Genomic DNA, 72,089 nt, shown 5'->3' with positions numbered 1-72,089 from the left:
ATTGGTACATATTTGATATATTAGTATATTTTTTAATTTCCGTTTTATTTTTCCATAATAATTATGATTATTAGATGAAGTCATCTAAAATGAATTTGTGATGCACTTTTTATGTAATTACTTTTATGTTAGATCTCATTAAAAGTACAGTGTGGGTTTCTGTTAACCAGCATTTTTTAGATAGGAGATCATAGGTATATACTCACATGGTTTGACCCTGGTCACACAATCTGGAACAGAACGCATTACTTTGTATGTCTGAGCATCCCAACTGAAGTTCATCTCCCATAGGTCAAATCAGTGTTTGAATACAGGTGCCTATATTTATGGTTTGTGAGTGTTAGTGTTGGGGAATAATACTTACCATTAGACTTGTGCATTCGTATTCGGGCAAACATGAAAACAAACACGAAGGGTGCGTTTTGGTTGTTCAGCCGGAATACTGAACATACGTCTTCGTTTATTAATCTCCCTGGTCCCTTCCCCATCTAGCCTACCTACTCTATTAGTCGTTCGTACAGACCTTTAACCCACTGGTCTCCCCCAGCCAGGTTGCGGCACCAGGATTTAAAAAGTCTGTACGAGTGACTCTATTGGTTGCGGGCAAAGAGCTCGTTAACCCCGTATTAACCCCTTCTAAAAAAAAAAACACGAAGAATGTACACGAATATTTGCCCGAACTGAACACAGGAATAGGCGAATATTTATGGAATATGAAGATTTTTTCCCCCACGAAGACGAGTTGGTCGGCGGCCAAGTCTACTTACCATCCATGTTATGTACAGGCTCTGTACAAAAGGATACAAATTACAATAAGGCATGTTCATAAGTATTGGAAATCAGCAAAGAATTACTCAATTCCTAGTGAATACACGAAGCTGAAATTGATCCATAGATATTTTTGTTAAGATTCATATAAACAGTGAATATGGAATTTGTATGCCAGTTTAGGGTTAACTAAAATAAGGGAGCTCTGTATTCATTTTGGTATTTTTAAATGTGTTAGTAAGCTCGCCCCTTATTAAATACACCCAGTTCATAAACAATTCTAACTGCAATGCTTCGCATACAAAGTCAGACTTTCCTTAAAGGATGTGTCTAGTTGCACCTATGAAAGTAGAAGCCACAAATGGTGCAGTAGAATGAAAATGTAACAACATATTTTTCTCACTTGGTGTAGCATTTAATGTTTGTAAAAAAAAGATGTTGAGATATTTTTTTGTCTTTAATGTGTCCAAAGCTATATTTGTCCAAGGGAGCAGGAAATATGACAAAATGTTGGCTTTCAACAATTCATGAGTTCATAGCATTGCTTGGTTTTATTGCCAGAAGAATCCTGGGAAATCACTGAATCCACTTACCCTGTTCTCATAACATTGACTTATAATTTAATAATGCAGATTGTAAAGAGAGGGACAGAGAGAAATGTCATGGACCGCCATACCTAAAATGCTTAAAAGAAGTTTCATTATTAAGTATAGTAGATCATTTTAAATCATTTTGTTAATTGTCTTTACAGAAAACAAAAATCATCTGCGAAACAAAATTTTGAAGAAAATAGCCTGTTATTGCATATTTTTGACAATTATAAGGGACCAGTGTAAGGAGGTTTCTGTCTTATTTTCAATGTGGAACAGCTTTAGGGAGGGATTTTGCAAAACACATAAATATTAAAGAAGCTGTTGAGATTAGGAAACACTGGGCACTTTACCAGGGCTCTTACATATTCTATGTACAGTTACAGTATATTTAAACTTACAAAACATACAGCTATTTTTCATTTTACTAACTGGTCTTAGCTTTATATCTCATTACAGCTAGGGATGGGCAAAAATGTCCTATTGAATACAAAAAAAAGAGATAAAAAAATGGTTTGTCTTGTCCAACATGTAGTTCTTGTGAAAAATTACTTTTTTGTTAAATGGGGTTCATTTATGTAGTAATAAATGTGTACAAGCCTGTCCTATATTTCCAACTGCACCAGGGAGCCAATTTTTCCTTTAAATGGGTAATTTCATTAAACTATGATCTGACTTACTAACGTACCTATAAATAGACAGTCCATGCAAATCTGTCTATCGCTCTTAAAAGGCTGATTAGGATTTACCCCACGGTTTATTATATCTAACATATGAGGAAAGTATGGCTACTGGGATAGGTAGAAAAGGCTACAGTCATGTGGCATAGACTGCAGGTATGTATTATGGTCCTGCTCTGACATATATTTTCTTGTGCTTGCACCATGTTCAATTTCTTTTTAAATGCTTATAACATCTGAGATTGGAAAATGACAGATATATAATAAAGTGTTTTTTGAGAATTCGAGATTTTTATGAGAAAATAGAATAGTGGTTCTGTTCATTTTATAGAAAAAAGCAGATCTCTTATGATAACAAATTTAGCACAAGAAAGGGTTATGAATGAGGTAACCCACCACATAAACACTTCATTCACCTTTCATCAAGCTGGCTCAGTTTTTATTATTACCTCTAATGCTAAAATTGTCATCACACAGCTACAAAGATTGTTCCCATTTCTCTTTTGCTCAGTTTATTACTCAGGTTAAGGACAGAAATGAGTAACCAATATTTAAAGTGACATGTGCATTGTTTATAATCTTCTCGGTTCTACACATTCTGACTAGCACCATTAACCTACTTAAATGAAACCCGGCAGCTGCTTTCCTTTCGCATATGTGGTTACAGCGGACTAATGCTTTGTGCTGGATTTCATCATTTGGTGAAAAATTCAAGATGTGTCACACTTTATTGATTGTCTTAAATGGGCACATTTCTTTGCTCCTCATTGGTAATGTGTGTTATTTAATGAAGAGCACCAGTGATTCTTATATTCTTTGCACTGGGATTAAAATGTCTGATCCGTTTTTGTGCCTTTCATTTGATTTAAGAACCGTTTGCTGTGACTAACCTTGAACATACATTGTAATTCATCACTGTCATTTATGCTATAGTTAGAATTTGGTTGATCGCATGAAGCAATCCTGAGAATTCTGTAAGCAGTCAGCTGGATCAAAGGTATACCAGTCTTCTCGCTTCAGTCTGAATACATATACATATCCTACCACAGGGTACATGATTAATTCGATCTATGTACTAAAAATATTAGGTGCATGTAATGTATTTTGCATCTAAAGACCAACCCCGCAGGTAAAGCATTGGATGCTGGGGCAACATGAATGAGGTGAAGCCAGGTAGCCCTCCTTGTCTCTGGGGAAATTATGCTGATGGGGCAGGAGAGGGGCCAATTGCAGATGGTTGCGGCCCCTCAAGGGGAAGCCCATAGTTAGCATTGGGGTATACCAGGGGCAATACTAGGGAACCGCCCCAGAGTGTTGTTTGCTGCATTGGACAATGTCCAACCATCCCATCCTCCTTTAAACTAATTTGTATTTTGGTTATGCTGGAATGGTGCAAGGGTTAACCACCCATAGAGGTGGTTTGACTCGTGGTGCACAAGTCTCATGCTTAAGCGCAGGACACTCCTGGGGCTGGTGCCCTCGTGATTCCGGTTGTTGAATGTGGGTTGCCATGCTACGCTTATCCCAGCTGGTTAATTGGTTATTTTATGTTGGTATTTTTGTTTGTTAAATGCAATGTGGTTGGTTTGGTTGCCAACTCATGCTAATGAAGTTTGCTAAATGTTCAAATATTGATGGTTATTTGCATATTTATAGATTTATATTACAGTTGTTTATTTGATTAAGTGACATGTCACGGCGCGGAGATACAAGTGGAAAGGACCATGGACAAACTGTATCCATTAGCTGATATTTATTTAGGGTTCAAAGGGGGAGGAGTATTGATTTGGGTTCTACCTTATTCATGCGCTAGCTTCCTGAAAAAAAAAAAAAAAACTAAAGCAAGGTAACAAACATGCAACTTCCTTAGCATTATGTTTTATTTGTTTAGAATTGTTTAGTATTGTTTAGTTTTGTTTACTATTTGCAGTAAAATAGTCTACATTGTAGTCTTATACATTGTTTTGATTTTGGAAGCTAATGCATGAGATTCAAAATTAATTTGGGTGCTAAACTAGTTGAATGGATAAGGTAGTGTTAAACAGGAGACATAACGTTCCAGTGAATGGTGAATAGTCAGGCATTGCTATTAGTGGGGCACCTCGGGGATCGATACTGGGGCCCGATCTTTTTTAAAAGTTAGTAATTTTACAGAAGGTCTCAAAAAATAAGAATAATAAGAATTATTTTTGAGCGTTTAAAGTCAGGAATGAAAGCATGCTGCTGTGTTGTATAACATGAAGCACTAGTAGCATAAATAGGGAGGTGGATCTGCCACTTTACAGATCTATGGGCAGACCTAATGTAGAGTACTCTCTTTTAAGACCTCTGTGACAAATAATTCTACATCCAGTTTCTCTGCAAATCACTACCCTGGTCCTTTCATGGAGGTAAAGAAATAGGCAAATAGTTGTTCTTTCTTCTCTCAATTTAACTTTTATTATATGGCTCTTGAATTTTTCCCTTCATTTATACAAATAAATATACATTCAATTACTATTCTGCGAAACATAGTAAATAAAAAAAAAATAGCTTATGGCATTTCACTAAAATGGGTCTATAGAAGGAAGATGGCCATTTCTTAGAAATGTAAGTGAATCAAGCTGAAACGGATCTGCTCACTGCTTATTACAACAAAGTTATATTCTTGAATGGGATTACACTTTTCCAAGAATATTTCTTGAAATCTTGGAAGAAATCATTATCCATTTTGTAATATAATTTCCATTGAGTTCCTACAGTAGCTGCAGGATAACGAGTGGTATCATTTATAGTCACAAGAAACTGGGATAGATGCAAAGACAGGATGTAGCCATAGACTTTTTTTTTCTTCTTCAATGAAGGCTAAATTCTTGTTCAGAGGGAAAATGGACTCTTCCAAAATTAATCTAATCTTTCCATATTGTCATCATTAAATTAATTGATCATGGTAATAAAGGTTAAAAATATCAGGCATTTGGTAATAGAACTAATATATACCGTATAAGAGATATATGTTTTAGCGGTCAGTGGAAATCAGGTTACCACATTACTTGCATTGTGTCTCTGCTTTTATAAAAGGTGGGTCCAATCTGCAGGGGTATAATAAACACTGCTGAGGTTATAATACCACTTTTAGGCCGTTACCCCTTTTTATTTATAACCACCACTCCCGTTAATTAGGAATTGGCAACAGAGCAAAAGATGCATACAAATGTAATATTCCTCTATCCAGATCTGATCATTTATTCACTGATAAACTGTGAGGGAAAATTAGATATTTAATTAAAAAAAGAAAACTATGCATTAAAATTAGAAGCAAACACAGCTCAGTAAAATCACACAAAACACTATTGCCTTTTGACGTGTTCTCCACAGTGACTGGAGCTTACAAACCTTGAAATCAATGTCGTGACTTATTCGCCTGCCTATAAATGGACTGCAGGTAAGAAGAAAGAATGACTGACCTAACTAGCTAGAGTTCAGTGATTAAATCTGCACAGGCAGGATAAAGATGCAATCCTTTCAAGGCATGTGCAACGTAATGTCTTATACCTGGAGATGTTATTCCCACAACTAATCCCACAATAGCACAACCTGTTTTACTGAATGTGCTTTCATTTCAAAGTGTTGTAGAATAGGAAAATGTCACAAGGTGACACTTTGCATTACAGAACTCATGTTTCCAACATCCCAACAATCCCTTTCCCCCCCAGATTAGTTAGCTCACTTCAGAATTCCATTAAAAATATATATATCATTGTGGCAAAGTTCAAAGGAAGGCCCTTTCTGTACTTCGACTTCAATTCAGCCACGATACACATATATACATAGGGTTATGGAACAAATCTGTGAGCAAAATTAGAAGAATAGCCTGGAGCCCCTAGGCAGCATCCTTTTTTTTAACTTGGGGCAAAAGCTTCCCATAGAATTCTTTTGGGATATACAGCAGCTGTCTGGGGGTCCTCCCTGCTGCTGCTGCTTATTTTTTTTATTACATTATTTCATATTTCATGGCCCCACAAGCTTTCAGGTGATTTATTGAATATGATGTGGACGTAAGCCTTCCATCTTTTGTTAACAACTAATCCATTAATAAGCTGGTTGCACACTTGTTCAGTATCACTGTAGTGGAAGAATAGTGTATATGGAGTAAGCATTTAAGAAAGAGTCCCTTCCCTTTTAATATTTACTATAGGTCCGGTAAAAATGACTGCCCTCAGTACTTAAAGATTGAGATACTTAAGCATTTACCATTGTGAATTCATAAACAAAAATAATGGTTCAAACCTGTATGCATGGTAGGCGCCTGACCTGAATTAGAAACTAAAGAGAAAGGGTGAAAATGAAAACAAAAATGTAAAGATAATTTGTCATGATTCCCAACTGTGTGGGGGGTTTTTTCTTATAAATTTTTGTGTCCCTGAAAACAAATAATTTCTCATATGTTTCCGTAAAAACTATATGAATCTTCAAAACATTCTAAATGTGCTTTAAATGCAAACCCAGAGGTTCAGACATTTTCATGATAATTTGTTAGTGAAGCCTTTCATAATTTCAGTACCTTAAATACAAAGGGCTTAATTCAAATAGAAATTGCAATCTGCAAATGTAATTCACAATCAAAATCCTCAGAGTAACAAGTATGACTGCATCTGTGATTGCTAATTTAATCAGGCACCCAGAGCACTTATATGAAGAACCCCAAACACACAGAGAATCTGCTTCTGAGTGGCAGTGAAGGATGATTTTGATGTAGGCGTCACATATAAGGAGGTAATAGCATTACGTGACTCTACCACCAACAATGCATGCCTGATGTATTCTAGCCATATTTCTTAGGTGATGGCCTTTATCTGTTAATGGCCCCCTACTCTATAGAAACTTGGTTGTGGTTCCCAATGCTGTTCCATTAATGACATAATCTATTAGAAATCTGCCTTCAAACCGGGAGCCTCTAGTTGGCCAACAATGGCCCAAGGACATGTCTTATTCTTTTGTAGGGCTGTAATGTTTTCAAAGTAAACCAAATCAATTGTTCACAAATGAAGAAATAATAAGTATAAAAAATAACTTTTGGTTTATCACAGTAAATATTTGTAGCCATGTGAAAACCATGCCTAAAACAATAAAGGAATAATGGGAGATTCAAACATTTCCAAAAATGGAAATATACAAGGAATGTGCAAGCGTTAGATTAATAACAGTCAGATTCCCTTGTGAGAATTTCTAATGCTAAAATACGCTGCTACAGCCTTAATAAAAAATCCTTCTGAAAAGATAAAAACCCGAGTAACTCACCATCTTGGGTGGGTTAACAATGGAGGGAAATTGCCTCAGGGCCCCTAGTGTCAAGGGGTCCCCATGTGCAGTGCAATTTCTGTATTTGTCTGCACAGCATGCATTACGTGCATTACGTGTTGTGATGGGTTATGTGGGAGGTCAGGTGGGGGTCCACTTGGTGCAGGGGCTCCTCTCCTACAGCAGGGGAATTTGCAGAGACTCCATTATAGGCTTTCTCCTTGTGATGAAATGGCAAGTGTCATTGTTAATGTGTCAGGATACCCCAGACATCAACCAGCAGCTACAGAAAGAGATGACCTTCAGGCGCTGGGATTTGTGTTTATGGCAGTCAGTGTGTATACAGGTAGGTATGTGAGTATATTTATATGGGAATATCTCTGTATAATTGTATGTGCATTATGGCTTTATGTTCTATGCATACCAGTGCAAGGACAGAAGCAGCTTCTATGACATATGTAAATACTTCTTTCTATACTGCCATAGCTGGCAGGTAACAGGTTACATGGGGACATTCAGTTAACTAAGTAGCTTTCATGCAGTTTTGTGGGAACAAAACCATGTTCTGGAGCGTAATGCTTTGTTTGTAGTTCCCTTCCTGCACTCGTTAAATATGATTCCTGAGCATAACACTGTCTGGAGTTTTACAATGCCAGAGTGATTTGTGCTGTGGCTGTCTACGGGTTAATAAAAAACAAAATACCACATTTGCAAAAGGGAAAAGTAGTAATCCTGTTGATGTGTGTGTTTTTTGATATGTATGTGTATGTATATACAGTGCCCTCCACTAAATTGTCTTTATTGTTTAACCTTTTCATTTTTTCTCTTCAAATACACAGAGATACTCTGATTCTCATATGAATTTATAGAGCCATAAAGTATTAATAATTGTGCCACACATATATGTAACAATCTTTCTTTTTTTGATAAACAATGAAGACATTTTTTTGCTTATATTTACCAAGGGTGCCAATATTAGTGGATGACTGCAGATATTTACATATGTATGTGTGTGAATGTATATATAAATATGGAGGATGCCCTTGTAACAGTTTTGTCCCAGACCTGACATTAATCCACCCCTGCTCACCACGCCTATAGTGCTCAGTGATACAGATGGTATCCATCAATCTTGCCAGTAATCCCTATTATATAAGGCAAAACAAAAGTGACCATCAGCCACATCAGGGAATAAAGGCTCAACAGAAGCTACTTAATTCCTAAGACCCCTTGACCCTTCTGGTTCCACTATAAAACCAGGATCATCCTTAATAATACTATAGCAATGAGTAAGCCCCCCAAAGGTTCTGTCACATCCCGGCCCTGTTGTACCCACCGCAGTGCAACCTAGGTCTCTGTATAGAGTACTTCTCTTAAGATTCACAGCTAGTACAAATGTTCGAATCATTACATACATCTCTGACCTGATTTGCCCACTCCACTTTTACCTGTTTACCATTAAAATATTTTGTTATATTGTATGCAGCAAACCACAGGGAAATTAGATTTAATTGTAGGAAAAAGCATGTGAAACATTTGGAATTACCTGGATTTCTGCATACCAAGTCACAACAATAGGCATCAATTAATAACACACAATTATATGTTCTTATGACTTTATTGAACACATTGTGAGGGATAGAAAAAGTACGTAAAGCTTTTTGTAGAGGGAACCAAGTTGACCAGGAGGTCATGGGCTGTTGTTGCCACCTTCATCATAGTCTAAGATGTCTACAAGTGGGTAGAGGCTCTGGTAAAATATGCTTCTCCACTGAAAGTCTCCCAAAGAACCATACCACCAGTCAAGATGTAAAATAACAGACTTAAGTGGAACTTGGCATAATTTATAAATCCACATTGCCAGGAAAATGCGAGTTAATCTACAATAGAAAAGTCCTGTTTCCTCTGTTGTATTCTTCTGTGAATACGTTATGTTAGCATGATCCCTAGAAGTCTTTAGCCCACACACTAGGATTCTTCCAAACCTCATTGAGCATTCTGTGCTGTGCTCTTGCAGTCATATTTGCAAGATGCCCACTCCTAGGGAGAGTAGCAATAGTGCTTAGCTATATCCATTTAGAGACAATTTGTCTTACCATGGACTGATGAGCGTCAAAGATTTTTGAGATACTCTTGTAACCCTTTCCAGCATTAGGTATGTCAACAATTCTTTATCTTGGGTCTTCAGAGATCTCTTTTGTTTGAGTCATGGTTCACATCAGGCGTCATGGTTCACATTTGCTTCTTGTGAATAGCAAACTCAAACCTTGGATCAGATTAAATTTAATGACCAATATAGGCAGAGATCTAGGTATTTCCAAAAGGCTCATATACATTTTCCTGCAACTGTATTTCCAGAGTATAATGTAACGGTGTACAATTGGTAAATAGGAAATCATATAAAAGTAAGCAAGGAAATTAACTGATATACAGCTGCATAAATGCACATCATATGCAAATGCAAGTATATTTTTTGTACATATACAGTATGAGCTTATCTATATAAACATCAAATATATGTTTATGAATGTCAACATATAAGCATATCAGATAAATCTAACGGACTGGTGTCTATTTGCTTTTAAAACAGTTAAATACTTTGCCAACAAACTGCTCTTGATTTTTGTCTCACTTTTGTTACAACCTACAGTGATTTATAAAATATTCTTCTTAGGTTGGCATTGGCAAATGATTTCCATGATAATTTATTATTAAAAATTCTCATGTATATATGATGTTGTTGTTTTGTAAAGTACCCGCATCCCCAAGACAGAAAGCATTATTAGAAGAAGAAAACAACAAAAAGTGCATATTAATTTCCTCCTGTCTGTACCCTTATAAATGAGTGCCAAAGCCAAATGTGAAGATGCAGTCAGTTGAAGATTGCTGTGTTAACAAGAGCTCTTACCTACATCCATTCACAATGGCACATGGACCAGATGGCTCCATGAGAGTCAGGAGGCTTGAAATGGAGCAATCATTCAGACTACAGATGGAAGATACAGCAAGCTCCCACATTAAATAAGGTACTCATTTATTCAAATGTATTTTGCATATATAGAACAGGTCTCAAAGGACGATATTCTATTTTCAAATTGCGCAAAGTTCTTACGTATGATGTTCACCCAAACACACATTTCTGCAACCATTAGTGTAAACATCTCTCAGTATGGAGGGTGAAGCATTTTAACGATGTAGTGAGTAATTTACAAGGATATTAAGCTACATGTAGAATTACTTATCAAGAATGTTTTAGTATTTGTTGTCTGCCTCACCTTTCTTTTTTAGATGGCCAAATATCCTTGCAAAGGTCACCAAATTCCATTGTAATTGTGTTTATTGGACACTTGCTCTGTCACAGCTACAAGAACTGTTTTATGTCTGCAAGTTAATTATGAATGAAAATGCAGTAACCACAGGTAAGATACAAGTAAAAAAAAGCAAGTGCCATTTTTCAAAATGTATCTAAAATACATACAAAATGCATCCAAAGTATTCTACCTACACATTATTAGAATTGACTCAGTGTTAGACATACAATGGCCTCCACTAATATTGGCACCCTTGGTAAATATGAGCAAAGAAGGATGTGAAAAAGTATCTTTATTATTTAACCTTTTTGATCTTTTCTTCAAAAACTACACAAAAATACCCTCCTAGCATGGATATCAAAACTGCAAACAAAACACAGGTTTATCCCCCCCAAAAAACAAAAACAAATTGTTAAATACATGTGTGGCACAAATGATTTGATGGTAGCCTATGCAAAAATATAAAATGTTTCTATTCTAAAAAATATACATTGTGCAATAAAGAAACAAATTAATTTTAAAGGAAAGGTAATGGCAGTGTTTAAATCTACAAGCAGCATTTTCCTATAAAAGGGGGAAAAGAGATAGTATCAACTGAATAGAGGAGGGAGGCTGAATGGCATATGTACAGCCTCAAACGGAAGACCTAAAAATAGTGTGAGTAAGGTCTTCATGAAGAGATGAGCCCCTAACTCCTATGCTATGGATACATAGTAGCCCTGAATACTGCTAATAAGTAACATAGAAGCTGGTCAGTGAAGGAGTGCTGCTCAATGTTGTCTCCGTTGCTGACTGTGACGACCAATTGAGGCAGACACCAGCTAGATATGATGGTCACGGAGGTCTCAGCTATCAGTCCCTACTCTACCAGAGTACATTTCACTACTCACGGTCTGCCAAGTCTAAGTCTCCCTTTATAGTTCAAGATGAGTGACTTTTATGTTCTTTATGCCTCACTATTAAACCCCCTTAACATTATATTTTTTCCCATTGCTATCTATGTGTGACTTGCATTTAGTCTCTTTATCAGCTCTACATCAAATATAACAGTAATATTCTTGACATTATCACAAATCAATTATATATATATGACTTTTCTCTATATCCACTCTTTTACCTAAGTAAGTGGTGAAACATAAGGCTGGTAGGGTAGGAACTGATTGCTCAGACCTCCGTGATCAGCATAGCAGTATCTAGTTGCAGTCTGAATTGATTGTTAGCAACAGAGACAGCCGTTAGCGGTACTCCATCAGTGATCAGCTTCTATGTTTCTTATAGGCAGGGTTCAGGGATACTATGTATTCATAACATAGAAGTTAGAGGCTCATCTCTTCACGAATACCTTACTCCACTATTTTGAGGTCTTCCATGTGAGGCTATACATATAACATTCAGCCTTCCTTTTCAATTCAGTTGATACTATCTCTCCTATTTATTTTATTTATTATAAATGTACTTTTAATAGATTCACCCTCAAATCAATTGGTACAAACATATAAAACTCCTGCTGGTTTGGTATAGAACTGACTGCTGGTTTGGCCAATCAGGCCAAATCATTCTTGATTGTTTTATATTCCTTCTTCCATTTGGTCTCTGTGTTATCAGGTGACGTAGACAGTCTGTTCCTCATTGGTTCCCTTGTATCCTTGCAAACAAGCGCTGCACAAAGGGTTGACAGGACATAACAGTATATAACATAACAAGATGACATACAGAACCACAAGGTAAAGAGGGCCCTGCTCAAATTAGTTTACAATCTAAAGGAATTTAGGGTATATTATACAAGAGATAAAAGTGCTGGTGTTAGGAATGGACCAGCCGCACTAGTATAAGGATTGTAGTAAAGGTGGCAGTTTTGAGACAGTAAGAGGAGTGAACGAAAGGTCAGAGTCGAGGATGACACCAAGCTTGAGGGATGGAGAGATGATTCCACCATTGGCATTGAGGGAAACTGATGAGGGAATGTTAGCATTGGAGGGAGGGAATAAGAGGAGTTCAGTTTTTGAGAAATTAAGTTTTACGAAACATGCAGACATCCAGTTAGAGACAGAGGCAAGGCAGACAGTTACACAATCTAAGGCAGGGCGAGAGATCAGGGGGGATAGGTAGATCTGGGTGTCATCAACATACAGGTGGTATTGAAAGCCACATTTTACTTGTTTTTCTATAAGAACCACCACAGAATAGCAAAAACACAACCTCTTAATATCTTGGGCTTATTCTCTGGGAAGCTATAGAAATGTCAGTCTCTAACAGTGTATACTGTATATAGATAGATAGATAGATAGATAGATAGATAGATAGAACTGTACCCTTGTTCTAATCCTACAATTAGATTTTGATTAGAAGTTTGAAAGCAAAAAGTTTATTACCTAAGTCTACAGTGATGACAAAATGTATGAGGAATCTTTCTGGACTTATATGTGGATATTATGGGAGCTTGTGTGGACTCTTGGAACCTTTGGAATAAAAGTTATACTTTACAATATGACCATGTGCAATGTGACTTACTACCAGGTAATCCCAGCTATGTACAGGTTTCCTTTTTTGTTGTTCCATAAAAAGTTTAAGCGAAATCTTCAAACCCATATATGCACAGAGCATAATTTGCAGATTATTTGTGCCTAGCCTTTAACAACACAGCAGGCTGCTCTTCCACCACACTTACCATTATAAAAAAAGTTATAATTGATAAACTAAAAGCATGTCTTTATTGCAATTAATAAACTAGCATTTACTGTGCTAATTAGTTTCTCCCAAGGAGTCTGATTATATGTTTCTCTCAGATAATGCTACTTAGCGCAGGGTAAAAATACCCACATACCATAGATCACACAAAACATTTGACTCCATTTCAATATTCAATTTCTATATTTTAAATATAGATTCAAGCATAAGAAAAAACTTTAAAAATCCATCGGGCTGAATTATTGTTATTAAGATATGCTGGCCTTGCAATGTATACCTTTGAAAAAGGCAATAGGATATCCTTAAAATCCTATGTGTATGCCATACATTCATGCCAGTATTTAAAAAAAGAAAAACTCCAGTAAGCTTTTCCTGGAAGGAGGGTTGTTTTTCATGACCCTCAGCAAAAAGACTTTTAGATCCCATCTACAATTCGAGGAACTCAATAATTATGATCACAAGTTTCTTTTCACAAATATACATTACTGATAACTCAGGGACTAAATATTATCAAAAGAAACTATTGCAGGTATTGTATATATTTCAAGACATCCCAGGGCTGATGCCCAGTCTGTTCTTTAAATTCTTGTTATAGCTACAACCAAATTTACCTGGGTTGCAGGAAAACTCGGATTACGTTCCCATTACGTCCAAAAAATATGGATACGCAACCCCAGATTAGAACAATTTAGAACACAGTGGACAACTGTGGCTCTAAAGCATTGAGTGACACAGGAACAATACGTTTTCCTCCATTAGCCTCTTTATCACATCCTAAACACTGATCAAAGGAAGTATAGACCATCCTAACCTGCTACTTTAGGATTGTGGAGATGGTTGACAAAATGTATGCCTACTTCCATCACCAGTAACCTTGGATTTATCCCAGGACTGAATCCTAGAAACCTTAGATAGTTAAAACTTTTTATATGTCAAGAAGAGGTACTGTGGCATTTTTGTCCAAATGGACTGCAGCTCCCATTGTTCTAATAATATTCTTCAAATACCAACAAATATAACACTACAACATGCATACGTTTCCAGAGACACTGCTCTGGACTAAATTGACTGCATTTGAAGGATTTATAGAGCCCCATCATTTTCCTCAGAGCTCCATAATGCGTAAGTAGTGTATCATATAATGTCCAGAAGGGCCCTGTTCAAATGAAGGTACTATGATACTTCAAAAATGTTCTCGCCAAGGCACTTATTTTCCCAGAACTATGATTTGACACATAAAGTGATCCCTATAAACACCGACTTATGGGAAAAAGGTTAAAACAATGACATAAATTATGAATCTTTCTCATCAGTGTTCTATGAACTCCAAACATGCAGGAGGTTTCTGTCAAACTGCCCATTAGATGGCATAGTTGCCCAGGTCTTCCGCTCATAGCTGAATGGTGGAGATGTCTGTAAATTAGTGGCGTTTATACAAACTGGTGTGCATCTCCCAAGAAACAACCTCACTGGTAAGCAATAATAAGGGTTAATCAAGAAAATGGTAATGATCAGAGGCAGCCCTCCTTCTCTTTACTCAGATGTAATGTAAATTAATCACTAACAATCTAGCTATAACACCAAGTACTATGCATGTAAGTAAGGTGTATGTATAATTTCAGGTGCTTTTACAAACCGCCACAATTGTAACAAATACTATAATAATACTCTCATTTTTCCTTCAGTTCTGTGTGTACTTTACTGCTGAAACCACAACACTCCTGCCTACTCCCACTGGTGAATAAAGTCCCTTCTGCGTGTCCATAAGTAGAAGGATCTTTGTATCAGGTGGCCAGCCATCTCCCTGGGGTACCTGAATAAAGGGCTAGTCAACCCAGAAAATGTCCCCAATATGTGGAAATAAGTTTGACAGAGGTACACAACCTGTGGAGAACACATGCAAGAAGTCTATGTCTATATATTGGCATTCCAAATGGAAAAAGGAGACATGGCTTGTGTGGGCTTTACATAAGTTCTTGACTGGGGGTGCTATTTGGTCAAGACCAGTTCTGATGAGGATAATTTAAAGAACCAAAATAATGAAGATTCTGGCTGGCACTCCTCCACTTATTTTTATACAAAGCAAACTCTTCTGGTTTTGCCAATATATGTATGTATGTTTACATGTGCATGCTAAGACATCTGCAAAAGTTTATTGAAAATTCAACATGTTGAAAAAATAAAAAATGAAATACGTTCTTGCAAAACGCCTTCTATTTGAAATTGGCACATATTTACTAAACACATAATATAGTTAATGGGTTTTAAAAGCAAGAAACCAAATTAAGATTCTAGTATTGTTTGCTTCTATTTTTTAATTTTTTCTAGTGACCCCCTTCACACATCCATTTAAATGTATACTTGCATTACGGATTAAGACTTATTAAGTTTAATTAAATCGTTGTAGTATTCTTCATACAGCGAACAATAGATACAGACATGAAATCTACATTTTACTATTCCTTCCACATCCAGAGATGTCTTCAGTATATAAAATAAAATGCTGCAGCTCCCCCTGCCAGCTCAGAGTTTTTAGTAGTATTCATATTTTCCTTGGAGAAGAAATTGTAAGAGTTTGTCCCAGATTTGATCAGTGACCCTTGGAATGTCCATCTATACATCATTCCAAAACTAAGAACTTCTCTGAAAACTGTGACTGTAGTATCAGAGGAATTTAAACAGTTTTCCAGCATGATGTCAGTTAATGCTGAGTAAGTATTTTGGCAAATCTCACTAGATGAAATCTGAACATATAAAACACAGAGACCAGCAAGACATTTCAATTTCCCTGCTAACTTAGAACACTGACTAAAAACGGTAATTTCTGTTTATATACAATGCAGTTAGGGGTTTATTAACTAAACCACAATGTGCAGCTGAGCCATGATTAAGCCATTTATTTCATTTCACAACTTAACTATGCATGATGTAATGCCAACGCCAGCAAGGGCTGATTTGATCCTGTATAAGGCATTGTTAAGCCAGGATTTCTTTTAACTGTGCATTGTGCAAGGCTGACTCAGCTGTCATGGAGGAGAAACACTCCAAAATGGCCCATCATAATCCACGTAATGGCTTAGTGATTAAACATTAGAATTTACAGTGCAACTTCTTGTCTTCATAATTTGAGACTATAATTTCCCAACACAAGCTTGTATTTTTATAGTGACTGTGTATATCTAAATATCTACACTATAATGGTATTCAAATTCTGGCATCCCCATTGGTTTTTAACAATTTTCATCCTTTCTATTATCACTATTATTGTAGACCAGAGTGTCTGGATGCTTGCAATCGGTACACACAACTTCATTAGTACAATCAGGTGGGCTTAAGTAACTACACAATTGGAACTGTGTGTTTGAATGTTAATATGAACTAGCACAACCGCTGTCTGCAACTACGTATAAAATGGTTCCAGCTGTGCCAAAATACAAGTAATCAAGTGTTTACCCTTTGTCGTGAAGGGGTTAAAACTGAAAATTCTAGCAACATTTAGAGCAAAATATATACAACTTTTTTGCTACTTGTCCCAATGAATCTTGAACATTAATTTTATCTGAAATAAGTCTTTTTCATTTTTTGGATAATTTAAATATATTGGAAAATGCCAAGGTTAATGTCCACAGTTGCCATATTCCCAAACAAATGCATTAAATATGGGCTTAAGGTATACTTTTCCATTAAACACTGAAAAGTGCCAGTTTGGTCTGCAGGAATATAGCAATATCTGCCTCATCTATGTATATGTAAACAGGCAGCCTTCTTTCATGTTAAAACACAAAATGTATAGTCCTCTGCCTAAAGTGTTACGGGCATAGCAGGTATAGCATGAAAGCTTCAACATTCTTCAACCTTTCCCAAGGCTACCATTGCATCAAACAAATTTTATTGAGTCATTTTAATTATCGCTGCACGGAGCAAAATCCATTGTTCCACTTTGATATCTCTATTTGAATGAAATAGATTTGCTTTTGTTCAATAGTGCAATACCCATGATGACTGGAGAATGGCAAGATGCCAAAATGAAACAGCTCCTAATTTTCAGAGTAGGCCAATGGCTAATTACAACAGACTGCAGGTGTGAGGAGAGAAGCTCAGAGTAATCAATAGGAGTAATTAATCTGCTAGACTAGAGCTAAAGAGCTAACAGCTGGACATCAAAAATGGACACATGCAAGAAGACCAGCCATAATTACCTCTCTAAATATTGGATTTCCATGGCAACCGTTAGGTTACCATATAAAGGCCTGATGCCTCACATCAAATAGAGAATTCATAATGGAGTGAGGGGTGAATCCTTATTATATACTGGGGACAGAATTTGGGATCCTCATACTTCAAGTGGATGCAGCCTGGCAGGAGCATCTCACACATTAACACACATGTTGTTTTTTGTATTGTCAGATGATTATGGCAGAAAATAATTAATAATACAATGGAAATGTATTAGTAACAAATGCTTTATATTATATGATGTATTTAATTGGTTTGCAAACAGTTTTCATTATTGACTAGAGGGTAATACCGGCACTTGCAAAATGGATGTTTTTTTTTATTTTGTAAATATAGGACCATTTGTCATGTTTTATTATGGTTATCCCATATACTAGGGGAATTATAAAAATGCCTCCTGATCCTAAGTGTATCCAGGATCATTGGCCACTGAGCTTGCCCTAACAAAGTATTACAAATGAATAAAAATGACTAAAATAGAGCATGGTGTGATGTCTCATCAACAACCCTGTAGTGTAGACACATGTTGTGACATAACACTGGTTGCCTCCTGATGGAGATATATTGTAAATTGCCAAGTATATGAGTAAATATAGAGATTATGTGACTGTAGACATATATGGTTTCAACAATTCATTGTTGAAAACAATAAAAAAAATAAACATAAAATAACAAAGAAATTTAAGGATAGCAGGGACAAGAGTGCCTACATGGTACAACATTTTCAAATGCATTCACCAAACATTTTATAAAAAAATGTTGCAATATGGACTTTAAAAATATAGCAATTTTACATGTAGTTTACAGTGTTTTTTTTTCCGTTTTCCTACACTTGTTGTATAGTAATGTTGATTATTAACGCCTGAATAAAAGAATCGTATCTGCTCCTGTTCATCTAGTCCGCATGCCTAAGGCTATACCTTGGGAAATTAGCTGTTCTGCATTATTAAGAAGGGTAAATTAAACTGTAAAATGCATTCATGTGATCTCCAAGGATATGAAAATTGAAGACAATAAAATAAAGGAGTGGGAAATGGGAGAGAAAGAAACATGTTTAGAAGGATGATCAATATGCTTCTTGTTTTTGGTGTAGAATATTTTAAAAAGTAAAAATTTTGAATCTCTCAGAAGCTAACATTTGTATAATGGCTACAAACCAAGGAGACTAAGCTCCAAATCTTAGATAAATGAACCTGAACCACAAAGAGAGTGAGCCATAGCTGAAGAGGTTAAAACTCTGTCAGACACGTGTCTTGCAGTCATGGCCCACTTCAGCTCGCTTACCTGCATGGGGATGGGACATTCATTGCGGCCTCAATTCTCTGTCCTTTCACTCCCCCCGTCACTGCAGGGAGCAGGAAGGCATTGCGAGAGGGCAGTGGTGGAGACAACAGGAAATTCAGCCCACGGCTTCAGCTATGCCCTCTGTTGGTGACATGTTCGAGGGGCAAAGCATGAGGCATCACGCATGATGCTACACCCCTCAAAACCAGAGTTCCCTGTTACTGGTCCTCAGGTAATCTGATGCTAATTTCCTACTACAGTGTGTGCCTACATCTGTGTTCTCTGTCCTTATTACCTATTTGACCCATGGAATGTATTCCAGATTATCCTAGTGGCTGCTGCCTGCCTATTCGACCATTGAATTGCACCTGATTTTTCTACTGACCACTGCCTGCCTATGCGACCCTTGGATTGTACCTGATTTATTCTACTGACCTCCTCTTGCCTCTACTGACCCTTGGTTTGCTGTACAGGCGACCTCTTGGCTGCAGACCTACTGCTGTGGCCCACCCTTAGTGAGCTTCTATACCAGTTAGCAAGCTGGGTCCTAACAAACTTCTTCTCCCATTTAGTAGTTTCCCCTCAGAAGGATTTGTTTACAAAGCTGCAAGGATGTTCCTTATATCTTGTTATGTTGCGGGCAAGTTCAGGGTCTCCATTTAACAATAAAATTTGCAGTTTTTGTATGTAACTAAAAATTTGCCAATGATTGGTTGCAGCCAGCCATCAGATATACCATAGCATTTGGTCTCTATTCATTTTGGCTACTTCTCACATACATAATTATTTAGACAATGTTTTAGAAGCTATCATTATATCCTTTAGTTAACATGCAGTGACATGACGCAAACATACCTAGATTTATTTGGAAGCCATCCTTCTTATTTACTCATTGACATTAGACATATAATTACCTACACAGTCAGTAGAAAATCCTGTTGGTGCATTTGCGCCTACACGATGGTATCAACAAGATCAAAACAGGGTAGAATCTATATGCAGTCTTTATAGGCTTATTACATCAGTATAGCTCTTTTACATTTCAGTGACTTTTTGCATGCTACATGCGTGTATACACTTTCTGTTTAATGAATTACATTTTTGGACAATGTCTTCTTATATAATACATTTTCTTTAAAAACGGCAAATTATTGCTTTATCAAGTATTTTAGACTTTCAAATGTAACTCCACCCATATACTGTAGATAAGCATAGGGTATGCATTTCTGAATTGTATTTTTCCTTGTTGGAGAATTACCTACTCTAAATTTTTCCTTCTCTACATAGGATTTTTTTTTCTGTGTCCCTCTTCTTGTGTTATTTGTTGATCTTCTACAGAGGCAGAAATTTCAATGGGTAACTGACAGTGTCTGCTTAGAAAGACAGTAATTTGGTTGCCAGCAGCTACATTTTGCTCAACTTGTCTTCTCTTATCTTAACTAGTAACAACACGTATCTCTCACTGCAGGAACAAAAAGAGTACATTGTTCCCTCTGTTTCCTGTAAAAGCTGATATAAAACTAAGGCTTCCGCTAATAATATTGTTGCGCGCCTTCAGCTGATCCACTGTTGGTTGGCATCAACAGAAAAAAAATTGAAGAAGCCAAATTTGTATTTAAACTTTCATAGCTCTGTAGAGGCTTGTCGGCTGCATCCCATAAGAGGTCCCTAACAGGAAAGGAGCTTGCATCTACACCTTTAAACCATTAATCTAACCAAAGGAATCTAGTGGTTCCTTTAGTTCATGTTTACAAAAAGCATAACCTGTCTGCCAATTTGTCGGTTTAATATTAAAATAGATAAAACCAAATTGATAATTCATCCTATCAGTTTGTTAACATAATTTCTAGCTTAATTTTTATGGAAAATGAAGAACTAAGCCCTGGTGAGACACCACACTAAGATGTTATTTTATATACAGTATCTTAGATCAGGTTTTTACACGTGCTGTACCTGGAATTCTGTATCCCATTCCATCAGACTTTCCCCTTGAATTTCAACAGCTCTCTAAAAACCCAGCTTTTTCTAGAAGGATACAACCTTTCCTCCTAACACTCAGCCAGCATCATAATGAAGCCTTCTGAATGATCAACAACCTCTACGGATTATCATTGATTTAATTAACTCATCCCTACCCAATCAGTCCTCTTCTACTGTCTCACTTCCACCTCAACCACTGACTAAATTGTAAACTCACCAGAACAGGGACTTTTTTCTTTTTTGTACCAGTATGTGTTAATGTATGCTACAGAATATGCTGGCTCTACATAAATAAATGTAGTGTAGTTTTCTGATTCATCCTTAGGCTACTAGGCTACTGCCTTTTGTCTACTCACACTGACCTTTGCTGAAAATCTGGGACTAATTATTTACCATACACCCTTATACACAAAAATGTGATCCTTCCTTACCTAAGAATCACTGCTATATAAACTAGCATATCTCTTTAATTATTAAAATAAACACAATATTTATTATTTAAAGTTAGTTCAAGACTAATTTTACAAATTTAACAAATACAAAAAAGAAAACTTTTTTTAAATAATAAAACCATCTGCTTTACTAAAAGTTTCAAAATTATTATTGATGATGGTAATGAATGAGTTCTTCCTCTTACCAATAGAATGAATTGAATATTTCATACTGTTCCTCATATGCAATTTAAAGCAAATAAATCACTGTTCCACCTGCAAGCCCTCAAATATCAACTGCTTTTATGTTTAGACCATATTCATTAGCTGAATAGATCCATCCACACCTGCTTTCTCCTTAATTAACTGTCTAATCACAGCAGTATCACTGCTCCCTGCTTTGTGTACAGCAAGAGCCTTTACGGTTCAATGTAAAAATAAGGAATATACTAACTAAACGAAGAATTACGACCCTAAAAGAAGATAACATTGATTATTTAAAAAATATAATATGCAACGTTTACAAGCATTACATTTTTAGGGAATGGTATGAAAAAAGGTTGTCTAAAGGGGTACTCACACTAGATATTGGTCAGTGGGTTCATTCTAATTTATACAAACCAATTAGCTGAAATGCAAAATTAGATGGGTGCAACAAGATCTGTGATATGAAGCATCATAATGGCAACAGATTAGTTGGGGTGTACGAACCTGACATTTTAAAGAGCATATTTTTTATATATTATTTTAGCCACATTCAACCAAATAATATTTATTCCGCAAATATTTCCTTTTATGAAGGATAGCACATCCAAATCCTGGTTTTCCCTTGCTATTTTCTAGAAATTCACAATCTCTGTTGGGTATGAGTAGGGGACAGATCGACCTCGGCTACAAGGAATATCTGTCTCTCCAACCAGTCCGTTTACACTTTGAAGGCTGTGCTAAGTCTAGCTTTAGAGGACACTCTTGGTATTTAGCCACAAACAGTAAGATTCATTAGCATTGCCACAAAAAAAAATCAGCTCAGTGTAGAGTTTGAACAGGGGAAGCCACCCAAGATGTCCTATCACTAAAAGCAGACTCCTGGCAGCCTCCAGGCCCGGGAAAAAAAAGTTGATTGCAAGAAAATTAGCTAAAACTAGGTTATTATCAATGCTAACCTGGATTACTGTATAGAGAACTGCATCTCTTGGTGAAGGAATGTTTTTTTTCTCAAAGGGACTCCAGAGTTCTTGGCAACTTTGCCTTTAAAGAGATAATCCACTGTTGGAGGCAGCCTCCTACACAACGAATGCTTCTTAAAGTACTTTGTAAGTGTGCATACTGTATATGCATTCACTAAACCAGCTAAGAAAGATTAAATAAAGGTAAACTTACCTTTACAAGCAGAAATGAAGCACGTTGTCTTCACTGTGGTCTGGCAATTTGTGTCAATCAGTGGCAGGAAAGTGTGAGTGTTTTTTTGCATGTGCGTTGTATATGCATTAAGGTACATATCATGACTGCATTGCCCCTATAAATTATTGTCCTTAACCTCATGGCTGCCACATGTGTAAATGAGCAGTAAAGATCAGATAAATAATGTCAGCAGTGTGACTATATGTTGGATTTCTATACATATTTTGTAAACTAACCATTTTTGCATTAAAGTGATATAATGAAATCGTTATTTTTCCCCACTTATAATGAGCCAGCAATCTATTTGTTTATTGTAGAGATGCATATGCCAAATTATTCCTCTCTGATATCTTGAGATTCTGCCAAAAATAATAAATTATGAAATGTATAGAAAACATCTCTATGTTCAATCATATTCATAATAATTATAACTTTTCAAAATACCGTAATTTCCATGACTGAATAGGATTACAATCGCGTTTCATTTGTGAATATAGTCAACAGTTTAAACACAGCATTTTTTTTTTAATTGTGATGTTCTAGCATATAGCCTTTTTGCCTCATTTTCATGAACTTTCATTCTTCAAAAGGAAACTGTTGTCATATAAACTTTTAGCATCATTAAATTCATACCTCCCATGTGTCCTGCTTTAGGCGTTACAGTCCACCTGTGAGACCCAAAACCTTTTGTCCCTCTTTCCTCCTCTCACGTCTCTCTATTAGAGAAGCACAGAATGTTTGATGGGTATTAGTGTATCATCCCTAAAAGTCACAATAACCTATATAGAAACAGCAGAACATATTGTTTATAAATTAAACGGTGCTAACAAAAATTACACTATTTTTCTTCTAAATAATTTCCTCCATTTCAAAATTGATACCAATAGGTCAGTCACAAGATGTCTCCATAAAGCCCTGCTACAGCTTTAAACATACCCCCTGAAACAAAATACCACAGGATTCAAGACCCTTGAAAGATAAATAGGGCACCAAAGTAAGTAGATAGATCGGTAGGAGCCATTTCTCCTTAGAGGAAGTGCCTACACCCTGTGCATGTTCAGTGAATAGAATAGGCTGTGACTTTAACACAGGAGGTAGGAATATGGCAAAGGCCACATTGATGGGAGCTATATTTAAGGCCTTTTTAATATACATTTGGATCTTATTGCAACACTGGGAGATATAAATCATTTGAAAAATGTTAATTTATGTGTTGCAAATTGTTTGCCAAATTTTTTATATGGATTACCAATTTTCTGTTTAGGACATATTTAAAATGAATGTGAAGCCTGTTCAAGTAAGAACATACAATATTTGAAAATATTAATTTACCGTGCTGCCAGAAATACAATCTAGAAATAGGAATTTATTGATTGGCTGTGCCCACGTCATCATCATGTGTCATTATCACATTTCATACTATGTTAATATTTAAAGAGCAACAACAATTTACACAGCAATTTACAAAGTATGGAGTATAACTAAGTGACTTAGGATGACCCCAACCCTGGCTAGATTTCAATACCTGGTTTGGTAAGACTCATTGAGCATCCACTCATTAGCACTGGGGCATGAGAGCCTCGGTCAATAGCCATATCTGGGAGCCCTCTGGGTTTGACCTACAGTCTCCAAGTGAAACCCTGCCATCCCAGATCTCCAGGACACTTTCTTATTTCTCTATGCAAGGCAGCAGCTTTTGGCCATGTCTACTCCTTGCCCATTTCCCAGTAGACTAGTTATGGGCTAGCCCCGTCCATGTGCATTGGTAGCTCCTCCCCATTAAGCCACTCCCACACAGTGGTACCACTTAATGTTCAAATTAACATTTTCTTCGTAATATACACATATGATAAGTCAATCATAAATATCATAAAGCAATGTATAGACTGTTTTATTGTTTGGGGAATTTTAATTAACTAATTTTGTTGGATTAGTGTAGACAATTTGGTAGCTTAACAAATCAGAACATAGTTAAAATAATTTAGGCATCCCATAAAATGTAATAGTGATCACCTATGTTGGCTGCAATGTAATTTAAAGCATGAGATGGGATTCTGTTACCAGAAAAGGTATTATTCACACAGACCATAGAAATCTGCAGATGGAATATAAACCAACTTGCTGAAAACATAACTTTGGCAAAGAGAGTATTCTCATCACTTAGCCTTGCTCATAACAACACACAGAGGAGTATTTTGTAGCCAGGGGTAATAGCTAGGCCAATAAACTGGCATTTACACTTAGGAAGATTAATTACCCTATTAAAACCTGAGACATTACTAAGAATCTTTGTATAAACCTTTTAACCATCAACAATTGCAGTACGCTTGTGCTATTATTTTCTCCATGGTAAAGTTTCTCACAGAGATACTTGAGCACTTTTATTTTCCTTGTCCTTAGTGATACATCCAAATGGCAGACAACACAATGCACTAGCTGTTTGCTAATACAATGACACTCGGAGAGCTGGGGGTCAGTAAATGGATAACCACACTGCTAGACAGATGATAAGAAAATGCACCTAAGTTACTTGATCATCCTCTGAAGGTACTTTATGTATTAACCGTTTAACCTGTTTAAGCCAGTGACAAATCTAAAAGAAAACACTTAAAATCTGCAATAAATTGAAAACAATAAACCCTTTACCTGCTCACAAGCCTTAACAAATGAATGTTTAGGTATAAATAGTAGTTTTGACATAGAAACCAATGGAGATTACCATAGTAACCAATTTACCATTTACCAAAAGAATGATCCCTATTAGGCTTTCAGGATGAAAATCTATCACTTAAAAGCAGTTATTATTGTATTTTGTTTTCCTGGTGTTTTTTTAAGGATTGTACTGATAACTACGGTAATAGCTTAATAGAAACAAGCTGTATGAAGAAATATTCCCATACTGTTAAAAATGTAATGTGGGAAAATGTATTTCATCTGCTCTTACAAAGGAATGTACGTGATAATATGGAGAAGTAGTTTCCTTTTATTACGGCTCTGATGAGAACAAATTTTTTAAGAAATCTGTGTTCTTTATATTTTTGAGTGAAAGCATCTTGTATGCTAATATGTTCCAGGATCTGATTAAAACCAGAAAAACAGACATTTATGTTGCAAAGATCCCCAGGGTCTTCCACTGGCTCCCTTTCTCTGCTAGAGTGAAATGAAAATGTATCCTTCTTGTCTTCAAGGTCATCCATGAACGTTTTCCTAAGCCTATCTTTGTCTTTCCCCGTGCTGGCTTGTTTTTCCACATGTTTTTCTTTTTAATAACATAAACATGGTGGCACCTTCCTATGTGCATACAAGCATCTTAAAAGGCTTAGAACAATTGAATTCTATTTATCCATCACATCTAAAGTGGTGGTATGACATCTGTAACAGTATCCACAGGCAGCTAAAGGGCAGAAAGTAGTCTTGTGCACGGCAAGCAAAATCAAGTTGGACAAAATTTTCATTTTTTGACTATGGCGGAGGCCATTTTTTATTCAGGGGGCGTTTCCAAAGGGGAAGGCTCCTGGCACCTTTTGGATTCACCGTTCCCTCACAGCAGCACCATCTGAAGGTCTTCAGGATTCAGACCTAATTTTGCACTGCAGGAACACCAGCAACAGCAGCACTGCACCAATGGATAAACACATCCAGTATAATGGAACTGGAATTCTCCAATCATTGGACCATTTTGATAACAGCAGCAATAGTGTAAAGTAGTAGTAGGGCACTGGGTAGACACTGTAATAAAAAAAAATACTTAAAGATTCCTCAAAGTAAGGAAGGAGACTGAGCTTCAGCAGCAACAGAGGCAGGGCAAGCACTGGCAGACAGACAGTACAAGACTGAACTCCACCTAATATTAGAGAACAAAAACAAGAATTGACCACACAGAATTAGGAAGCATACAGAGGAGCAGCAACAGTAGGGCACTGGACTGGCCAGGCATTGGCAGACAGACACATCCAGCCACTTGGTGCATGGTTGAATTGCCACATTATATGGCAAATTAAAAGAACTGATCCCCCACAGCAGGAGGGAGAAAGCATGTGGCCTGGGCAGATACCGATCAGGAATAGTATTTGCAATGTCTATTTTTTTTCAACAATATTTACAAATTATACATTGTTTTGTGTCATCCACCAACTAGAGGTTTTAAATTAAATTAAATAAGCATCACTAAAATAAATGAATTATTACATGAAAATGAAAATAAATATCTGTATGTCAATAATGTAGTAATACAATATATACTACAACTTCTCTAATTCATTCACTTTCTGCACTACACTATTGACACTTGTCATATGGTAGATGAGCATCAGTCTCACACTCCAACTCTCATCAGTTTGTAACTGCCACTGACAGCGTCAGGACACATACATATCTAATGCTTGCCCTTTCCCATTGTAAATGTTTCTAAATCCTATACAAACTACTTGTGCAAGACACTGCAAGTTCAAGAGAGATTCCAGTCATCAAATGCATGTGTGGTCCCTAGAAATATTTGCTGTGCCATCCTGACAAATGCATGAGGGGAATCAGCAGAATTGTCTCATATGCATTTGACACTTTGCCCACCCCCAATGTGTTTTTGTAGAAAGTGCTGCCATTGAGTTCTATGTGATCGCTTTCCTGGCATTGATTATCTACTTAAAGCAGCCAGTCATCGGTGGACCACAAAGGGTGCGGGGAGCTGCAGCTTCTACCTAAGGCAATTGCTGTTTTTGTTGTTTGTTACTTTAATATGCATTTTTTTAGCAGGGCTGCCAGGGACAGCAAACTGACCTTTTAGAGTTAAAAAGGAATTAGCAGTGTTAAAGGGGCATTCATCTATATTTTCTTTCCTAGTGGTAGTGCCTTTCCTCCTTGCAGGCAGAACCACTTGGACGTCTGTGCACACGTGATACTTGTTGGCAAAGTGACATTGGAGACATGATTGATAACCCTACAGAATTGAACCTGCCCTGATGCATTTTTGCCTTTGGCTAGAGTGCCACTTCATGAAAAGGACAAGGTCAAGTGGACCTGCAGAGTACTCTACACTCTTCAGGGCACAGTGACGCTTTAAGGGTGCAGGGATTCAATTTTAAAGGAAAATGGCACGTCAACAAAACAACCATAGATTCATTATTAAATTAAGCAAGCCAAATTGTAACACAAAAGGGTTAAAATTATATCCAATCAGAACAGTGTGCGAATGACCCTTAGTTATCCATAAAACCCCCCATCCCATCACTAGACATCCACATTTATCCCACATGTATTCAAACACATAAAAATCTCAGCAACGCACAATTTCATTAACAATAGAAGAACAAAAATGATGTTTTTTGTCTTCAGTCTACATTCTTCTTTGGGGGCCGTCATCTGTTAAACCATTAAGTCGCAAGATCTTTAAATACTTTTATGTAATGAAATAATTATTCAAAATGTTCATTAGCAAAAAGCAATCACTGTTGCGGCAATTAATTAAAACTGATCATTACCATAAGAACCGATATTTCTAGAAATAAAAATTCCACAAATGTATTTACATATTAGATCTGTAGTGATTTGCAGCTCTATGTAGATATGCTGTATATCAATGGTGTGTTTGTTTAAAGAAAACCATAACTAAAATAGTGCAAATACTAAAGCCTATTAATGATATGGATGTACATGATTTTCAAAACATCAAGTAAATAGTGGATATTCAAATGATTGTAATGTATACTTATAAAAGCCCCCAGCCCCCAACATTTTAAGTGCCCTATGTGGGCCATTTTAATTGAGGGCATGGTTAGAGATGAGCAGGCATGGTGTTAGAAAGACAGAACTTACTCACCATGCACTCACCCTAACACCTCGCAATGCATTGAGGCAGAACATGAGCTGTGACATCATATATTGGCACACAGCTTCAATGAGCCTTAATGGGAGCTGTAATTGAGGTGTGTGTTGCAAAAACGACACAATTAATTGTACAGCTTTGTGGGCCGGTGAGGGGAGATCTCCTGATCATTCTAACTGGTCCCAAATGCCTGTGCATGAAAATTGGAACTGTCCCCCCAAAAAAGGGATGATGGGAGGCATGTAAAATATTTGACTAATTTAACAAACTGCATCGAAACTGAACTGAACAACAGATGCTTTCACAATTATGGGGGCGTCTTATTAAATATAAACATTTGTGTAGATTAAATGGTCTCAAATGTGTTAAAATCCTTGGTTGAAACCTAGATATGGAGCAAATCCTACTGTCCAATAGACAATCACCTGTCATTGACTGTAGATTGATTTTACAGTATACATATTGAAGCACGAACATTTTTTATTAAATTTTACCATACCATGTTAAAACTAAGATACAATCTAATTTAAACAACATGGCAATTAATTAAGTTAATAAAAGTAAAAAATCATAGGTAGAAGAGAATATCATTTGTGGGTTACTTCCCTTCCAAAATAATCACAGTTTTACAGTTTAGCTTTTTCAGTGTTGTGTTTAAAAAGTGTACATTTTTACAGACAGAAAAGAGGTGAGATGTTTTCAGAGGTGAATTGTGTATGCAAATATATGCAGGAATTATGCAAAAATATGCAATTATAGCTACTGTTTGATCCTCACCTCTAGTTAAATAGGATCACTATTTATATGGTATACTCTTAATGGGGGGATATAATCAAATTGTGGCGTTGTTTCTTTTCTTTGAATTTCTTATTCTCTTACCCAGGGGGAACAAGGCTAAGACATTCAGAAGTTGTTATGGAAAATGTCATTTTTTGTGCTGATTCAAACTGTTTTTCCAAACTATTTTTTAGCATGCCCCAAAGGGTGAAGTGCACCAGAAATTACTAACCTTAATTAATAAAGCACTGTGAGTTAAAAACTGGAAGCAAATAAGCACTTGGGGAACATATTCTCTTGGCAATGAGCAGTTTCTCAATATTTCAAAGCAGTATCACAAATTGTGAAAGTCAAGCATAATCTAATTATAAGAAAGGCAAATAAATAGCAAAGCAATATAAGTACTTATGAGTAAACACTGAATGGAAAAAGGAGGGTAGCAGCCTATGGGTTAATTAACCCTTTTTAATTTGCCACACCTTTATAATTAGAAAATGGCATTGCTTATATGTTTTTTTATATAATAAATGTATAAGATAATTTCACCGCTAAGCAACCTTGAAGCTGAGAGAATGTATCCTTGGGGGTTAGTACAAATGTAACAGTTTTCCTGTACAAGTTAGGCACGCCATCATGACTAAAAATGGTTTCCATCATTTCTGTCACATAAAATGCATTTTTGCAATAAAGCTATCACAGTAGTATGTTGTCTGTTAAGTACTCTCCGGCTCAGTCTTCACCACGGTGCAAATTTTAATGGCATCTTAACCGCAGGTGTTTCAATCACAGAACACAATGTCTGCGGTTATTGAACAAACACTTGTTGTGAGATTTTCCTGCAGTTTGCACTTAAGCTGGTGTGCTTCATGGCATAGGTCAATAATGTGCTTTTTAATTTAAAATAAAAGCTATGCACTAATGTGTTTTTAAAATAAATGCTCAGAGTAATAGTTGTTAGGTTAGAGGCAGGTCTTACACTGAAATGAGGCAAACTCCAGTAAAAGGTTTTGTGGCATTTAATTAGGTACTATGAGTTGTCTGCTTTTCACATAGAGTTTGATCAAAGGTACCTTGTTTTCGAATAGAAATGGCCATGTGTACAAGGTGTCATCTATATTAAAAGCATAAAGGAAATATGTAGTAAATAGAACTATACAGTATGTAGTTCCATTTTCTCAAGTGCCCTGGTTTACATCAGCCTGTGGTCCCTGGTGTCCCAAAAGTGGGACACGCGCACAGACCTAACTTAATTTTACAACTTTCAGGCCAGTCAGGCACCCACTGTTGCTTTTGAGGACAGTAGGGATCATGGTTCATTGGGGATATCCTTTGAGTTTGCCTGACTGGCCTGAAAGTTGTAAAATTAATTTAGGTCTGTGCTATTGCAGCACAGTCCTCCACTGCAGCTCCTATGTGGCCACCTTGAAACGCTCTACATCCAAGCACCCAAGGTGGTCCGGGGGGAAGGACGAGCGGGTGATCTTCCCCGTCACCGTTAATCTTCTTGCCACCTGCCTGCCTGCCTGCCTCTAGACACCCACTCAAACACAGTTGTCCTGATTTGGACAAACTTTAGATGTCCTAAAGCTTGCTGCTTATGTGTAACAGATAAGAATAGCAGAATTGTACAGGTTACAGAACATGTCCATGATAACATAGAATTATGGCTGTTTAAATGGAAAGAGACATGGGACGGTTTTACTAGAAACCCACAATAAGGCAACACGATCTGTGGTGGAAACTTGGCATTATGTAACGTTAAGGTATGATGTTACTGTGAATAACCATAAGCTGAGTCAATGAAAAATATAGACTGCATGTCAGGGTAGGGCAAGCAAGTGGGGAAGGATTGCAATTGAGCTCAATGCACATTGAGCAAATTTGTATGCCAAATATATTTTGCACTGCTTTATTACTGGGCTCTTAACTGAACATGTACCGTCTTTAATGTTATCTGTACTGTGTAGAAAATGTGTAGTTTGTGTTCCATAAGCCTACATTTCAGTCACAATCGTGCCTATCATGTAGTAGGCCATTTTGAATTCTTTAAACATAGTATCAAGTTAAAAGCAAGATTAAGATGTGTACGATTAACCTTTAGAATAGTTTTGATTCATTCATTGTCCCTATAGTGTTGTACAGTGCATGCTCAAACCCGAACAGCAAGAAATCTATATAATAAAGAAATAAAATCAATATTGTAAAAGAAAGTATGAGTACGATGGGGGGAGTAAAATAATTCCAGACGTGTAACACAATGACAGGGGTGAATTTGTGCCATTTTTATTATTGATTAAATCAGCGTGTGCTAATTTCCCATTTGTGAGAAACACTATAGAGACAAATGCTTTAACAATGATATGTATGCTGTATGTCAACCCCCCCTAGAGAGCTCATCAATTAAAAACCAGGAGAATAGTATCATTTATATTGATGCAGTCCAAATTTCTGTCATACATATTATAACTTAAATAAAAAACTATGCCATAATAGCTTTACTGGAGTCCAATTAAATGTGTTTCCAGCAATAAATCTTTATGCTGCACAAAAAAAGAAACATCTACAAAAGAAGATCATATTTTACACACAGAACATATAGTAGAACTGATATATTTCTGTGATATGTCTGTGGTTCACACTATGTGTATCTGAAACATGTCCTGATCTTGTAAAAGTACATGTAATCATGTGGCTGCATATCGATTTAAATCTATAAAGAATTTTAGCAAACCATGATGTTGGTTTTAGAAAAAATACACCAGAACACACAAAGCATGATCTATTTGCAGATTTTAATTGATTTGTATTTAGTAGTTCTAATTTAAGTATATATATATATATATATATATATATATATATATATATTGCACATTCTTACTTAATGATTTCATGCTTTTTGTGATAAATAGTTCTTGATCATGTATTTTATTTAATTTAACATTACAATCATAATGATAAAAGCTATAAGGTGCTTTAATTATCTAATGTTCACTGAGGTTTATTGAAATAATTACATTTATTTTGCGTACTTTAGTTTTCCATAATATTCTGGTATATAACCTTATAACCCTTGGCATTTGTAATGATGTAGTAGAAAATGTTTATTGTATATTATTAATATATTTTGTATGTTTAGTGTATTTGTCTATACTTAAGTTAAAGAAATCATTCCGTGTAGTAGCCCTCCCTCTAGTGACTTTATCAGGGACTACATATACCTTAAAATTTAACTCTAGTTGGTAACCGACTAACCAGCTAGCTGGTCTGAAATTTTATATCACATCAACGTTTATTAATATTTCACACATTTGAATTTAAATACTTGACTGCAATTAAGTGAAAACTGTTCATGTACTACATCATCTAAAGTATGAGAGTAAATTACATGTTTTAGCAATTCTGGGTATCCATTGATTTAAATAATTAATAGGTTTGCATACATTATATTCTTCTATTGAAGTTTTTATAGTACTAGCTATAAATAAAAGAGAATAAAAGAGAATACAGATTAAATTAGGTTAAACATCACAAACAGAAAAGACACTTGACATAATGTATTCTATAGTCTTGTTATTGTTATTAAAACTATATTAAAACAATGTACATTTAGAGGTTTGATAGAGGGAACTCGGGCACGTCTGCCTGTTGTGTACCCGGGTGGGGGGGGCAGGGTGTGCACCCCTCCAGAGGTGGACTACACTGCCCCCCGCTGGAGGAGCAGGGCCAATTGAGGACCTCATGGAAAAATCAAGGAAACAAGAGGTCTGTTCGTAGAGACCTCTACATCCTGCTCCCTTGCAATGCACGCTGGCTACTGATGCTGAGCGCCAGAATATGATGTCAGAACAAGAAGAGGAGAAGAGCAGGAGAAGGAATAAGAAGAGGAAAAGGAGCTGCAGGAAAGGAGACAGGAACACATGAAAGGTAGACAGACATTGTGAGAGTGTAATGGGAGTGTAAAGGAATCATGAATCTAAGACAAGGACTGACTGAGTCTTACATCGGTCAAAAGGAGCAGACTAGATGGGCCAAAAATTCCTTATCCGTAGTCAATTCTATGCTAAATTTCTGTGTTTCCTTGCTATTCTTATCAACGCAGCATAGTAATCTCTTCTTTACCTGATTGCAGCCTGATGGGTGCCATCAACAGCACATTTACTCAGGTGCTTGAAATTAGCATTTGTTCCTGATTGGCTGAAATAGCTGGATCTGGACTCCTACAATTACACTCAGCGATCCAGGTTTGTACCCAAAAGTAAAAGTATAAATTAGGTTTCCTGTTTTGAATACAGGACATCTGCCAATAACAGTAAAGACTTGTACAGTGCATGAAAAATAACTGCTCCATGTCAGTAGAAAAAGACCTGTAATAAAAAGGAAGGGAAGTGAAATCTACTGCTGTATTGGCTGATTTTATTTCATATTATGCATTTTTGCTGTCATCGACACTGCTTTGCACCCCTGTGATGTCAGCCATGTTTAAAATTACACCAAACTATATATACCTTATTGGCTCGATTATAGGCTGCACCCGATTATAGGCCACACCCTAAAAAAGAAAAAATACACATTAGTGGAATGGTAAAACAGTATTCCATCTAATGAACAGGAATACATGTATTTTCACATTTTTTTTTATCTATTATGCTGTTAGTGAGCAAATGTTATATACAAACAGAAAACCAATAGCTATTTTAAGGCCCCTCCCCTTAATTCATAATGCACCTTAATTATACATATGCCACTCTGCCCCCCTGATAGGCCAATCTGACCCCCAGATATGCTTTATGACCCCTAGAAATACCACTCTGCCCCCCCTGATAGGCCACTCTGCTCCCTAGAAGTGTCACTCCCCCCTCCAGACTTACCAATGCACCCCCAGACTCCCTGGTGTCTAGAGGGGCAGGCCAGTGGACGTTTGTGCGGTGCGCGTAGACAACCTCCACTGCCGGCACTTCCGCCAGGGCTTCTACAACCGTCGCAGCCGATTGAGCACCGAAAGGTTATGTCACACCGGTGCTCCATCATAGAAGCCCCGGGGAAGTGCCGGCAACGGAGGTTGTCTACATGCATCGCACAGACGTCCACGGCTGCCGGAGAGGAGGATCCAGGTCCCCTGCCGGGGAACTGGATCCTAACCCTGCTGCTTGCCCGCAGCAGGGCTAAATGAAAAAGGAAAAGAAAAACACGGGCCCGGAACTGCATGTCCCGAGCGTCGGGCGATACCAATTGCACATCCCTGTGCTAAACCCCAATTATAGGCTGCACCTCCACTTTAAAGACTTAAAGCGGGGGGGGGCTATATTCAGACAAATACTGTATATATATATATATATTTACTCTAAAACGATTGAAGTTTCACAGGACAATGATGGAGATAGTTTTGTTATCATTACAGGGTAATTGCCATCAGAGCTTACAATCTAGGTAATTATGTTAGTATAACTACTGCTCAGGTATATGTCATAAATAAAAATTAATAGTAAGAAAGACTAAACAATAGGACAGCTTCATGCGTCGATCTGACTTAATCAGGCAATACATATGCAGCCATTAAACTCATTATACTACCCAAGATGTAAATGTGGATTGCAGAAACACATTTTTTATATCAGTTGGAAAGATTCAGTCATACAAATCAATAGAATTGACCTAATTAGTGGCTGAGATGTTAAAAAAACAAACATAAAAGTTTGCTTTGACATATTGCAAGTAGTGTCTTATTCAAAATGGCATTTTATAAAACAAATGAATATGATTTGTTTGCAATGAAAATAACATTTGATATTTAATCTGGCAGATCAGCTTGAAGTACAACATTTCTACAACAAAATCCATAGGCTACGGGAAATATAGTCTAAACATATATCTTAAACATTTGCAATACATTACAGGGTGTTATTTTAATGCTCACCAGGCCATTGTATCAGTGTATAGTTCTAATTCTACATATCCTGCTAGTGTTAGTGATTAATATACAGTAAAAATGGCTTATAGCATGATTTTCATAAATCTTAGCAAACATAAACGTGTAGCTTAGATGGGCTATCCTAAATGACCCATTCTGTTTAAGTATGCTGAGTTGTGTGCTATCTCTCATTGCTGACTACTGGAGGGCAAGCCATTGCCAAGAAAAAGCTAGACTTGCCCTCCAGATATTGTGGGTTTGTGTGAACGTTTTTTCAAAATAAGTTGAAAGTTACTTTATCTTAAGATATAATTTATATACCACTTATAAATTGGTTAAATTGATAAAATGGAAACCACAAATACCATTGATTAAATATCAGCATTTGTTTTTTCATACAGACATCTGGCAGAGCCATCTTAACACCAGAAAACACTCTTTCCAGGGGATTAATTGTCATGTAATATAAAAATGTGAACTAGAATATGTTTTTAAACTTTGTGGTAAAGAAAATAGGTCTTCTATGTGATATTTTCATTATGAAAACATGAGAAATGTTTGCATTGCATGGTTACCATCATCTACTACTAAATGAGTTAATTATACATTTTCCCCTAAAGAACAAACTTAATTTTCTTTCATCACTACAATTCCTAATCACTCGTTTAGGTACATTATATTTTTTTTACTTCTGCCACCATGTCCTATTTGCAACATCTTTTAAGATGGTCAGTTCAATTTACCCCATCAAATCATATATTTTCATGTACTAATATTACTGGTTTGTCTGTTTTTTGGGGGGCTAAAGACCATTTTGGTCAGTCTGTGCCTATGCCCTATTTGGGACATCTTTGAACCTGGCCACTCCCATTTACCCCATCAAACCATTCATTTTTTTAGATACCCCTTGGGTATTTGAAATGTAATTTAACTCTTTCCATGTCAGGATTTTTGGGAAGATACAGCACTAATTTTAGTAGTTGCTTATTAAAAATATATATATTTTTGTACCTTCTTTTACATTTTGGTGGAACTGGATGCTTCCCCTGATGGTGCATAATTACGTTGAAATGTTACGGCTTTTGTTTTTTTTTGTTTTTTTTTAGATATTTTTATTTTTTCAATTTTACTAACCACATTGTGATTAGAAAGCTGGGCTCTATTGACTTGCATGGTTGAATGCAGTACCTGGAGAACTAGAGTTCTCAGGGGGGTCTGGAGAGAAACCCTCTTGGAAACTTGTTTATTTTTTTAAAGTGTGCCGGCATCTTGCGAGAGGCAAAATCTCTTGCAGTGGCGCTTGTGACCAATCTCCGGAGCGGTCACAGCTGATCCTTGGGTGGGTGTTTGGTGTTGCTGAATGCCTCGCGAGGCACTTCAGCAACAGCAGAAGTGAAGTGAAGTGAAGCTAAGACCAAAGATCGCCTCCTAAGCTCTTTTAAAACGGGCTCCTGATGCCGATCTCGGTGTTGTTTAATGCCTGTACATCAAGGCATTACAGCAACACTGTCTAAGCTTGTTAAATGCCATGACTTGCTAAGCACTCTTTTTGCGTGATCTGCCTGGCACGTCACTGGTCGTTAAGTAGTTGGTCCCCCCTCTGGAAAGGCTTTCCACATGATTTTGGAGTGTTTCTGTGGGTATTGTTGCCCATTCATGTAGTAAAGCATTTGTGAGGTCAGGCCCTGATGTTGGATGAGAAGCAGGGCCGGCCCTTCAATAGAGCCGAGTGGGGCAATTGCCCCAGGCGGCACTTTTGAAGGGGCCGCACTTTGCCGCCCCAAGCGCTTTTTTTTAAAGCGGAGGAGAGAGAGGGGTGCAGAGTGGTTTTCGCTTACCCGCTCGGCGCCCCTCTCCTCTGCGAGCCCTCTAGCTCGGTCTCGGTGCTGGCTTGTAATGCTGAGCGCCGGAAGTGACGTAAATTTCCGGTGCTCAGCATTACAAGCCGGCATTTTGGCAAAGCAGGGAGACTCGCCGCAGAACTGTGTAAAGGTAAGTACAAAGGGGGCAGCAGCGGCAGCGGCATTTTAAACTTCGCCCCAGGCGGCATTAAGTCTTGGGCCGGCCCTGATGAGAAGGCCTGGCTCACAATCTTTGTTTCAGTTCATCCCAAAGGTATTAATTAATTAATGGTGTTGTGGTCTGTGCGGGTCAGACAGGTTCTTTCACACCAAACTCATCCAACCATGTATTTATGGACCTTGCTTTGTACACTGGGAAACAGTCACACTAGAATAGAAAAAGGCCTTGCCATTTCCCAATTAGAAGTATAGCATTGTCCAAAATGTCACTTTTCAGCATGTAAAATGCATTCATTAATGTTAAGGCCAAAACAAATAGCACAAATCTTGTTTAATTGTTAAAGAGCTGTTTCAAGTGGTTTCCCATCAGAGTGGTTGCTTTAAAAGAAACAGAGAATAAAACAAATATATATACAATAAAAATGACCACTTGACAAGTCCTTGAAAGACACATAACTCAAGGGAAACAGTTGAAGTGCAATTGATTTGCAACAGGGAATGGGAAGTGGTACAAAGACCATATCTAAAGAGACAAGACGGTTATTCTCATACATAACTGCCCTGAAGCAAACCTCATCCTCTTATGTGCGCTCAACTGTTTTGGGTTTTTTTTCAAACTTGAGTATTTGCAGTGTATCCCATGCCTACTGCTAATGGTGTGCAGCTGTTGCTAATGTGTGCTTCTGATTACTTTTGATTAGTATGTGTATTAATGCTTCCGGTAAACAGGCATCTGCCAGGTGGCAGCATAATCAATAGAAAATATCAAAGTCCCCAAATTCAGTGTGACACTGTGCATGTGTATAAGCAGAGCCGGCCTTAGGTGTTCTGGCGCCCTGTGCGGACTACTCCTCTTGGGCCCCCCCATCCCCCAGAAAAGAAAGGAAAAAATCTTGTAACAAACAAATAGCTTTCATTAAACAAAACAGCTAATCTGCTGTAACAACATTTTTTAAAAAAAAATATCGAAAAAATTGGACCCCAGAAAGCATTTCCTTGGGCCCTGCTCCATGCTCCCTAGCATGCAATCACCCCCTCCGCTATCACACCAAAAGAAAAATGGCCACACTGACTGCAGATTAGGGGATGACTGAAAATCACATGTTAACTCAGCATTGAAGGTATAGATCAAATAGAATCAGACATACAAACCCTCTATTTGTAGGTATACAATAATAATGTATTTATGCTACGTATGGGCAGAGGAAGAGTGAGGCGAGAGCGAAACCCACCTCAGGTGCAGCTGCGGGGGGCGCACAGCCGCCCGATCAGCAGCTGCAGCCTGCATACTAGCTGGGAGATCACGATCTCCCTCTAGTCGGCTGAAAATTAGGGAGCGCAAGGTCTGTCACTTCAGACCTCGTTTCACTGCTCCCTAATCACTACGCGTCGACGCTCCCACCGCAGGATACAGGATGGAGGCAGAAGAAAGAAGGATGGTGGATGTGTAAGGGCAGTGTATGTGTATATGTGTGTGTAAGGGCAGTGTACATGTATATGTGTGTGTAAGGACAGTGTACATGTATATGTGTGTGTGTCTAAAGGCAGTGTATGTTTATACACAGTATATTCACATACATATATGTGTGTATGTGTATATGTGTGTAAGGGCAGTGTACGTGTATATATGTGTGTGTAAGAGCAGTGTACATGTATGTGTGTGTGTGTAAGGACAGTGTACGTGTATATGTGTGTGTATAAGGGCAGTGAACGTGTATATATGTGTGTGTGTAAAGGCAGTGTATGTGTATACGTTTGTTTATGGGCAGGTGTGTGTAAGGGCAGTGTACATGTGTGTGTGTGTAAGGGCAATGTACGTGTATATGTGTGTGTGTAAACGAAGTGTATGTGTATATGTGTGTGTGTAAAGGCAGTGTATGTGTATATGTGTGTTTATGGGCAGGTGTGTGTAAGGATCCTGGGAGGGGGGCTAACATTAGCCTTTTTTTCATTTAAAAAAATCTTTGCTGCTGTGGACTACTCTTCCAATGATGCTCAGCCAGCATTATGGTGGACACCTGGCTGGCTGAGAATCATGGGAATTTTTGTTCACAGCTAGCATCTGCAGCTTTACTGTTGCTGCACTTCCCGTGATGCTCAGCCAACATCATGGAAGTAGTATGTGTAGCTGAGCCTCATGGGAATTCAATTCAGTGGGTTGGTTATTTTTAATATGCATGACTGCTGACAAAAACGACATTGTAAAGTGCAATTGCTTGTATTGGTGAGTTCCACGAGATAAAAAAAAAAAAAAGTGGAGGTATGCAGTAGACACCCCTTTGAGTCCCGTGGCTTTCAAATTTCATTCCAATACCTCTTCTTCCCCGTTTATGATGATGGTCACACCCTGGACCTTGTTTTTTTCTAGCATGTGCTCCATCTCTAACTTTTCTAATTCCCCTTTCCCCCTCTCTGACCATCACCTCCATCCTGCTCTCTCACTTTGTCCCCTGCTCCTTCTTTTCCCCCAACAACGCTGCCTGACGGGGTTGTTGGGGGGGGGCACTCTCACTCTCAACCAATTTACTCCCTCTCTGTCCCTTGTTCCTTCAAGCATGTTACCATAACTCCTATCTTGGAATAGCCCTCTTTAGACCTGACTGATCTGTCAACTACTGTCCCATCTCTCTACTTCCTCTCTCCTCCAACCTTCTTGAATGAATTGTTTACACCCCACCAAGTTTTTTTAACTCCTGTTCCTTACTAATGATGTTTTATATCATCTGGAATGGGGCAGCCCCTGAGAAGTGTTGCAGGCGTGCATGAGAACTAGAAATCCGAGAAGACAGATGGAGATCATTGGAGGAGCGACGACACCAGTCAGGAGCAATGTTCCATCTAATTTTTCTTAGGTGGCGTGCGCAGCAAATTTCTCTCGTGCAAAAATTTTCCAAGAGCCAAAATTTTGTGCGCACAATATCCCCTCCGCATAAAGTATCAAAAAAAATAATAGATATTTTTTTTTATTGGGAAAAACTGTTGTGCGCACAATTTTTGGACATGTGCGCTCTCTAAAAATGCTATGTGCAAGCGCACAGCTTAGAGGGAACACTGGTCAGGAGTATATCTAGAGATGAGCGACGAGATGTAGGGAAACTGCTTCAAAAAGACCTCTCCTGCAATACGTATACAAGTGTGGCTGGTCTGTCCCTAACAGCGGCACTTTTACCTCATGTGTAATACACCCTAACTCCCTCTAGAGTTTAAACTCGTTTGAGCAGGGCCATGTTTACCTCTTGTTTCTGTAAATCAAATTGTTATGTTATATAGTACTTGTTATGTCATGTTTACCCATTGTACAGTGCGGTGGAATATGAAGGCTCTATATAAAACAATAAATAATAATAAAAATGTTGTTCTTGTGAGTGTGGAACTCTTTACCTAATCTGTAGATTTGTCTTTGTCAATTTTCTCTTTGTCATTAGTTTTGTTATACCCTTTGAATGTATGCACTATAAGACGCTCTGTGTTAATTGCTATATGTAATACAAATATAATAATAATATGAGCCATAAGCAATATGATCTGAAGCAATCTGAAACATGATAGATGCTCCTTAATCATTTTATCTATGACCAGTAGATGTCACCAACACATCATGTTACATTTAAACACAGACCAGTAACCAATATTGTTTTGGATTCTTGTAATATGTGTGTTAAACATCTCCAATTCCAGCCAATGACAATATGTTAAAATTTAGCTGTACAAGAAAAGGATTAATTTTTACAGGGAACAAAATCAGTCAACATATTGAAACACCATACCACCTCACACTTCAAATGGCAAAAAGGAATGAAAGGTGGGGTGTGTGATGAAAGGCATGGATAGGGACAGTGCTTTCCCAGACCTATTAATTTCTAATTGAGTAAGGCTTTTACAAAAAAAATTGTTAATTTACCCAATTGTACCATATTTGCTCGAATATAAGACAAGGTTTTTTTCAAAGCAAATGCTCTGAAAAATACCCCTCGTCTTATAATCTGACCTCAAATAGAGGTCTTACTATAAGACTAATATCCAGATCCCCCGCAGAGCTGCAGGGGACCTGGATCCATCTCTCTGGCAGCCAATGAACGTCCTATTCCTAAATTAATATTCACATTTTGGGGGTTATCTTATAATCAAGAAAATACGGTGATTAAAGTGAAAATCTAATATCCCTGACACCCTTTTAAGAAAGAATTCATTTTGAATTATTCTGGGAGTACTTTGATATACATTTTTCCAAAACATGACCTTACATAGAAGAGGCTGCCCTACAGCAGAAGCTGCCCGCCTCCATTATAGTCCAACTATTCTTGCAACTGGTTGGCTGCCCGAAGCAGTTAATCAGTGACAGGGAAGTCCTCCCATTGAAATCGAAGACAGAATTTCCCAGACATGCACACGGGGATCTGAACAGACCCCTGCACACAGGTTCACCCAAGCCAGTGAGGGAGCTGACTAGATGTAAGTATGCAGGAAGCGGAGTCTGGCCAAACACAACAACCTCTGGCCCAGTATGGAGCTATTACATTTTTGGGACATTGTTTTAAATATTACTATAAAGCTAAATATTAGTGATAGTTAAAGGGCATTTTTCCCGATTATGGCTCCCCAATAAAATACAGTGCCACGTGCAAACACCACAGTGTTGCTCTCCTTCTCTACTTGTCCTCGTTACAGCTCTCCCTTTACCTCTTCCAAATTTCTGCCTTTCTTTCTCTCAAAGCTCTCCACCTCTCCCTCTCTTTATCTAGTTTCTTCATAGTTCTCTTTTTCCTTCTTTTACAGCTCTCACTTGTTATAGCAGCAGTGTGTTAAAAATAAGTCAGTTTATTGGGGTACTATGTACTACTTAATTCATACTCAAGCATCTTGGCATAGATGTAATCAATAAATAGTCCTGTTGTACACCCATCCGCAGTGAAGATCCAAAAATACTAGTCACAGTGGGCAAGAATAAAAGTAAATGTGTTAACCGACAAACTAGTCACAATAAAGTAAGTGGTGGTGCAGTAGGTGTTTGGCAATTGCTTTTGAATATGCAAATTCTAAGGTGGGAAAAACATCTCTTTGGATATGAGTGACTCATTTTAATCATACAGGCAGGTCTGTGCATGCAGAACCTGCATCATTTATATGGGAGTTGTTCCGTTACACCTCACTTTGTAGTCCTGCTAAGCAACATTTTCAGTTTCTCTGAAGTAACCAGCACATTAATACATTTTTGTAGTTCCAGATTAGAAAAAAACAGGCAAATAGTATGCATGGACACTTCACAGCACCTGCTGGAGCAGTCCAAAGCAACCTCACCATAGAAGAATGCATATTAAAGTACTCTATGAGTACTTTAACCCCTTAAGACCAATGACGTGCCAGGGACGTCATAGAAAAACATTCAGATAAGGATCAACAATGTGCCTGGCACATCATGGGGTTTACAAATGTCACAAATACCAAATTGAAAATACCCAAACAACACGACAAAGCTATGTATGGATGGTACCACCGTACTCAGTGGATGTTACTGAACACATACTGGGTGTTGTTTTGCAGTGACAAATACCAGGAGCTGTAAATTCATACCTGAATTACAATGTCTGTGGGGAAAAAAACAGAAATACCCTGGGGTGTCTAGTTTACAAAAAGATATGGTTTGATAGGGACAAATTGAATTGACCATTTTCAAGATGCCCCAAATAAGACATGGGCATACGATTTGTAAAAAAAAAAAAAGGTGTTGAAATAAGAAACATAAAAATATTGGGTATTTCTAAACTCAGGACAAATATTAGGATCTATTTAGCAGGTTTTTCCCACTAGCTTTTGTAGATGCATAAAAGTCAGAATATTCTTTATTTTATTATTTTTTAATAGTAAATTAGATTATATGATTTCAAAATAATGGTATCTAAAGAAAGCTCTTCTTCTCCTGAAAATAAATATTAAATAATATATATATATAATTTGTGTTGGTACAGTAAAAGAGAAAAAAAAGAAAATTTTAGCTAAACACAAACACTGCAAAAGAGTGAAAACAGCCGAGGTCACAAAGGGTACAAAACTTGTTAATTTGATTTTTTTTTCAAACGTTTAATAAATAAAATACCTTATGAAGAAGATGAAGCTCCAGAGCTGCTTGAAGCAGCCAATCAGTCGTAGGAAAGTGTTCCCATTACAATTGCTCAACCCAGAACCATAGTGGAGCCAGCACAGGAGCTAACTTGTGGTGCATGGCAAGTAGTAGGCGCCTTCCATGCCTTTGCAATGGGTCCACCATGTAAGTTTAAAAGGACCACGCAGCTTTTTTATGTATTAAAGTGCACATGAAGGCTGGAGTGTCCCTTTAATTTCAAATCAGAGCATTGCAACTGGAACCGTTTTTTTTACAAACGGCTACCTTTGGTGCATTCATTGTATAGACCCAATGGCACCTTACAACTGTGTGCTGTATGTTATAAAGGAAACGTGTGGATACAATCCAAATCAGGCATCATTTCTTTTGTACATATTTAAAAAAGAAAAAAAAGTTTTTTATTGATTTATTTTTGAGAATATACAGAAAACAATAAAAAAATCAACAGGGTAAAATAGAATAAAATGAATACAATAAATATAATATAGATGATTGATCCATATGTAAAAATACACCTGTTATACACAATTTAAAATGTAGCAACATTTACATATGCATGTACCTTTTTTTGCAGTAAAGCAAACATATCATACAAAAATCAAAACAGTGTCTCTTGACTTAAAATGAAACCCAAAAGAAAGTCTATGAATGAGAAAATACGGTAATAACAAAAACATTAAGATATATGAAATAATCTGAGTTTCTGTTTAACTTTAGCAATATGTTTCTATTTGAAGACCTGCGAGCGTGATTTAATACTTAAAAAAATAGTTTCAGTAAAGACAATAGTTATTAATGTAGACAGTTGCAATACATCTGTGTATTTCCACAAGACTTGCTTAATTTCTAGCACAGCCCATTATACATAGCTTTTAAGGGCAATATCGGTTGTGATATAAGGTTATATACTATGTTATATACTATTTATTTCAAATAATATAATAAATAACTACATCTGGCTTATTTTCAAAATTCTTCATGAGCCACCACAAACCTGATATTGATAATTGGTTGTATCCATACATATGCTGTCCGCAAATTATAACTGTGATTACCAAAAGGCAGGTTGCAGGGAAAGGTTTTCTAATGGCAATTAAACATGACAGGTACAAATCAGTTATAATAGTAACCAAAACATACATGTAAAAGAAGCGTTTCACTCTTCAACTGCTAGTAAAATATAGCAGTATGTTATTGTATGGGACATAACTATATGCGTTAGGAACGGACTTTGATAGAAAATGCTTCCTGTCTTTTTAAGGCTAGCAGCCAATAAATGTCAGCTGTGTGTATGTCTGCTGGATACACACAACCACACACACTACACTTTTATATCAGCCGCCGGCACTTGTTAATGTGGAGCTGCTTGAATTAGCCAGATATTCCTGATGGCAAATATAAAATCGATTCAAGCCTTTATTTCAGGCATTTTAGGAACATTATTAATATAACAATAACCCTGTATGCTTATTTTTGGCTTGTTTTTCTGTACACTTTTTCTATACAAGATGAATTCCACCCCAATCCATCAATATTATTCTATTCCTCTGCATATTTTTTTTATACTTACAAATACATTGCATAAAATAATCAAACTAAATGAAAACTTCTATGAACTATGCAGTACCGTGGAATATTCCTATAAATTCATAACCTAACTTAAGAAAATGTCAACGCAAGGGGGGAGATGACATGTAAAACTTCCGTTTCAGATGTTTAAAAAGCCATTATCTGGCAAAGTGCTAAATTTGGAGGAATTAGGCCACTGGAATGTTTCTTCTAACATGATAAGCTTTGAAAGGGTCTAGTTTCCTTGGTAAATGTAACCTAATGTACTGAATTAATACTGTGACTTCTACCCACAAATAAAATAACAAATTTAGATTTGATTACTGAAATACAATCAGATCTGTTTACAACATCAAATACATTGAATAATCGCACTTTGGTATTTGCACTTTTTTCTTTTTATTTACCTCATACCGTTTGGCCCTATAAAGAAATTTGCCCACACAGTTTAAAATAATGCCGATAGCACAATTATTGCATGTGTTACGCATTCTTTTTATCCATGTGACGAAGCATTGTGTGAGATGTAATTAACCGAAGAGTTCGGAGGTCAAACTGTATAAACTGAGGAAGAAATATGGAAAAATATTACCTTTAGTCTTCACTTGGAAATAAATGTTCTTGAATAATTGCCAAAGTAAACAGAAATAGTTCAGTGAATGTCCTAATTTACAGAGTGTTTGGTGAGTGTCTAAAAAATATGTACTTTTGAGGAATGTGTGAGGGAGTTCCTACAAAGCATTTCAAACTACAAGCATACATTCGCTCACACATAATATTGCGGAGAGAAACTGAAATCGTCTTACAGATAAAAAAAAATACAAAAATAATTATATATTGTGTATATATATATATATATATATATACATACACACACATTATATAATATATAAAGTGAGATTTTACATTTAATGAGTGATGTCCCACTAAACATACATATAGTTAACACAGCTATGACACATTAGTAAGGAATAACAACATATTTATGAACCATCCATCTGCCTGGCTTCTACACACACATATGGACCAGGCCCGGACTCCCCCTAACAGGAAAGTTCACAGCATACTAATAACAAGTCATGCCCGAAACAATCTGCATACATAAAAATCCACAAATATTACTTCAGTGGTGGTCCAGACCACGAATGCAAATATTCAAAGATGTTATATATCTATATATATATATTTATTGCAGCCAGTGCAATTATATTGTAATTGTGTGTATATACATTATCTCTGGTGGAAGTACATGCTTTTTTCTTAAAAAATATATATTATTCATTGTTATGTAAACAGGTACAATATGTAATCGGTAGGCTGTTCAATCATTGCACATATTGGCGAACAAGTATGTTCTCCCTTAATGGAGAAACAAAAGCCTTTTTTTTGTATTGTTACCAGAAAAATTGGTTCATTATATAGGGCCCTTCACTGGATAAAGTGAAAAACAGACTTTTTTTGACTTGGCATAAGCAATATGCATTTATAACTATAAACTGGATTTTTCCCTTTTTTATCAATATTCCTCATCTGAAATACATTCGGCAATGGCACTGCCATCTCTTTCCACACTGATTTGTGCAAAAAAACATTGTCCAAAGTCATACAATGTTGAAGGCCTCCCCTGGGGCTGTACACAGAGTATCAAACCGCTTTGCCCTTACACATTAAGAGCACAAGTGCACACCTCGCTAGGCTGTGGGTGGTGGGCCGTGTTTTTTCTTCTTGCCTTTACACGACTTGCAGACACAGCAGATGATGCATGGTGATGCCAAGAGAAGCAAAGGTGAAGTGACAATTGCAATGATACCCAAGCCCACAAGAATCCCCACGACCTGCAGAAAACATTGGATCAAGTTAAAATAAAACATGATAGAATGTAACACCTGGTTTATGCTGCAAAGTTTTATAAGTGTCGTATTACCATAGGAATCAACAGAGATTGTGACAGATTTTTTTCAAAGTAGATCTATTTTGCATGTAGAAAACTTTTGTCAATAACGATCACTGAGAGTACCACTGACTAACCATCATTTTTTTTTTATCTACTCTAAGTCAACCAGTAAGTCAATGATACTAAACCATTCATCACAAAGTAAATCATTCATCTCTCAAAGTGAAAAGTCTCTCTTTGGTCTTGTTTGTGGAACTTCAAATGTTGCTTTCTGAACATCCTGGCCTACTACAGGAAATAAATGCCAATTAATGAGAGCAAATAACTATTTTACTGAACTACCCATTAAAGACCAGCACAATTATTGGCACCTCTATGAATTCATATGAGAAAAATATAATTGAAGTATATTCTCTTCGTGTTCGTCTTCGTGGGGGAAAAATCTTCGTATTCCACGAATCTTCCCCCGTTCCTGTGTTCGGTAGGCTAGATGGGGAAGGGGCCAGGGAGATTAGTAAACAAAAACGAAGACGAACACAAAGATTCTTCGTGTTGTGTGGCTTTGTCTATGACGCCATGTTCGTTTCTTCGGTATTCGGGCTGAACAACGAAAACGCACCCTTCGTGTTCGTTTTCATGTACGCCCGAATACGAATGCACAAGTCTAATTTTTAGTACACCTATATAACTGTGACTTCCTGTTTCACGGGGTTATAAATATTAGGTAACAAATCAAAGCCAAATTCCCTTAGCCATTCATCACACTGGGTAAAACCAAGAAATATAGCTGTGATGTGCAGCAAAAGGTTGTTGAGCTTCACAAAATGGGAGGTTGCAATAATTAAGAAGTTCCGGTAACTGGAAATGTTATGAATCAACCTGGAAAAGGATGTGTGTCTATATTGTGTCAATGCATTGTGAAGAAGATGGTTTGAGTGGCCAAAGGATCACAAACCAAAATAGAACTTTTTGGCAACAAACACCAGAGGTGGGTTTGGGGCACACAGAGTGGTAGCCATATGGAAAGGTATCTCATGCCCATGGTTAAATATGGTGATGGCACTTTAATGTTCTGGGGCTGTTTTTCTGCCAGAGGACCTGGACATTTTGTTAGGATACATGGCATCATGGACTCTATCAAATATCTACAGATATTAAACACCAGACTGCCTCTGCCAGAAAGCTTAAAAAGGGCCGTGATTGGATCTCCCATCAGGGCAATGATTCAAAACATACACTAAAATCGCCACAAAAATGGTTTACCAACCATAAAATCAAAATCCTACCATGGTCATCCCAGTCCCCTGACTTGAACACCATAGAACACCTGTGGGGTCAACTAAAGGTGGAGAAGCCACCACCTTCAACCTCGGAATTTGAAGATCTTTAATGATGTATGTAGGAATGGTTCCAGATCCCTACATTCTCTAACCTTATCAGGAATTATAGAAGACTTTGAGCTGTTATCTTGGGCAAAGGGAGATAGAGAAGTATTGACTAGAAGGGTGCCAATAAATGTGCCACACATATTTTTTATAATCCTGTGTTGTGTTTGCAATTGTTTGAAATCCATGAGAGCCAAGTATTTTGTGTATTGTTTAAAGAAAAGATCAAAAGGTTAAACAAAACAAGACAATTTTTCACAGCCTTCTTTGCACATATTTTCCAAGGATGCCAATATTTGTGGAGGGTACTATGGGTAACTCATTAACTAGTAACACTGGAAACGAGTAAATTTGTTTTTAAAAGGTTTACACTTTATCAAGGATAACCAAAAAATACATCTATTTAACTCTCTGCATTATGTTAGCCATGTGTCAGTACAATGTACTCACCTGAGTCCTATTCCACATTACAGAGGCCCGTGAGTGTCCAAGTTTGTTTCTACAAGGACCTTTGTCATAATGTCGCAGAAAAATATCATTCTGTAAAAGAAATACACAAATACAGCTAATCAGCACTGGTCTTATTAATATTAATATGTATTCCTCATTAATGGAGCTTGATTTATGGAAAGAATGAGATGGTATATATATATATATATATATATATATATATATATATATATATATATATATATATATATATATATATATATATATATATATATATATATATATATATATATAGTGGGTGTATCAGTTTGTATATTCCAGAATGTAAAGTAAGTCATCGCTGTAGAAATAATGTATGTTTATTTCCTGCTGGTTTAAACCAGATAAATTACTTTTTGTATACAACAGTCACGTTTCTCTAGTTTGTGTGCTTTATGCAAATTTGAAGCCCTTCCAACTATGTGTGGTATTAGGCAATCATTTCTATCTGTACGAAGTGGCAAGCTTGGTTAAACTTTAGTGATCAGAAATAAGTGTGTAACTGTGTAGTTACCTTTGCTCTGGAAGTTGTGTATGTATTAACTATGTCAGTACTGCACTGCAACATTATTATTATTTATTGTAAGTTCGTAGGCATCCTTATAAAAGTGGGTCATAAGGTATTTTTTGAAGGACCGAAGACGGGGGGGGCGGTTAGACCAGGGGAGGGCATTCCAGAGGATAGGGGAAGCCCTGGAGAAGTTTTGTAAGTCTTGTGCATGCGAACTAAAAACCAGAGAAGAGGAGAGAAACGGAGATCTTTGGATGAGTGGAGAGGCCTGGCAGGAGGAGATTTAGAAATGAGTGAGGAACCGCTATGAAGAGCTGTGAAAGTAAGAGCCAGGATTTTGAAATGAATCCTGAAGCATACAGACAGCCAGTGAAGAGACTGACAGAGGGGAGAGGTGTTATTAAAGCAATAGGAGTGGAAGATAAGTCTGGCAGCAGCATTCATGGTGGATTGTAAAAGGGCGAGACAGGTATGAGGGAGACCAGCTAAGACAAAGGTACAATAATCGAGGCGGGAGATAATGAGGGCATGGAAAAGATCCTTAGTAACATCTTGTGTTAGGAATGGACAGATGCGGGCAATGCTTTTCAGACGAAAGCGGCAGTTTTTTGAGACAGTCTGAATGTGGGGGGTGAACAATAGCTCAGAGATTGATGGGATGGAGAGATGATTGCACCATTGACATTGAGGGAAACTGATAAGGGGAACATTGGAGGGAGGGAAGATGTGGAGTTCAGTTTTAGAGAGTTTATGTTTTAGGAAACATGCAGACATCCAGTTAAAGACGGCGGTAAGGCAGTTAGTTACATGTTCTAAGACCCTGCTTATAACACATTTTTGTCCAGACATAATAACATAGCCGTTTCCATTTGGATCCATTTTGCATTTCAAAGAGTATAATATACAGCAGTGTATTCGACTAGGTTCACTGAAGTTGAGTACCTAAGTTTGTTTGATGATTTTGCTGGGGTAAGGTGTTAGTACAGATCAAACATGTGTAGTTTGGTACAGCCAAAATGTATGGAACATTGGTGAAAGACATAAAAATAATGTACAAAGTAAACTGCCAAGACATAGAAAACTACAGAGATAATTGACTATGAAAACGAGGCATGCTGGTTGTATGGCAATAAAACCTAAGGATTATGTATGCAACCATGGACAGCTTGCATAGTCATTTACCTAATATTTACCGATAACAGAACAGTCACTTATTACATATATGTTGCTCTACAAATCACAATTAACACACATGTCCTATCAAGTTGACTATATATGTTTTCTATTATATAGAACTATTTTTGTGACAAAGGCTATAATGTGAATCATGTGACTTCTACGTGTTACACATCATTGATTTTGGAATGGTGCTAAATTAGCGTTTGGAATATGCAAGTTATGTTGGGTCACTCCATGGTGCCCCAAAGATTTTCTTGGTACATCAAAATAAAAAATTGTAATAATTACATCCTACTGAGTCTATCACAAATTCAATTCCATTGTTTCACTGCACAAGACCCTCTGCGATTCAAAGTCAGTAAACCCAGACAGTCAGGAGGTCTAGTTATCTACTGTTGGTATCAGCATGAAATTCAAATAAGCAAGCTAAGGTGCCTACACCATCAATGGAGAGAGACTACGACTATGATATTTTATGTTACGTCTATATCATCAAGTCACTCTATGGAACTAACCAAGGCTTTTTCTAACCATCCTATACTCATCATTTCATGCGTCCTTTACTTCCAAACTGTACTTAGGGTTTCCCTCAAAACATAGACTCATCTTGCTTTTATAAGGTCCACACAACACTAGGCGTGTTATTTTAAGATATTGATTGGAACGGTGGGTCTGTAGGCTTTTTCAGAAACACATACGTCTTTACCACTAAAGTGATGCATCACTTTGTTAATAGAGGCAAGGGCAATTACAACAAGTATGAGTTTTAGAATGACAACAGAAAGGGTTAGTCTTGAAGGCGCTGACACATAAATGGTTCGATTTAGATAGAGAACATAAATCACAGTACTCATAAAACTAATTTGGTGACAGAAATCTCAGTATCATAATCTCCATCTAATCTAAAAAACTCAAATAATTCAGATACTTCCATAAACCAGAAGTGGTTTGGCAAGAATCACAATTCTACCATGTGTCAGACTACAATATGTCGAAAAAAACACAATCTAGTTCTGCAATCTTGACGAACTGTTTCATATTGCAGAAAATACTAAAAATATGGGAGTATTTTTCATGCATGTGCACGGCAGAAAATGTGTTCAGCCAAATTCATCTCCATCAAGGAAAACGAGCAAATGCATAGGGGAGAATTCTGTAGAATCACCCATGCATTTTTAAGTGCATATGATGGGTGGAGCATCTCCCTAGCGAAAGTTATTTTTTATCTTTTACATGTGAACAGCCAAATCAGTATTTTACATTTAAGCTAAAGCAAACAGGTATCGGGGAGGTCACACTTACATCTAGATTTTGCAAGCAGTACCAGCAGAACGTGTGCTTACAGTTTTTGCACATCATTTGGGCGCACCCTTCATTCCTCTCTATGTAGATCTTGCAAACAGGGCACTGTTTGATAGCAGCATCAACATCTCTTCCAATAAGAATACTAAGAAGAAAGAAGGGAAAGCAGATGAATACAACTTCACAATATACCCAAACACATCTCTCTCAACTTACAAGCAATCATATTTTAAACAGGTGAAAAATTTTGCCAACATTTCCAAACCAAATAAACACAAGGGCTGCACCTGATCTTAGTCTATTCGATCAAATGTATTTATTTTATGGTCTGTGTGCTGTCATTCTGGGATACATAGGGTCATTAACTGCCTTCCAACATAACAACACTTCTGCCTCACACTGGCCTTTATTCACTAAACAGGGAGTTTACATTAGAGCTTGCAGGAGAGTTGGGTTTCAACTCTCCAACAAAAAATCACTATACTTCACAGAGAACTTTTGTAGGCAAAGGGTCTGCTTTATGCATAGTTCAGTCATTGAGGTAAATGTTAAACTATGTATTGTACAGATCCATCAATGGTCCTTGTATAGGGGTAGCATGCTGGGGTTGGCCAGTCATAATGCTCAGTTCCCCTGCAAATTCCCACGTTTGGTGAATAAACCCCTTTGTGTCTCTCGTTAGTTAAGACTAACTAATTTACCTTTTAAGTGCTTCTGATCCTTTAAACTATGCGAGTCAAGTACAGTTACAGTTAACATTCTTGAACCTGTCTGCTGGCAGTTTCTCTCATTAAATTGTAATTTGAAAAAAGAAAAACATTTAGGCATATAAACTAAAGAGAAGGGGTTATAATGTATATACACATACAATGTATCAGTTTTCTTTCACTCCCAACATGTAAGGTGAGTTAGATTTTGTGATGTCATATTCTTTAGGGTTGCGTTTTGTGATGCACAGAGAAAAAGGGACAGGGGTAGTACAAAATCTCTATGAACAGCAAAAAAACATTTGTATATATGTCTTCTATTCAAAACACAGACTCATGAGAAAGCACATGATGATCTTCTTATTCTGTGTACGGATGCACTCAAACAAGAACTTCAAGTTTCTAAAGAAAACATTAGCTAGAGGCTTGTACACAATCTGCTAAAACTCAAGAGGGGTCTAGGAAACATGTAAACATTCCTACACTCGAGAAGAGAATTCCTGTGCAATAATTTGGTGAATTTGGTGAATGTCAGCACTGGAAAATATAACAATAATCTAAAAATAGAACATTAATGAATGATACAAATAACATAGTTGACATAAAGTATTCCATTATATATTTTTTTTCTTATAGGTGAAAGATGGTAAGCAGGCTACTTAAAACAATTCTAATATATATATATATTTATATGTATATATATATATATATATATATATACACACACACACACACAAGTGTGTCTAAAACAAGCCAGCTAATACATTTAAGAAAAAAAAATGGGAAACCTTGCCTAACTTGTTGAGGTACCTGAGGGCAGATCTGCTAAGCTTCAGGAGAGAACAATGGCAGGCTAGGTGTTCAGTTTATTTGGGTGTACGCATTTTTGTCTATGTTTATCATTTCTAAGTGGAATTACTATTTATTTTTACCAACAGGACAGGCAATGAATAAGTACAGAAGTATTTAGGCTGGGCGCTGCCCCAGGCCTGATCCACTCTGGCACTCTGCCTCTTAAGGTAACGATATTATGGAGGCTGTGCAGGCAAGTGTTACTTGGTTAGTTAGAAGAAAGGTCTCTAATATCTCCACCTGTCCAAATGTAGTGGTCCACTGGGGGAGCTAAATCAACTAATAAAGTGATGACATGAATTCAGTGATGCTTAAACGTTTTGGATTTCACTGTTCATGCGTTAACTGTCATCAACCAACTTACTGTAGCTAAACGTGAATGTTTCTGTTCTTATTCTTAAATAAAAAGTGAAAATGCACTTGCAAAACTGAATATTTAATAAAAACGTCCTTAAAAAAAAGTAGTTCATATGGACTAAGAAATATTTTTACGAGTGTTTCCACTTATAGGAATACGCATGAAAAGGTTTGCCTCAACAATGTGACTTAAGAGAAGTAGATGTGCTTGGTGAGAAACCAAGATCCAAACCAGGTCATTATAATTAATTGAAAACTTGTGGCAACTGAGTTCATGCAAATGAAGAACGTAACACTTACTCTTTTTCAGCAGGTACAGCAACCGCCTTACTTGCTTGGCACAAATGGTCAAGCTGCCAAGTACTTTTGCAGGTAGAGCAAAATGTTTTGAGGCAAACATGACATTCCACTGGTACAGGTATGGCTGAATCACCCCCTTCTATCAGGCACACAGTATGGCAATCGGCAGTAGGGCACCACGTTCTGCACGGGTCCAAATGGACTTCTGAAAAATACAAAAATATGTACGCATAACAAAAAAGGGAACTCGTCCCCTAGGCAGAGTGCATCTCATTCTTTATCATGAAATGAAAGAACTACTAGAATGTTTACATGAGTTCCCAAAGCATAATCAGTTTCACAATGAATGGGTTAAAATATCTTATCACATATTTTTCTAAACCTGCCATGCTCAATGGTAAAATATATTAGGCCACAGGTGATATTCAGGGGCCCCACACAGCCCCATCAAATAAGAATGCATATTAAAGTAATTTGATTGTATTTATTGTATCCCCTGAAATGCCTTGAAACTCTTGTGAGAGCCATTACTGGAGTATACTGTATCTGCACACTAGTTACTTATGTAACCTTTGATTGGCTTTGTATTTATTGAGCTCCTTTCATGTATAAGAAACTATGTATGAGTCTAACTAGTAGCCGGATTTTAAATACAAAACCAACAAATTTAATTTTTTTTACCTCTAAGTGAAAAGAATACAACTAGATAATTTTCTGCAGCAGAACAGTAATAAGTAACAGACAATAAATAAAATTGTACAGTAGGAAAAGTCAAAGGAAAGACCCGGAATAAGTGGGTTTGATTATTTATAAAGGATTTCTGAATGAATGAGAATTCTGCCATCTGCAGCAGTTTTTCAGTTGAAGACAACAATGCCGGTGTAAAAATCAAATACATCAGACCCCTTACCTTGCTACATCAAATAACCTACACTTTCTTCTTTAAAGTAACAAAGATGTCATGTGTACATGCATATTTAAAAAAAAACATGAAAAAATAAACATATGGGAAAGTTAGTGCCAAACTTTTAGTTTTTAAGGCACTTGAAATGTGTAAGCAATCATAAGTCTGCGCATAACAACAAATGTTTAGCAGCAAACAACCATAAGCATCGTACCTTTTTCAAGTTTTAGCCTTTGATACAAGTGTAGCTGATCAATGGGAACTAAACAAGCAATCTGGAAGGAAAAAAAGGAACATATAGTGAATATCGTCACTGGTAATTCTATCATGACTCATTAAACATCATAAGAGGACAACAACCCAGTGTGTGCTCTACAGGATTGGCCAGCAAGCCCGCTAGATTTGTTCCAGATGCCTGGCTATCTTAACCTGCCCTTATTGAGAAGGCACTGACAGAGCCAGTGGGGAAAAACACCCACAAATATATTCATTAGCTTGTCTTCATTTGGAAACCACCTAGGATTTTTACCAATTTTGTTTGTTTAGTCAGAAACAGCATCATACATGCATCCTGAATATCTTAGTACTACGAAAAAATGTCAACCTAGGATTGGGGGCTTGTTTCTCAGCCCTTGGCAGTCCCTCACGCATTATGAAACTTGGGAGCTATGCATAACCATATATAGCAAATTTTCACCTACTACTTGGGTACATTTATGCATTGATTATTTATATAAACTTAATGAAGTCACAAAGGAGTTGTTTTACTTGTATGTGTGGAATAATAAGCATGCAAACAAGAACATGCAACAATTCTTCAACTTTTGTCACATAGGTAAGGCTATATTATTTGCAACAGAATTCACTATATTACATGCAAGTACCACTATTACTCAATTAAGCTGACATAATTGTTAAAAGGAAATTGGTTTTGTGCGTGTTTTACACAATTACACTCTCAGTGAAGATTATATATATATATATATATATATATATATATATATATATATATATATATATATATACACACACACACATGTATTTTGTTGTATTGTCCAAAATTAATAAAAAAATATTAACAATGGGAGGAGGTTTAATTGCACCTCCCCCAACACATTAATAAGGTTTTGGTAGCAGTATAAACTGCTTTGTGTGCCCACTATGTAGGAGATGAGAGTAGGTCTCACCCTATTGAGAGTGTGCCTTGACGTGGCGGGTGAGCTTAATTATGCCTTGGCCAATTCATATAACCAAAACCTCTCATTTATATTATGTTTATATATTTGTTGCCAACTTTATTAGGGTAAGAAGCGCAGACAGTTTTTGGTTTTTGTATACATTGTACAGCCAATACACTGTTTCTTGCAGCATGCTTACACCTGTTTGGTAGGCCTCGTATTATACATTTGTATTATTTGAGCCTGTGACTAGCTTAGCGCACCGACATTTTTTTCTTTTCCCTGTTTATATATATATATATATATATATATATATATATATATATATATATACACACACACACATGTATTTTGTTGTATTGTCCAAAATTAATAAAAAAATATTAACAATGGGAAATAAAATTGCGTTGATTTAATCTCTCACTAGCCCTAAATTATATTAGATGTATTGCATCTGGCAGATATATTATAAATCACGTTGGTTAGTTACCCAGGGGGTATCGGGAAACATAATTTCTTAAGACAGTTGCCTAGTAATGTCTCCTGAGAAAAAGGGATGTAAGGAAACATAATCGTGCTATAATGTGGCCTCTCCAGTCTGATTTATAAACATTGCAGTAGCTGGCACATTGTGCGTGTCTTCAGAGCTCATATGTAACGGGTACTGGAATATTTTGCTGTAGAATGAAAGCGTGCACATAGACCTGGCTGATACAAAGTAAACATTACCTCAAGAGACAAGAAAAAAATGAACAAGCCATCCATTGCCCCCGGCTTCTTTAACAAGGTAGGATTGATGCCAGGATTTTTTTTAGCAGAAAGTTAAACGTCAAAAAAAGTAATTTGGGAAAAATCAAGGCATTGATCCCGAAAAAAGGAAGTAGTTTAATTTTAGTACCTCGGCTTCCTGTAGGATACCCCTGTTTGAACATGCCATGTCTGGACAAGTGATTGGTGAACCAAAGCCTTCACGGACTGCCAGCTGTACATACTGCTTGAGGCACTAGAAAGGGGACATAAAGTACAGTCACAGAAAAGCAAAAAAAAGTTAAACATCAGGTATCCCTCATGTAATTATGTGTTAAACTCATTCCTTCAGTTCTGTTTGTAAAAAGCTGAGTGAAAACTCACTCAGCAGAGCTTCAAAACCCATCACGTTTGCAAATTTAGTTTATTAATTTTAGGTAAAATATAATGATTTTTTTTCAGGTACGTCAGCTAATTTCTCAGACAGGTAACCACATGCATTCTAGCTGCCATTGACCAAGATTCCCATCATCAATCTGAGCCTTTGGAGAGATTTAGTTTGTGGCTGGTGGAGTGCTAGCTTGCATGATGTTGGATCATCCATATGAGCCTTTGGAGAGATTTAGTTTGTGGCTGGTGGAGTGCTTGCTTGCATGATGTTGGATGATCCATCTGAACCTTTGGAGAGCTTTAGTTTGTGGCTGGTGGAGTGCTTGCTTGCATGATATTGGGTGTCAAAGGCTATCTTTATAATGCTGCAAAACCATATTAGTGATAAGATACCCTGAATATGTTGTGTTCACAAACGATGAATGGTCCAGGATAGGAAATTTTCCTAACTATGTGTAGTTAATCAATAGGGTGCCGGTATCTTGCTGTGTTAAGAGGTTTGACTTTGATGTATGGTTTAATAACAAGCAGACCAATGCTCTTTTTCCTGTGCCAACCACTGTGAAGTTAAGAGCTAGGATCCCTTTCACTAACACCAATAATAAAACATCTGTCCAATATATGTTCCCTTTTATGTGACCTAGCACAATGTGCATTTGATCAACAGACACCCCTGTCTGGGAAAAAAATATTACTCTATACACAAACACAAAACAGTGTTGTCATATTGGTGTAAAGATTAATGTTCTGGTACATTAAAGAGCTGAAAATGTAATTCATAAATACTGCATTCCATCAATCTTTGCATCCAACGCCTCTGCTTACGTTTTCACTGTGAACTGCAGACCCAGAATGGAATTACTTACCAATCATTAATATGGCGAAAGAACACAACAGTGTCCTTTAATGCTTGCAGCACTGAACACAAGACCTGCATTTACCAAACAGTGACCGAGTATCTTTTAGTTCTAAATGCACCCAAATCAAAGTTTGAGAATATAAGTTTCATATTTACAAGTGCTACATAAGAATACGCACACTAACATTCCTTCATAGTTACGCTTTTAAACTCCCTTCAGGTCTTCAGTTATGCCGGTGTGATCTGTGACTTCACTATTCCTAAATGTTGCTATGTATGTGTTTTGAGATCCTCTGGTTTGCCAGGATGCTATAAAGAACTGAAATAACACATTTATGAAAAGACTATTCATTCTCCACAGCTTACAAAGAGGAGTAAAAAAATGTTGAATTCTAAGATTGTAATCATAGTTTAGTCTGAAAAACATTCATTGAGGTTCCTCGGCGAGTAGCAAAATGGGGGAGGTTGACTAGGCTATTCAATTTTATATATATATAAATCAGTATATGTGCCCATTGTTAAAATGTCATGCATCTTTCTCTCTTCCTTGCCACTTTCATTCCTCTTTCTCTCTCTGTTTCATCCTTCTGTCTTTCTCCTCTAATTCACTTCTCTCTTCTCCCTTGTGTTTTCTTTCTTTCTACCCCTCTTTCCTCTTTAGTTTGGTGGATACATACTTTACGCAACCCTGTGCCAGATGTTGTTTTAGCTACAGTTCCAGTGTAGGTTATCCATTTGGTTGACCATTGTGTTTCTGAATTAGAAAGTGTTGATTTCCAACTGGGTCATGTGAAGAACCATGTCTGATCTTCACTGTTATTATTATTATTATTATTATTATATTTATGTGTACCCTGTTTGAATGTGGCTGCAGCTCCGGCCTTCAAAGAGACGATCCTATAATCTGGATGGGGCTCTTAATCAGCCAGCACAGCCCTGTCTGCCCAGACAGCACCCACACTACAGGGGGGATAACACAGGAAGGGGAACCCATTGTATCCCTTAATCCCCTCACTTGATACATCCCCTGTATACCGATGGGATTTTGAGGGGATGTGGCTGATGGGATTTGTGAGGGGATGTGGCTGATGGGATTTGTGATGGGATGTGGTTGATGGGATTGGGAGTTGGGTTCGGTGCACAGTGAATGGAGATTGTATATAAGTTCTGTGAAAAAAGTGTGTAATAAAGAGAGTTCTGTTTTAACCTCAAAGTATGAAGTCCTGTCCTGATTGAGGGAAGTGCTGGTCTGTGACTGCTTTCTTCGGACAGCCACAGCGTGTCCGCTTACTGGGAGAGGGAAGGAGCTGACGGGCGGATGTGTCCAGTCTGGGGCACAGGACGATCCGTCACAGGTCAAACCAGGTTTATGGTTTCCTGATGCAATATTTAAACAACATCAATACATCTCCATATGTAAACTGACCAACCTTATCATGGTGCATCACAGGGATGCCACAGACAGAAATCTGGGTAACCCGGCAAACCCACAGACAATCCCAGCATCCTAGAATAAGATGATCTGGTAGTCTTTTTTAGTTAATCTTTGAGGACCAATAACATATCAGGCACACTGAGAAAAAAAAATATTCACAGAGGATCAGTAGATAGCTATTTAACAACAGCCCATTGTCCTTTCTGTCTGCAGATGCCAGCATTGGTTCTAATAAAATCTAGAATGATAAACAAGTTAAATCACAGTTTTAAAAACAGTAAAAATATATAAAAATAAAAACTTCTAAAAGGGAACCCAGTGATGTCACCAAGACATCATCAGGGGTACCATATAGTTACGTGGGGATCTCCAGTCCTGTTACACTGCTCTACAATGGTGTGCATTCAAAGAACAGTCCAAAATAAAAAGGAGGCTAAAAAATGTTAAGACGGTAAAAAGAATTAAAAATAATAAACACATTTTGCTAAGCACCTTCTACCTCAAATTTAAAATGAACAATAAAAATGCTGCAGTCCAGTAAACCAAAGGAATTCAAAATAATAATAAATAGTGTATTGTGTAAAAGAGATGTTTGGGTCCTCATAAACCTACACATGTGTATTATTACTCTACTTAGGGCATGTTGTGAAACTACAACCTAGCTTCTGGGGGAAAAATACTAAGTAAAATTACCTTTTTTAAATATTTTCATCTTTTTTTTTTACATTTCATTCCTAATAAATATTTGTTTTATATGTAAAATATTGTAAAAAAAAAAACAAAAAAAATAACCTTATGGGGTAAAAATGTATCCACTATATGGGGGGGGAATTGCAAAACTTTAAGTTTTGCCATTCAGGCATGGTGCACTTTTTTATGTTATAACCTGGTAAATCCAGGCCATGGAGTGGATGGAATAAATTATTTAAATGCAGATTTATGAAAGTGCTCCTGTGTTTGGAAGGGGGTCTTTTAGGGTGACCACATCACCATTTTTTTTCCAAGACACATATACTTTCGAAACATTTCTGTACATGTGTAGTGCTGTGCTGCGGGATGTATAACTGAGTAATTGACTGCTGAAAGTAACATGAGAAATGTACATGTGTCCTGAAAGTAATGTTGATGTGGGCACCCTATACAAGACCTTGTTTCAAAAACACTAGCACTTTCATACAACTGCGTTTATACAATTTATTCCAATAACTTTACGGCAGGGTTCCGCGACATAGTGGAAGGGATTGTGGTGGCACCAGCACCCATCAGCTATGTTTGTAGTTTTTATCTATACGCATGCCATGATAATGGGGGAGGGGATTTAAGATTTGACATAACTTTTCACTAATGTTTCCTAACCAATTGGCTAGTATAATGTATGTAAAATAACATATACAACTAGACAATAAGTTTCCCCTACAACGTGACATCTTATCATTTTTCAATTTAATTACTTTTGTATTTATCGGAATCAGAGGAAGTAGCTCACAGCCACAAACCTTTAAAACAACAGACACTCATATGACATAATAACATGGACATGTATAGTGACGCTTTCCTTTGGCTCATGTTCATAGGAGACTGGTACCTACCTTGTCTATCATGCCGATTTGTCACTAGTGACATATACTTCAATTTGTAGAAGGTGTAAAGTGTTGGATGCCAATTTGTATTTGTATGGCATTGAATAAATATATTGAATATATGTATTTTAAGAAGCGCTGCGTAATTTGTTGGCGCTATATAAATAAAAGATGATAATGATAATAAAAATGATAATACTAAAAATGCTAAACGCAAGCACCACACTTAGCTGATTCTTTACAAAGTCCTTAGACTTTCATGACTCATCAAATCCCTTTGGGTCAATAAGACCAAGGCATTCTATTATTTACTACAAAGTAGTGTGTAAGTCCAGTGCAACATATTAAAACACTAATATGTGAACGGCTCGACAAAGCTTACCAACCATATACTAAGTACTAACAATATTTACTTCTCTTGTTAATGTTTAATAGTAATGTACATAAGTACATATTAAAACATTTCAAGCTTGAATACTATATAACAGAATGCTGATGTGTACTGCTTCTGTCTTATCTCTAAGTACAAGTAATTGGGATGCTCAAGGAGGTCCTTAAGAAACATTTGGACGCAATTACTTTTCCAAGAATTATTGAAGAGCTTTTCTATGAAGCATTTTTATGAACATGCATAAAGTTAAACCTTACCGTCGTGCAAAAGATACAGCTGCATTGCTGGATAGTCGTCATCATGTCCAGAGAGTGTTCACAGAGACAAAGCTTGCATGTGATTAGAGGCTCCAGGGCCAGTTCTCCAGTAGTCAGACTACCCATCATCGTGGAATGATGGCAGACCTTGCTGGAAGAAGCCATCAGTGGTTTAAACTTTGCCACATTCTGGAATTCCTCTGAAAAACAATCAAACACATCCAGGCATAAAATTACAAACGCTGTATAAAAAATGTCTATAATATGTGTAAATTCATTTGCCTTCAAAGCACAGATAGTATTTTTTTTAATATGCAAGTAACACAATAGAAAAAATATTGTAGAAATATGAACAGTATTTATATCAGGGGAAGAATTAAGACATCCTAAATGTATCTCTAATGAGTATAGACAGCAGTCTTCTCATGTTCTGTTTCTTACTGACTTCCTGGTTATAGTGCTAGATTAAACCTAAACCGAGCCAAGACAGGGTAACACATTCTCTAATGATCCTAGATTACATTCAGAAAAAAGTCTGCATGTAAAGGAAGTTTATTGGAACAAAATAAAGTAAAGGCAGCTTTTTCAATAGTAAAGGTGCATTACTTAATTCAGCACTTTAATGTTTAAAGAAAACTATTTATTTTTTCAATGGGCTTCCCCTTTAACCATGAAACGGGGGCAATATGAGCATTTTCAGGATACTGCTCAGTCTAAGTGAATGTATAGTACTCATCGCCACTCTATGAAATATTTATTCACTTTGCAGCTGTGTTGTCCTTAACTTCAGCTACAGAACGTAGAGCATAGTAAGTACATACGTGAGTGAATACAGTAAAAATGTTGATGGATTTCCATTATCCTAACATTGTATAAACATGGAATCTCCCAGAGCTTTATAGTATTCCGCTATACGTAACCTGAACCGATGGAATCCTCCCAAGGAACAGAATTCCACATGCTAAATGAAAGTATACCTGTCTATATCTATTATAATAAATGCAATAGCGGTTATTAAACAAGTTAAACAAAAAATAAAAAAAAACTATGTCTATTGAAATATACTGTAACCACATACACACACTCACTTGTAATCCTGACTTTGGAGTTAACAAGTTTATTTTCTAAACTATGGATTTAGCTTATTCTTGAGGCATTATGTTCATACTGAACTGCACTGGCACCTGTCTGGCAACTTAGGGTGATAGAGGGCTGACAGATATAGAATAAAAGAACAATCCTTTAAAAAAAATCACCTGACTTTTCCCATAAACTGATAGACCTCAGGAAAATAAATGACAATTATTACATCATCTACTGAATTAAATGAGCACCGATAAAATTTGGACTTTTCAAGTTTAATGGAAAGTTAATTAATGGCTGCCAGAACACTCTACTTAGCTCTGCTATTTGGCCAGCAGTTTCCCTCTAGTCACCTCGGCAATGACTCTGTGACTAATGAAATAAGCCATAGCATCTCAGCATGAGATTTGTTATCTGTGGCACTTCTGACTGGCCCTGTGGACCTTTTGTGCCAGCTTAAAAGGGCAGTAATTTTTTTCAAGGATCCATGAAACAACAAACAGCTAAACAAGCAGTATCTCACTTAGAGACAGTATGTTTAGGATATGTATAGGTTATACATACCATATACCTTAGCACCAGAGCAATCACGGTCCAATCAGAAAGAACATTTCATTTGTTGATATGGTGATCAGATTATTTGCTATTTATTTATTAACCGTATTGATACTAAGGTATCAGAGGTATCTTAGGTATCCATAGAGCATTTGCTTTGTTTTTAATTTCTCTGATGATTCTATACTATCAGCAGACTGCCCTTGCTAGTAGCTTTCATTAACCTCATAGTGCGCTTTTCTTTGGCTAGTCCACATTACAATCTTTACCATATGGCATTATTCTATGGCAAATTAGCTTTTGTGAATAGGAGCAATCACATGCATAACAGCAACGTAAGTGTTCAGATAGTATATGTCCAATTTGCTGCCAGGGATAGGCAAAGGTTGTGAAGGTCCATTTATCATCATTAAATTGTCTACCATGAGCATTGCTAGTGCCTTTCCCTGTTTGCTGCTGCTATTCCCATTGCCCATATGCCGAAATGCATCTATAATGAGATAGGGATGGACTGGACCTTTAATGGATTCTTTTTCCAATCTTTTTCAAAACGGCCAATGCCTATAAACCCATCCTCCACACCTCACACCTTAAAAAAAGTTTGGTGATAGGTAAATGCTATTTATGACAGGAGGAGCCGCACAAGCGGGTCCTAAAGTGTAGAGTCCTGCCAATCCTCTAAATCACCCTTCAGACTTTGTTTTCTCCTCTTCTTACTCTTATCTACTTGCTTGCGTGTTCGTAGAGTAACCAGGAAGCATTGATCTACAGCCCTGTACATGTTTTATATACCGTATTTGCTCGATTATAAGACGACCCTGATTATAAGACGACCCCCCAAAATCTGAATATTAACTTAGGAAAAAAAGAAAAAGCCTGAATATAAGACGACCCCAAAGGAAAAAAAGTTTTACCAGTAAATGTTAATTCATGTAAACTATTTTTTTTAATAAAAGCTATGATTGAGAAAAATATTTTTTTTTTGTTTTTATTTCTTGTATTTTCCAACCTGTCCCCCAGTTACGCACATCTGCCCCCAGGCTTGCCACACCAATATGGCACTGTGGCCCATGATATGCCTTTTAACCCTCTATATGCCACTGTGCCCCATGGTATGCCTTTTGACCCCCTATGTGCCACTCTGCCTCCAGAAATGCCTTATACCCCTATATCCCATTCTGGCATTTAGGGGGTTAAAATGCATATTATGGGGCAGAGTGGCATATAGGGAGGTATAAGGCATTCCAGGAGGCAGAGTGGCATTAAGGGAGTTAAAAGGCATTATATAGAGCACTCTGCCTCCAGAGATGCCTTATACCCCTATATGCCACTCTGGCATTTAGGGGGTTAAAAGGCATATTATGGGGCAGAGTGGCATATAGGGAGGTATAAGGCATTTCAGGAGGCAGAGTGCACTATTAAATGCCCCCTTAACGCCACTCTGCCTCCTGAAATGCCTTATACTTCCCTATATGCCACTCTGCCCCATAATATGCCTTTTAACCCCCTAAGTGCCAGAGTGGCATATAGGGGTGTAAGGCATTCCAGAAATGCCCTACACACACACACACACACACACACACACACACACACTTACTTACTTACCGGTGTTTCCAATTTCCTGCTGTATTGCCGGGGCAGCGGGTTGACGTCTCATTCCGCGGCAGCCGGAAGGAGGTGGAGTTGGCAGCGGGGGTTTGTATGCGTCCGTCGCAAATACCTTCCCCGGCTGTCAGAGATCAGGAACTCTGGAACTCTGATCTCTGACAGTCGGGGAAGGTATTTGCGACGGACGCATACAAACCCCCGCTGCCAACTTCACCTCCGGAAGCACCGGTAAGTGTGTGGGGAGGGGGGGGTCGACGACAGGAGGATCCAGGTCCCCTGCAGCGGTGCGGGGGATCTGGATCTTAGTCTCCTAATCAGACCTCTATTTGAGGTCTGATTAGAAGACGACCCCGATTATAAGACGAGGGGTATTTTTCAGAGCATTTGCTCTGAAAAAAACCTCGTCTGATAATCGAGCAAATACGGTATATATATATATATATATATATATATATATATATATATATGTTAGGGGACTAAAGCACTCTCAGTGTAACATGTAATTGAGCCGACACAGGCACCATTACACTCTTGGGGGGACACCAGATGGTCTTTGACGATGTCTTTTTACTATTGTGAAGCAGGTAAAAAGGTAATAAAATGGGCTTATTAAAGCCTAGGCTTAGGAAAGAAGGTTTAATCATGACTGAGACAACAGTGTTATTGTTTAGTTGCCCCTAAAACATTCTCTCAAGTTACATCACATCAGTGCCGTCGTTTTTATTTTCGTTTGTCTTTTCTAAAAGACCTACTTTTAGTGCAAATAAAATACCAAAAATACATATATGTGTCAACTTGAACCGTGATTAACTTTTAAGCAATATCCAGTGTAGAAACTTCAAACATATGGAAAGAACTAATCAGATGGGTTTGCAACAAAATGTTAAATGAGTGAAGCAGCTGTATTTAATTCCAGAAAAGGAAATGGACACGCCAATTTGCTACATTCTTATTCCAGATTGAGAAACCAGTGTAAATCTACTCCATTCTGTCTAAGAAATAAATCAAAAATGCGCCCTGTCTTAGACAGGCAAAGAAATTGACAATAATCTGTCTGAATGTCTTGTATGCGGTAGGAATGCACTGCAAGTATGTGATTCTTTTTCTAAGAAAATGTAATTTATCTGAAGAACATACTGGCTTCCTTTTCGAAGTGTCCTAAGTGCGTCGATTGAACCCATGGAGTTTCTGGCCCTATATATCATCTGTTTTTCATTTCCACTAAAATACCTATTTATAGCTAAAGAAAACCCAAAGATGACACAATGTCACCCAGTTTTGAAATTTAAGTAGAAACGTCCTGGTTTAGCGCAAGGATATAAAAATATATATAGTCTTTAAAACTCATTTTAATGAGCAGCTCTCACATCTGAGGTGAAGTCACAATATAATCCAGCAATGAAAGCTATAAATCATTTGTGTTACTATTATTTTTATTTATTGTTTTCCCTGATGAAAAAACCTTAAATCTGATTTGGCTGTGGGTCTCGTCTTATATTCAACTTAATCTTATCCCGATCTCTTGCATGTTGACGTAAATTTATATTTTCCAATTCTGACCGAACATCCACCAAAACCAATGCTAGGGTATTCCATAACATTTTTTTCCTTGATTTCCCGTAACTCCTCAGGAAGCTTACTACTTGCCCAGTAGTAAGCTATTTTATTTTTTTGTTATTTATTGCTTATATAGGGCCATTATCTTCTTCGGTTCTTTCTACCAGCATTGTTTCAAGCAAGGGCCTCTAACAGAAGAGGTTATTTACAGCTTTTTAGTTCCCCTGGAAGCTAATGATCACAAATGCCTTCAGGACAAGAATGTGATGGGCAAGATCTCCAAAATCTAGTGCCTATCTCATGAAAATAACCAAGTTTTTTTTTATTCTAATACCTACATACAAAGAAAAAAAACAATAGCTAATTAGTAGATGTGGGAATTGGCATTGAGTAAAATTTGGAACATGATATGACCAACTGCACAATGCATGAAACAAAATCAACATTTACTTATGGCTATGTAACCACATGGGAACTGCAGCTGCGGCATCAATTAGCCAAGAGAGTAAAGTTTCTAGGGTACTAAATCTGTAAATAACCATTTGTTGAGTTTTCAATCAAAGGGACACCTCTTCTTTGCTTCTCCATTGGCATAATTGTAGATATTGTTGACCATGAAACGTGTGTAAAAGATGTTATACTGTATCTACTCAACATACCTAAGATGGAACATTTTTAAGAAAAATCATGAGTGTTTCAGGTATCACGTATGTAAACCGCCTAATCATTACCTGAACTCTGAATATATAATATATTATAAGGCAGCCTTCCTGTGTTAGGGTGATTCGCTACCAGCAAGAGACTGGCAAAGTTAGTCCTTAGTTTGCATCTGATTCAAACTCATGTAGATTTAGCTCTGAATTGTATTAAAGGCTGTTACATTAACTAGACATGTGTGCCAATTTTTTTTTTCTCTGAGGATTTAATACAGTGATGTATAGTAGTAATGTAGATACACATTGAAGAAAATCTGGTCTTGTTTCATTTTGTTCCAATAAACTTGCTTTATCTTCAAACCCGGAGGCTGCCACTGTTGCCAGTCAGGTGATATTTTGTATGACTTTCCCTGGTCAAATAATGACTGCTTATGGCTATGCTAATGAAGTCCTGTTTGTCGAATAGAATAATTTCATCTTCCAGTGATTAAGACTGATCCATTCCAATGTTTACCATACGGCAGTAAGAGAGTAGGATAAGGAGTCCAGTATATTGGGCTCAGATGATAAAGCTAAGATAAATATGTATGTTTTACATCCAGCTGTCTGGAAATGTTAGACTATGCGAAAACTAGAAAAGTTTAAAAAATAGATAAATAAAAAAGACTGCCCTAAATAGTTTGCAGACATTTCTTAAGGATACCTAAAAGCAGTTCTTGTTCCTTGTCCTTGTGACATGTCGAGGCTACTTTCCAAACGTCAACCTGGATGGAGATCTATCCATAAAACATTTTGTGTGGCTCTTTCAAAGAAGGTATCAGTGTTTAGTCTTGTGAAGTCGTCTTTCAAAACCAGTCAACAACTGTGCTTTGAAACCATCCTTTCCATTTCAACACAAGTTAATGATGTCAGCAAACAGAACGTGGGATAACACGTGGGATAAGCTTGAAGACGATAAAACATTACGTTCTCAAATACCAACAAAACCATTTTCAAATAGATAAGCCACAGACAATGACTATTCTCACACAATCCACACATATGGGTTATTTGGTTGAATTAAAACACTCTTTTTTATATGTTTTATCTTCCCTCTCTTCACATGTATTCTCTCACTCCCACTCATGTCTCATTGTATAGAATTTGCAGATGTATTCATCTGTCTCACTAATGCTGCCTCATATAAAGAAAGTGAGGCAAAGGAAACTAAAATAAACCAAAATACGTCAAGATGTAGGCAGCTCTCCCTTTGTTTGGTAATAATAAAAAAGCAGCCTCCAAATAAAATCAGTTTTTAATTCACCTACAAACCTAAAATCTTAGTTCTGTCCCATGGCTTCTTTTATTCAGACTTTTCCCGTTCTCCTTTACTGGCATCTTACGATACACCGGTCCTGTCTATACTGCTGTGTTTATATATATAGTGTACACAACATCTTCTGATTAAAGATCTATACTAGATACTCGAGAATAAATAGAATGTTTTTTTTCCTCCTCATTTAGCTGATATTTAACAAGATATGCCAAAAATGTGCTTACATTGTTCTGTGGATCCGCCTCTACTTGAGCAATACTTCAAATAGATCTGAATACATAAGCGCATGGTTTGACGTTTTTAAAGGTTATTTATAATTTCAAGGCACAGTGGCATTATAAACAACACAATGCAGACAATAAAGTATCACATTACGTGTCCTACACAGTAGAGTGACGCAACAGGCCTAACATCAACAACGTTGGGTTCATTTACTGTTTCCACTTTGCATACTTTTTAAGATATTTCCAGAAATGTTTTTCAGTGCTTTCTCAGAACATCCATATAAAAAAGTAACATTTTCTGCATTCGGTCCTACATATTACAGAATAGATCAGCCTGTTTCATACCTTCTTAGAGTGATGAGTTCATTGCGGACTCATATTAGCGCATGTTTCGCGGGGGGGACATTGTTTGGAAATCCACCTCGCTGCATTGGCGACATCCCCTAAATTCCTCCAATATCTCTCATTATAGACCTGATTGATAACACTCTAAGAAATGGTCCAGCTACCTATAGTCTATGCGATTACATAGCTTTTTGGTTTGTTTCAGGTTTAGTTAGTGTAGGGTAAGCTGAAATGATCAGCATTGCTCGATGAGACCAGTTTTTGTTATGTTACCTATTATTATTATTTATTGTTTTATATAGCGCCATCATATTACGTAGCGCTGTAGACAGGACATAACAAGCAGTATATATAACATAACAATTAGACTTACAGAAACAACAGGTGAGACGGGCCCTGCTGAAATCTGACACATTCTGCAATCTTTAGAAGAAATGCAGAATATAAAAGGAAGCTTACGTTATTAAACTAGCTCCTGGAAATATATATTACGCACCCACAGCTGGACTATACATCACATGCAGTATAAGTAGAGCCTGAAAAAAAAATATTATCCGTGGGAAAAAAACTACCTGCTTTGCTAAAAAATGCATGCATGTTATTAGTCATTGTGTCACTACGCCGATGGAAAATCTAAAAACAGATGGCTAGATGCGAATCACGCTGTGTATTATATAGAGGCTCCATGATTAAGCGTATATAGGGTCGTGTGTATGAGCAGATCATGCAGCTGGCTGTTGTGGCGAGCATTAGAACCCCGGAGGAAGCCTAGACAGTATAACTTCTGGCCAGCGGTCACACCGCATGGACCTGCGTCCTCCACAACAGCTGGCCCAGGCCTTCCAGCTGCTGTCACATTCCAACTATTATCGCCCTCTTTTTTATCCAACTCCCATCACCTTCCAAGGACCGGCAGGGACACTGGTTGCCCGGCGTACGCTGTCCACCTTCCGCATACGAACGCGACGGGAGCCTGCAGGTCGCGTCTGGCCAACCATCTTACCTTTGAAGGTAGCCTCGGTGGCAGAAGTCCGATTCACAGCCAGCACATGTGTGCACGCTTAATCCGGATTCTCCCGCCGCACTCCAGATCTGCGGGGCTTTCACGGCTCCCCCCGCCAGCTGAGCCCTAAGGATCCTGTCTCGCAGGCGATCTGGCAGCGCAGACAATCTCCTCCCTCCTATTCGGAGCGTGTTGCCATTATCTTCAAAGCACGTCACAGCTTGTATGCAGCAGTATCTAAGGGAGCGCTGCATGCGATCGCACAGGAAGCCCGAATGCTGCACTTCCTACATTTTCCAGCTGGGATTCCTCACTGCAGCTCCAGGTGACACTGGATCGAGCAGTGTTCATCTAGACTTACTCTCTGATCATTCCAGGAAAAGCAGCCCAAGCCTTAATAATAGTCATAATAATAATAATTATATAATGAAGCTGCCTTGATGTTGATGTTGTCATCACAGGTTAATACTGTACTTAAGACTCTAGCTCCACCCTGCTTGGGAATATTGTTCTTGCTTTTGATCCTGTTGCATGGCATCCATACGGTCCTTTCAGCCAGAACCCTAATGATCTGGCTGCCAATGACAGCTATTGGCTTTACCAGGTGACAAGCACTTGCCTAACCGGATTAGTGAGTGCAGCCGCTTGAATTGCTTATATGGGACTTGGTAGAACTTGTTGAAGCCGTCACATGCTATGAGTTTGATCTGTGCATTTATTATATATAGGGAATGCCAGTTACTGTCTATACATACAGCATAATGCAAAACACTCAGGAAAGAAAATTACTTACAGTAAAAAAACACGCGGTTAAATACTGGTATTCATTTTCAGCTTAAATGGTCCTTCAATAGCATATACATTCGGTGTCATTTTTAAAAGCCAATATTCATTATAGAAACATAGAGTTTCACAGCAGAAATATTTGGCCGATCTATTATGTCAGTTTTTCTTGGTGTAAAGACTCAGACCTCAATCAGTCCTTGGTCTTGCCTTAAATTCAGGATAGCCATATGTCTATCCCATTAATGTTTAAATTCCCTCACTATTAGACTCCACCATGTCTGCTAGGAGGCTGTTCCACTTATCTACCACCCTCTCAATGATGCAAAATTACTGCCAAGGGGGAACAGACCCTACTTGATACCCAAATCTCTCTGTCCCTTTTTCTAGGTAATCAGAACGTTTTCTAGGTATCTGAGAAATACGGTGTTCTACAACTCTTAAGTTCTACAGCTAATCACAGACCAAGAGCATCGTCATCATATATATGTGTACCATACAATTACACAGATATACAGAGGGAAGAGAATTTGCTGCATATTTTAGACTCATGTGAAAATCAACTTTCAAAATGGTCAAGATGCCATTGGCTTCCAAAGGTTAAAAAACAAAAATGTTTGTCTTGTAGAACTAATCTTCATTGAAGGGGTCCTTTGATTCTTTATCACGGGTACTTCAAATGTTTGTTTGAGGGAAAAAAACAAACGCTCAACCCAATATTTGTTTTTGTTTGACCACAAGTAGGGGCCTCTTAGAGATTTGGGAACTGGCTAGGTCAGGGTGCTGACTTCTAATGGCAGGTTATAAACTGATTTGCAAAAACAATATAGCCATAAGCAGAGTCAAATAGGGGCAATATTTTTACAGTGAAAAAAACAGAATTTTAGACAGTTAAGCTCTACCAAGTTGCTTGTTACAGCCTTTCAAAAAATCTCACTTTTTCCCACTAACAATGTGTGTGTATTATTATTCAACCACTGAAATTTACATTTTCCATAAATTTTTCAGAAATTCAATTGCTTATTTGTTCTTGGTGGGTAATTTCTCTCGTCATTGTTAACAAAGATGTGTAATATTGCCTTTGCGGGTTTCTCCCGGATACTCCGTGAGAAACACCGGTTCTCCGGGTCGACACACGAATCCTCCAGGTCCTTTAAATGGGGTTGTTTCCTGCGACATCAGCGGGAATGCCCACCGACATTAACAGCAACGCTCACGACGTCAGCGGGGCTGCCGGTGACATCAGCGGGATCAGCATACAGTCTTGGTCACGTCATGCAAGGGTAGGCTCCAGATAGTTAGAGCCCAAAGGTTCCCAGGTATGCTCATGATGCCTCGATGGCCGTGTATGGAAACTTAAAGTAACACTTTGGAAGA

The 72,089-nt window shown here is 37.3% G+C and overlaps 1 protein-coding gene across 1 annotated transcript; it reads right to left on the bottom strand.

Annotated features, from left to right (window-relative positions):
• Positions 1-45,946: 45,946 nt before the first annotated feature.
• On the bottom strand, positions 45,947-70,043 carry RNF144B (ring finger protein 144B). Its single transcript, XM_053467049.1, has 8 exons — positions 69,930-70,043; positions 61,584-61,783; positions 56,823-56,927; positions 54,961-55,021; positions 53,843-54,047; positions 51,627-51,771; positions 48,596-48,685; positions 45,947-46,701 (listed from the first exon to the last, which is right to left on the bottom strand). The coding sequence occupies exons 2-8, from the start codon at positions 61,746-61,748 to the stop codon at positions 46,558-46,560; spliced, it is 915 nt and encodes a 304-aa protein (XP_053323024.1). The 5' UTR covers positions 61,749-61,783; positions 69,930-70,043; the 3' UTR covers positions 45,947-46,557.
• Positions 70,044-72,089: the final 2,046 nt, after the last annotated feature.

The sequence above is a fragment of the Spea bombifrons genome, chromosome 5 (assembly GCF_027358695.1).
Source record: "Spea bombifrons isolate aSpeBom1 chromosome 5, aSpeBom1.2.pri, whole genome shotgun sequence".
NCBI lineage: Eukaryota > Metazoa > Chordata > Amphibia > Anura > Pelobatidae > Spea > Spea bombifrons.
The sequence above is the reverse complement of the archived record's forward strand: the minus strand, read 5'-3'. Positions and strand labels throughout refer to the sequence as shown.

Coding starts and splice junctions, on each gene's coding strand:
- RNF144B (XM_053467049.1), bottom strand. CDS start 61,748: ATGGCTTCTTCCAGCAAGGTCTGCCATCATTCCACGATGATGGGTAGT. Junction 56,928..61,583: donor GCTGTATCTTTTGCACGACG/GTAAGGTTTAAC, acceptor TCCCCTTTCTAG/TGCCTCAAGCAGTATGTACA. Junction 54,048..54,960: donor AAGGCTAAAACTTGAAAAAG/GTACGATGCTTA, acceptor TGTATTTTTCAG/AAGTCCATTTGGACCCGTGC.